Raw genomic sequence first — 72,089 nt, 5'->3', positions numbered from 1 at the left:
CTGGCCTAGATACTTTTAAAAGGGGATTGGACAAATTTCCAAAGTCCATCACAGGTTACAAGCCATGACATGTATGGTGCAACCTCCTGATTTTAAAAATGGGCTACCTCAGAATGCCAGATGCAAGGGAGGACACCTGGATGAGGTTTCTTGTTATCTGGTGTGCTCCCTGGGGCATTTGGTGGGCTGCTGTGAGATACAGGAAGCTGGACTAGATGGGCCTATGGCCTGATCCAGTGGGGCTGTTCTTATGTTCTTATGCAGCCCTGACCCCCTCTCCCATGCAACCCTGATCCCCTCCCCTATTTTAACAGTAATTATTGCCTACTCTTTATTCTATAATTTCAGGGAACAAATGTTCCCTGCCCCCCACCACAGGATGCAGTGCATGCCCTATTGGTACAGCTGCACTGGCATTGGAAAATTGGATAGGATTAGGTCCTAAGTCCTCTTAACTGTAACTTTCCAGCACCAAGTCCTGGAGGTTTCCTTGTGACAACGAAGTGTTTGTTCCCTTACCTCGGGGCTGCATTGGCTCTGGAAAGTTGGATAACCCTTAGGCTGCAATCCTACTCACACCTGGGAAGCAAGCCCAATTGACTATAGAATGTGATTTGCTCCTGTGTAGGCTTGCATAGGATTGGGCTGCTATTCCCAGTGTGCTGAGGATGGTACAGTTAGCATTGCTCCTTCTCTTGAAGAAAAGTTCCTTTAGGTTATTCTCCCTCCCCCCATGCAAGTGAAATGCCAGGCTGACTAGAAATTGAAGATTTTTTGAACAAGTTTGCAAATTGGGTTTAGGTCTTATCACCTAATGAAAAAGAACTGGAGAAGCACTGGGAAGAACTTGTGATCAGGGTGAACCTCAAAACCTGCAAGGCTTGTTACATGTGCTGTTAATTTTCATTTTTGGGCTGGGTTGTGGGTGCTGGGCACCTACACAGCTGCAACACTTTCGAAGGACTGTGGTGGGGAGGTTCTGCCTCACCTGCCTCCCCACCCACTGCAGGCCCCTGCTTTGCACTCCCTGGTCAGTAGCAGCCCTCAAACTTGTGGGAGACTCGCCACTAGAGTAGACCAAAATGATGGGTATCTGCTATTGCCTGTCAGAAAGCAACCTAGAAAAATAGTCCCCTCATAGTACCTTTTTGCTCATTAGTGAAACTGTCCTTCAAGGCTGCCATTCTCTCTCAAACCCTGGAAGTCAACAACTCCCCTTGAACTTGTTGGGCTTCTGAGTAGACGTGCATTGGATTGCAGAGTTGGAAGTTGGAGGGGGAAGCTTTAGAGTTCACTGGAATTCTTTTTGGGGCTGGGTGGTAAAAGCAATAGAGCAGCATTTCTCAACCAGTAGTACTCATACCACCAGTGGTACTTGAGGTGGTGCCCAGTGGTACTCATGGCAGGACCCCCCCCAGACCTCCACTGCCTGGCAGTGAGACCAGCAATACGATGCAACAAACAGTGGTAGGAGGCTCAGTTCTGCTTTTCTTGCACTCAAAAAAGCCTTCCCATCTACCCTGGGAGCCCAATCCTATGCATGTCTACTCAGAAGTAAGTTCCATTATAGTCAATGGGACTTACTACCAGGAAAAAGTGGATAGGATTGTAGCCTGAGCCTCTTACTGTGGTTTGTTGCATCATGTCTGGCCTCTTAGTATGGAAATAACTGGTGATAAAGTCATTCCAGTTACTTCCAGTTGTACTTCCCAGAGGTGGGCCATGCAAAATGGTACAGCGGGCGAGAGGCAGATGCTGAGGAATGCTGTAATAGAACAAAAAAGAAGGGGAGATATAAAGATGTTACTATGCTGTTGTTGCTTTTGGTTGATGATGAGGTGTCAGACTATGTGCTCAGTGCACTTTTGCTGACCAGATGTTCACCACTAAAAGTGAACCAGATCCTTGAGAGGATTGACTGTTCTGGTAAAAATCACCAAGTTCCCACTGAGAAGGAAGGTGGCCCAGCTCAAAGCCCAGTGCAGCAAGTTGGTTTGTGCAGATGTGAAGGTGCTATGCTGCTGTGGTGTCTCCAGAGGTTGGTAACCTGGAGCCCTGGCAGTTCCCACCTCCTCTTCTTGGTACCTTCCTGATTTCATTATACAACTGCCTTGAGAATTCAAGAAAAAATGTCCATGTGAAGTGTGCATGTCAGCCGCATGTTTATCCTCCTTGGAAACTAGTAGCCAGAGGCCTGTAAGTATGACTATAGAGGACAGAATTGCAGCCTTGCAATTTGGATTTAGACATTGGGTTACAGTAACTTGGTTAAAGTTACAGTGCAATCCTATGACTGTCTACTCAGAAGTAAGTCCCATTATGTTCAATGGGACTTACTCCCAGGAAAGTGTGTACTGTACAGTATAGGAGTACAGCTGTAGTCTTTCAACTTCCTTTGCAGCAGACAATTGAAGCTGAGTTGCTCATTAGGACATAGAACCTGTTGTTAATTTATTTGAATCCCACCACTGCTTAGAACTCATAGGTAATGAATGCTTTAGCTACAGAAAGGTGTGTTAAACATCAGGCACCTAAAGGGAAGGTAGCATGAACTGGACTAGATCCTGGTTTGGGGGACCCTTGAGCAAGATGCCTTCTGGGGTGGTGTCACCTTCATGACAGTAGGGCAGGAGTCGATCGATTTCGAGAACCTTTATTGGCATTAAAACGAATTGTAAACAGGACACAGGAAACATAAAAAAAATAATACAGTCTAAACAACAAGGTTCTGTTCACAACATAGAATTCAAGTTGGTGGAACGCATGAGGATGTTTTCCTTATAACAGCTAACAAATAGTCAGCAACCAAATCAGTGGTAGCCACAGAAATATCTTCCAAAAGGAAACGCAGGGAGTCGTCAGGTGAACCAGAGAGGGCAGACAGAATTGGATCTAGAAAGGTATCAGGAAGTGTTCGAAGAGCAGGGCAGTGGCACAGAATATGAACCACCGTATCAGGTTCCAGGAAGCAGAATTTACAAGTCCTGCTATCGAACAGAACATTATAGAATCTTCCCTGAAGGACTGCGGAGGGAAAGATATTGAGTCTGGCGAGCATAAAGGCCCGCCTCTTATTTGGATTGATTTGTTCCCTAAAATAATTGGCAACACGGTTGGAAGAGGGCAGGAGTCAGTAGTGGTCCTCTGGAGGCACTGGGAATTTGGCAGTTATCTGGTAATACAACCCCCGATGTTGGCCCTATGAAGGCTCCAGATAAACCAAGTCTGGTATAAATCCTAAAAAACTAGCTGTCCGCTTTTACTCGTTATCCTGTTCCCCACAAGGGGGCAAAACTATGCCAGGGGGCCAGACTATTCCACCATTAATAAAGCAGCAGGAGGCCAAGTCATACCTTGCACATGTACTTTATTTCAGGGAAATGATGCCCATCAGACCACTTCCCTGTCCCAGGGCCTAGTCTCTTTAATCACTTGGGTCAGTTCTGACTTGTATCTCCTGAGATTGCCCTATCTGGGATACCTCAAAGGCTGGGTTACTTCTCTTTGCAAGGTTAGTCCTTCTTTTCAGGGACTCCAAGGAGTTGTATAATTGCTTCCAGACCCCCTCCAGTGTCCAGGGCCTCCTTGCCTTCGCTACCTCTATATCCCCAAGGGAAGGTGGATAAGGAGGAGATGGAGAGGCAGCAAGATAATGCTGTCTCTCTGTCTCCTCCTTATCCACCTTCCCTTGTCTCATTCCTCTTGCTTCTCTGATCTTGTTACTCCATCCTGTCTTGCTTCACTTTCTTCCTCTACCTTCCTTCCTCAACTCTCAGTTCCTGGCTCTTTTGTGGGCTGGTTGCTCCTACTTGACCCACCCCACTATTGTCAAGCCTGTCTTCAGATCCCTCTGGACCAGTTTGACAATCCAAGCTGATGTGTGGCTTGGTGGTGTCCAGCCATGATATCATTCTTGGGTGTCACCAGCCACAATTGGACTGATTGCCTTCTGCACCAGCAGCAGGGAAAGAAGTCAATAGAGCTGAATCATCTGCCTGCTGCATTTCAAGTTCTAGCATTCAACCTCCATGTGATTGAAAAACACATGTTCTAAGATTTGGATGTATCAATTCATGGTCCAGATCTGGACATGACTGAGACATACAAAATTATGCAGGGCATGGACAGAGTGGATAGAGAGATGCTCTTTACACTCTCACATAACACCAGAACCAGGGGACATCCACTAAAATTGAGTGTTGGGAGAGTTAGGACAGACAAAAGAAAATATTTATTTACTCAGCATGTGGTCGGTCTGTGGAACTCCTTGCCACAGGATGTGGTGCTGGCGTCTAGCCTAGATGCCTTTAAAAGGGAATTGGACAAGTTTCTGGAGGAAAAATCCATTATGGGGTACAAGCCATGATGTGTATGCGCAACCTCCTGATTTTAGAAATGGGCTATGTCAGAAGGCCAGATGCAAGGGAGGGCACCAGAATGAGGTCTCTTGTTATCTGGTGTGCTCCCTGGGGCATTTGGTGTGCCACTGTGAGATACAGGAAGCTGGACTAGATGGGCCTATGGCCTGATCCAGTGGGGCTGTTCTTATGTTCTTATGGGGTTAGGATTGCACCCTAAGATAACTTCACCTTTCTCCCTCTAACCCTTGTAACAGGATGTTGATGATCCTTTTCAGAATATGGGATGATGGCTTCCAGTGACATGTCTTTCTGTACACTATAAGCACTAAAAATGTGTGAATCTGTCAACATGGGTAGAGTCCCACAGCCTCTCCATGTAACTAAAGATAATGAACTATTATATCCATATAATACAGGAGCCTCTCCATGTAACAGCTACATTTTGAATCACGTCAATTCAAATGCAATTTTTTCCCCATCTGCTTGTGTATTTGTAGAGCTGTGGAGTTGTCAATGATTCTTTTCATATAAAATAAAAGGCCACCATATGGTCTTAGTTGTCTGGCACTCTTGCACATTTTCCTGAGACTCTCCTCAGACACAATGGGACAAACTTCTGAGGAAACAAGTCTAGGATTGTACTGTAAATGGAGAATTTTTGCTAGTGCCTTAAATTTGTGATTTTGCCCATTATAACGACATCTCTTACTTTCTTTAACCAACAGGCTGCATTTAGATAATTAGGATTCTTTCACATTTTAACTGCAAGTTCAGTTGATTAGCCACCTGCCTTTTAGACTAGCTAATTGATCTCACTTGTTAAATTTGACACCCACCACTTGGATGTCAAGTTTAGCTGGTGAGATAAATTAATTGATTAAAAGGCAGGTGCTCAACCAGCTAAACATTATATAATTGAGTTGAGGCCCTAATTATTATTGATCTACACATCAACTGTGTGAAGATATTTGCAGTTCTTAGCTTATTCAGCCTTAAAATAACCAGCCTTAAAATAACCATGCATCACTGCTATTCCCATTTTTCAGATGAGGAACTGGGCCAAAAGTAATCAAATGGGGGGTATAGATGACCCAACCCAAGTAGATCCCAACTTTCCCCTGTCAACCTTCAACACTATGCTTGAACCATATTGAGTCACATCATGCTGAATTGTATAAGGGGGCTAATCAGGTAGCTTTGGAGAAACTTCTGCCCATTGTTAGGTGATGAGAAAATTGGGTGTGCACATTATCTGGGAGTAAAACAGGAAATGTAGGAACCAAAATGCTGGCAGAATGCTAGAAGTTGGGAATATTAGAAAATAAGGACACTATTCAGTGTGTGTATGAAGGGCCAGCATCAGGGATCAGAATCATTGGGCAGCTTCAGAGAGCCTAGCACCCTCAGAAGAATCCACTGCTGATTCCTGAGACTACCCTTGTGCCCATAGCTTTTGTGTAGTGGCAGAGCAACAGTACTGGGATCCATCCATGATTAAGGGGGTCCATGGAGGGCAGAGCCCCCCCCAAACCTGGAGTCAATTCAGTATATGTGTATTGGAGTCTTTTTCTAGATCCGTGGAGCACAATCCCATGAGGAGTTAATGGCAACTGAATGAGATTAAGGCCTTGATCCAATGCAGGCCACATCAACCCAGCACCAGCACACACTGTCACAAACATGCCATAAGGCATGCCTGTGACAGTCTATGCTGGTCCGGCACTGGAGCAGGCTCAGCTGGAGTCTGAGCTAGCACCAGGCAGAGGATGGCGGACCACTGCCCGGAGCTCCAGGCAAGCACTGGGCATCATGGAGGTAAATCTGGGAGGGTGAAGGCATTCCAGGATGGGTGGAGAGCAGGGGAAGGCATGGGAGGCAGGAGGGGGGCAGAACTGGTGGCATGCTCTGCCACCATATCCTAACCCCCTCCCAGGCTGGGAGACCTGACATGGGTTTCCTCGAATCTGCGCCCTCTCAGTAGTGGGTGCAGATCTGAAGTCACCCATCAGGGCTGCCTGGGGCTTACACTTACTCTGAATAGTTCTGGTGCTGCTTCCCAGCCCAGCCGGATACAGTGGAAGCCATTTTGGCACTGCTGCAGCCCTGGATGCTGGGAAGCATAGGATTAGGTTGTCAAGCAGATGGCCATGCTTTTTAGATATGAATTCCCCACCTGGTTACTGTTGCCCTGGCTTGTTGTAGCAGGGCAATTTTTATCTTCTCAATGAAGTTAGAGTATGTAACCTAATAAGGAATTTGATACCACGAGGCACAGTTTTCCTTTGCCTTACTAGTCACATTCAATGTCTTCTTTTGCACAACCATCTCTGAATCTGCTAGGAATAAAATAGTCTCTAAGATTTAAATAACTCCTCCGATCAAAATACTGAAATTCTGTTATCAACACTGGGGCCTGAAATACTGAGAGGAGGAAGCTTGCTGCTTGGAGTTGAAATTGCATTTAAAGTACTTGAAAGATGGAGAAAAAAAAAAAAAGATTAATTTAAATTCACCAATTCCAGAGCTGTGTTTCTTGGTTTCAAGAAAGACAAAAAAGAGCCTTGTAGCACCTTAAAAACAGAGGATCAGACCATGCCTGACTTTTAATGTGTGGCTTGATTCTGCAGTGTTCTTTTGTGTGGTGTATGTGTGTAAATAGCACATGCAGTGGAGTATGAACTGGTAGGGGTTAAGGGGGTTTCAACAGTTTGCCCACCTGGTGAAGATTTCAGACTCCTGAGTATGGAGTTTGTGAAAAAAGCACAAGTGCAGGATCAAAACACACATTCAAAGGAATGTGTGGTTAGATCCTCAAAAAGTATTTGTCAAAAAGTATCCTCATAAAGTTTTGAGTGCCAGGTCACATGTCAGCAGGTGTTTCTGATGAAGTGGCCTCTGACCATGAGATGCTACACCACAATACATTTTTTAGTCTCAAGATCCACCAGGTTGCAATAACTGGGTAAATGACTGCTGATTTGTTGGGGTTTTTTAACAAGAGTTTCTGAGGAAACTCAGCAAAACCATTTTTAAATATTTGGGAACAAAACATACTCATGCTGGTTTCCTTTTGTAATATCTCAGGCAGTCTTTGCAACCTGGTATGCTTTATTACAGGAGAGGGTAAGGACCTGTGTGTTACATTTACATTTTGTCCCTGTTTTTGCTTCTTTATTATACTGATAGCCATAAAAGAAACCTTCCTTTTTGACAGATACGTTGCTGGAGTGAATGTCTTCAGCTATCTTTAATTAATTTAGGTCATCGTCAACTAAACCTTGAAAGAGAATTAACCACCTGCAAGGGTTTGTGTGAGGTAAAAATTAATGCCTTTTATTCTCCAGGGAGAATTCAGTTGCTTAACCTACAGAAAAAAGTGGAAATTGGAATCTTTCCTTCCCCTCCACTGCCTCTGTTCATTTTTGGCTATTGGCATAGGGTCCAATCCTATCCAACTTTCCAATGCCAGTGCAGCCACAATGCAGCCCCAAGGAATGGGAACAAACATTCCCTTACCTTTGGGTTGCCTCCATGACTGCTCCCCTGCTGTAGGATGCAGCTGCACAGCTGCACCAGCCCTGGAAAATTGGATAGAATTTGGCCCAAAGTTAATAATTCCGCCAAAGTCACACATAGATTGAACAATTAAAAAAATCAATAATTTAAAAAAGGTTATGTGTGCAATCCTAACCCACTTTTCAGCACCGACATAATGGCAATGCAGCTCCCTTACAAACATTCCCTTACTTTGGGAAGACCACCGTGAGTGCCACCCAACTGCAGGATGCAGCACATGCCCCATAGGCACCGCTATGCCCGTGATGGAAAGTTGGTTAGAATTTGGTCCAAAATAATATAAAAGGAAATGGTATTTTTCACTTCTAGTGACCTGCATGTACATAAATGCTACCACCTCACTGAAATGTTTTAGACCAGTGTTTTCCAAACTGTGGGCCAGGACCCACCAGTAGGTCACACAAGCCAATTTTTGGTGAGTTAAAAAAGAAATCTTTGCAAGCACCCTTGCCTGATTTGCAGAAGAAAATTGTTAGCTGGAATGCTAACCTGTGGAATGAAGGTTCATACCCCTAAATTAAAATGTCACATTTTCAGATTTTCTTTAGTAATCGGTATGCCGTAGATCACGTGTAAACCCAGTTTCAGTCTTTTGTCTGACCTGGAAGTCCCTAACTGCACATCTTGCCCTCCAGTTTATCCTTCTGGGTACCTTGGAATAATTCTAAAGGTTTGGGGAAACAGTCCTTGAACTCGGTTTCTAGGGACAGTCTAGCAAATGTCTGCACTCACATCCTATATGTTAGGTTTCTAGCAGCATTGGGGGCACAGGACATTGACTATTATTAATCATTTATCAATTAAGAAATAAAATATTTCTTTCTAGATCTTTTTTAGGTGGTCTTGTGCGTCGTGATTGTCATTTTAAAAAGTGGGTCCTGCTGCTAAAAAGTTTGGGGAGCACTGTTTTAGACTATTGATTCACCAGATATTGAAATGGAATAAGTGAAAATGAAGAGCAATATAAGATGCTGATATGATGGGGGGAGGGAATACAGAAACTTGAAGGGACCAATCCTATCCAACTTTCCAGTGCAGACGAAGCTGCAATGCAGCCCCAAGCTAAGGGAACATTTCCCTTACCTTGAGAAGGCTTCCATGACTGTCCCACCACAGAATAATAATGATAATGATAATGATAATATAATACAGGTATTTATATACCGCCTTTCTTGGTCGTCAGATTTCTCCTCAGACTTTATTCAAGGCGGTTTACATAGGCAGGCTATTTAAATCACTGCAGGGATTTTTACAATTGAAAGAAGGTTCTATCTTTCAAGAACCACAACATTTCAGATGTTTCTTTCTGATCTGGTTTCACATTCTGGCCTCCATCCTCCCATGCTCAGAGCAGATGGAATAACTCGGCTCAGCTTGTCAGCTGCTTCAAGGTCGCACGGTGCAGGTGGCCTCGAACTGGTGACCTGCGGATGTTATCTTCAGGCAAACGGAGACTCTACCCTCTAGACCAGACCTCCTGCCCATGAATGCAGCATGCAACCCGTTGGCACAGTTGCATCAGCACCAGAAAGTTGGATAAGATTGGATCCATGCAGCGCAATCCTATTTTGCGCTGGAACAGGCAAGTCAGGAGGTTTGCATTGTATCCATTGCAAGATAGTGCTCCAAACTGGCTCAGCCGAAGGTAAGGGGAAACTTTTCGGTAAGCCACTGCAGCCCCTATGGACCTCCTCAGACTTGCGCCACCTCCTGAAGTGCTTTTGTATGGGGGTTGGGATCTGGCATAACAGCCAGATCCCAGACCTGCCTCTTGCTCGCCCGCCTCTGGGTCGTCCTCCACCCACTCTTCCCCTGCCCTGGAACGCCTCCCTCCCGCCTCCTCCCTGCCCACTCCCTTGCATTGGATGAGATCGGCCGATGCAAGGCTATGTCGGCATGGAGGCTGGATTCAGCCTCTGCGGGCCAGCTCACCTCTGTGTGCTGGCCCAGCCGACTCTCGAGGAGGCACAAACGTGCCTCACAGTACATTTACGACCCTCCTGGGCTGGCGCAAGGGACTTGCTCCGGCCCAAAGACAAGTCTGAATTGCATCCTTAGAGTTCTTCTCGTCTTAGTGAAAAAAAAAATTATTCCATGACTACCATCTCCAGTACATTGGAATATGCTCAAAAAGATAGAAGAAGGTGATAAAAACTGTCTAACTGTCCAACTATGGTGAATGGAATGTATGTGCTTAATGTTGACATAACTATGTCCACCATTTTTTTTAAATGAAAGGAGCATTCCATTGGTCTATAGTCAGGCTAGTGCTACTTACCATTTATAAATGTTTTGAGAGCATGGGTAGAAGTGAGGTAGCTAACTCTGCAGATGATTTTATTGATGATGGTGAAATCCCAACCAGATTGTGGGCATAAAAAGGCTATTTCTACTTTGGCTGGACTAGGCAACAGAGCACAGATGAGCATCAGTTTGATTGAAACATAATGCACAATGGGACAAAAATCATAGTCATTTCCAGTAGATGTTGGCAGGGTCTGAAGTGGCACAACCCAGCTGGTCCAGCCCATCCATGAGGCTAACTGAAGCAGTCACATCAAGCAGCAGATTGGGGGGAATGCCCATCTTTGGACCTCCAAGATGCTCATTCTGTAAGATACCTACTTACCTCCAAGATACTCATTCTGTACAGTCCAACACAGTGGTTGCCAAACTGGTGGGTTATGACCTACCAGGGGAACCAGAAAAGGGTTGTTCCTTTTTAAGTGAAATGGCCCAGAAATTGGCAGCAGCAATTGTGTTGATGCTGGGGAGGGTTTTTCCCAATTTACCTGGTGGTCACTTTGGCTCTCTGAAGGGTCCTGGGGGCCTGCGACCCTCTCTGCAGCCCTCTCCGGGGCTTCAAAGTCCTGTAAAAAAGGGGGAAAAGCCACTTCCGGTTTCACGATGAAAACAGGACTTTTTTATAGGACTTTGAAGCCTCATGGAAGGCTCACCCCCGGGAGAGCTATAGCAATCCCCAGATAAGTTGGAAAAATCCTCCCTGATAGCAGCACAATTGTCCTGATTGTGCTACTGCCCCCTGCCCCTACCTGGCAAATACTTACAGGGTTCCCAAAGTCTGTGTAGGACTTTGGGAACCACTGGTCCAACACCAACAACACAAGGCCTGGAGTCATGTAAGAATCTAGACAGGTTGTTGTGAAGTGAAGGAAAAACAACAGCAGATAGAACTGTTACAATTCTATCCCTTAAGGGTAAACTTTCTAATTTAACAAATTATAATAGTCCAGTCTGTTTTTGTTCTTGTCAAGACCTCTTTCACCAGATCCATCACTTCAGTGAAATTTAAGTGGCTGCAAGGTCAAAAGCTGAGTGGTAGGAAGATGACTCACACCTGGAGGGACTGCATTTCCAGTGCCAGAGGGAGTGACTCAGCAGACCAGAAAGGGCTGGAGGCTTAACACGTTGTCCAGTCATTGACTTTTTGTTTCTGTGATGCAGACCTTTTCTCCCTTCATGTTGCACAATTAGCTTAGGCAAAGTTGGTGGCAAATGTTTGCCTGCCATTTGAGACTGCTCCTTCACACAGAATTTCTCTTCCTATAGAAAACTAGATATCAGGGAAAATAATTCTCCCCGACTTGCTAGTTTTCTATGTGGAAGGATTTTTTCCTGAGGCACATCCTTCCTGCAATCTGTTGTAAAAAAAAAACTAGTTCTTAAAAAACTAGTTCTTGCTTAGTCGTTGTCCCCCCACATGCAGGTTTTCTATGTGGAGGGTTTTTTGTTTTTTTAAATATGGAAGCGTATTCTATCATGTGAGTTCACATTTGCAGTCTGCAACAGTGCAGCCAGACACTACCCTGTTCACTGCCTTAAACATACACAGCATTTCGTTGTACTGATAACCTGATAACCTAATTATCACATTTAGCTTGTATCTTTCCCACTCCCATCTTCCCCCAAACTGTGAAACTGTCAGGAACTTGCCTTTTTATTTTGCGCTTGCTATGGTTACCTCTTGAAAGGCACCCAATTTGGGCAATTCTTCCTTCTCATGAATTATGTATCGCTCAGGTCAAGTTAAACAGTGTGGCTGCCAGTAGAGGGCACTCTCTCATTAACCGACAAGAACAACCAGATGACTAATGTAGTTACAGTATGTCAGCCCTGGTTGTTAACAGCATCCTGCATTTGAATGCTTTAAGTAGTGTTGGGTTTTTTTTTGTAACCATTAATCCAGGCTAATCCAAAGCAAGTCAGTTTTCCTGAAGGAATGAATAGAACGTATCTGATTAACTGAAGGATCCTGGTCTTCCCTTGCATGTTTGCTTGCCATTGAGTCCTAGAGTGTGACATTTCAATGGTTTTTCTCTGGCATTTCCCCAACTCTAATGAACAGCTCTTTATTGTACCTGGGTATTGAGTGTGTTTACTCATGTGTGTGGCATTTGCTCTGACTATTCACGAAACCATGTGCCCCTTGGGGTACTGCTTGGTTGCGCTGCTTGGATGTGTGCACAAATGGAAAGATTCTTCTGTACACATACTCCCAGCTGGGTGAGGAACCATGTATGTGAATTCTAAAGACATGCTGTGCATGGTGTTTCTACCTCAGTCAAGCTGCCAGAACTGTGCATGTGTAGATCTGTTCAGAAAATTAGCAATAGCACCAACCAGCTGCTTGGGCATGGAGCAGGAGGCTGTAGTTAGTCTCCCCGCTTCTCTTTTGATGTATTCTATTGCCTATAATCTTATTTGGGTAGCCCACACACAGTCCTGGCTACTGCATGAATATGTAGCTGGATTAGGGCCACATGAATATATAGCTGGATTGGGGCCAGTGTCCTTGAGCTTGGACAGACAAGTAGTACTTATTCCATACCAGTGAACAATTATGCGTCTAGCTGAATTTTTCCTGTGCCCTATCCTTGACTGTTCATGTTGTGTAGCAATTAGAACTGTATACTGTACCTCAAAAAGGCATCTTTTTTAAAGAATTGCCATCTATTAAGAAACCCTTCTCTTCTGCAGTCACAACATGCTTACACAAATAAAGCTAATCTATTTTGAATATATACAGGGACTAGATATAGTGTGTATTTGGCTTTTTTTTTAAAAAAAAAAAAAGTACACTTTTGGTACACTGAAAGCCAAATTACTTGTTACATGCAATAGGTGCAATGGTCACCTGAAAGTCTTCTTTTCCTGAAAAGCTTCTTTATACACATGTAGGCTTTCAGACATTACACTAAATGTGCATAGGGACAGAAGCAGGGCTACAAATGGATGCAATTCTTCTACACCCTTTACGGGTGCAATCGTAACCCTTTATGTCAGTGCTTTCCAGCACTGACATAGGGCAATGCAGCTCTGAGGTAAGGGAACAAACATTCCCTTACTTTGAGGAGGGCTCCATGAGTGACACCCAGCTGCAGGATGCAGAACACGTCCCATTGGCACAGCTATGCCAGTGCTGGGAGGTATTGACATAAGGGGTTAGATTGCACCCTACATGTATTCAGACTGACATCTAAATAGTGCTCAAGTATCAGCTAATGCATCTTCCAGAGTCACTGTCATGATTTTATTAAACATTTTTATCCAGATAGGTGAAGACATCTTAATGCAGGGGTGTCAAACTCATTTCATATAGTGGGACTATAGCATGCATAGGCTTGCTCAGGACAAGAAGTGACATCATTAAGCAGAAAGTGATGCCATTAAGTAGATGATGGCCAGAAATCAGCACCTGATTCTCACATAGAAACACATTAGCTGCAAATGGCAGAAGAGAAAGTGTACAAGTCTTGATGATATTTTTAAGATACGGGAGAACTAATGATCACATGGGCCACCCTTTCAGTAACGCTGCTTCTGCTGCAGCACCACTTTGCTTTGCTGAGCAGCAACTGAAATGTGCTCCACAAAATGACACCTCAACAGAAGCGGTGCTGCTGAAAGGGGATGCCACATCAGAATTGGGCTCTCCCAGTGCCTTGGCAGTGGCTTCCTGTCTCACCCCTCTTAGTCTGCGCCTTCCCCTTTAGTGTTCTTTGCCTTCTGAGGTCTCCTTGCTTACACGGGCTTCATCTAGCCAACGGGCCTTATGCTTGATGAATGTCTTAATGAATCAATAGGTTAATGAATCTTACTGAATCAATAGGTGCAATCCAGAGGTACCCTTGGGCCAATGCAAGTCCCCTGCACTGGCCCACTGTTGTCGTGAAAATGCCATAAAGCACTTTTTGCACCAACATAAGGGGCGATAGATCAGCGCACAGATATGCACTGGCCTCCTTGCACTGATGTGGGCCCCGGGGATGGTGGGTTTGCGTCAGCTGAGCTCGGCAGGCACAGAGGTCTGGAGGGGCATGGGGAGGGTGGGGAGGAGGCGGGAGGGAGGTGTTTCAGGATGGGGGAGGGCAGGCGGCAGGCAGGGAATGGGAGGGGGGCCAGGATCCAACACTCATACCAGATCCTAGTTCTGTTCCCAGGCAGCCCTGGGCTGCTCAAATTTGCGCCACCTCTTTAGGTGGCCCAGATGTGAGTAGCCCCATTGGGGCTGCTGTGGCTCTCTTACCTTACCAAGAAGGTAAGCCTTTCCTTGCCTTGGGCTGACCCACGAGCTGCCTGAAACTTGCACTGGATACAGGGCAGTCCTGGTGGCCTACCTGTTCCAGCACAAGTTAGGTAAGCAGTGGCGTCACTAGGGTTTGCGTCACCTGGTGCGGGATGCCTGCGCGTCACCCCCATGCAGTGGGTGGGGCAACACCCCAGGTGGTGGGCGTGGTGATGTACCATCACTCCACCCCTACTGATTTTTTGGCTGTACCTTTTGATAGAACAAAGATAGAAGACATTCTGCATGAAATTACGCATTGATTGATATATAACATAATAACACAAATAATAATACAGGTATTTCTATACTGCCTTTCTAGGTCCTCAGATTTCTCCTCAGACTTTATTCAAGGCGGTTTACATAGGCAGGCTAATTTAAATCCCCGTAGGGATTTTTTACAATTGAAAGAAGGCTCTATCTTTCAAGAGCTACAACAATTCAGATGTTTCATTCTGATCTGGCCTCCATTCTGGCCTCCATCCTCCCATGCTCAGAGCAGATGGAATAACTCGGCTCAGCTTGTCAGCTGCTTCAAGGTCGCACGGTGCCGGTGGCCTCGAACTGGCGACCTTCGGATGTTATCTTCAGGCAAACGGAGGCTCAACGCTATAGACCAGACCTCCTGCCCATCATGATGGTATCATTCCTCCAAACTGTGATTTTAGTGATTTTCTGGTCACTAGTGGTGTCACACACCCCTGGGTGTCAACTTACTAACACCTTATTGCAGTAGTTCTCAAACTTTTAGCACTGGAACCCACTTTTTAGAATGAGAATCTGTCCAAGACCCACCACAAGTGATGCTATGGTGGAAGTGACACCATTAGGCAAATTAAAATAAATAAGTATAAATAATTAAAATAAAACAAATAATTAAATAAGAAGCCAGCCCTGTTCCACCAAGTGAATTTCCTCTGTAGCCCGCCTGCAATAACACCCCCCCCTCCAAAATCAGTAAGGTTTTCAGCCCTACCCAGTGCCCAGCTCAATTTAAGAACTTCTGTTTAAACCAGATCATTGTCAGGATCCACCTGGCTTTGCAAGCCTCAAAAAAGTTCACCTTATCAGTTGAAGCCTTGTTTTGGTCCATTTAAGTGGGGGGGGGGGGTGGCTGCCTTCTGGAGCATTTGTTAAGCTCCATTTCCATCAGATCAGGACCATTCTGGTGGCTTCACATTCCCCTTTGCCTGGCCTGGCCTGACCAACAGCCAAGGCACATTTGCTTACTCGTGCGTAAACGCAATCGTGATGTGTAGTTTCGCTTTCCATAGGGCTCAATACATTCGTCTGTTTGGAGGGAGGAAATTCCTTCTCAGGTGTTTTTGGGGGCTGCATTCATTGGATCAGGACCATTCTGGTGTCGTTGGATTCCTCTTAGCCTGCCCTTTCCGACGGACTAAGGCAAGTTTGCCTACTTGAGAGGAAACATGGGATACGGCTCAGTTTCACTTTCCATAGGGCTTCATACATTTTTTGTTCACTGGAATTTTGGCCATAGCTTTTGATAGAAAGGAGATATTTCACTCTAGTTTTTTGCATTGCATTCTGCTGGAAATTCCACATCCAACAGTATATAACATGATGGTAATACTCCTAACAACCGTAATTTTAGCATGCCACCCCCCAGTGCGTGTCACCCGCCCGTGCGCATTACCTGGTGTGGCCCGCACCACCCTCACCCCCTAGCGATGCCACTGGCTGTAAGAGAAATATCTGAAACTGGCAAAGATATCAATAAACTCATCGAGTGTTAGCAGGTATTCTCATTGGCCAGAGTAATTAGTCAGTGGTAACTCAGGGATACTTGTGTCTAAGAAATGAGTAATGGCCCAATCCTATCCAAAAGCAGAGTAATTTTCTTTTGCAAATTTGGCTTTGTCTGTCCTGCGTCCCCACAGAGTTCTAGAACAGTAATTGTAGAATTCTACTTATGGCTTAGCAATGGCTGCTCTGAATACCCAGCAAGGAGAGAAAACTGTGTAGAAATCTGTAAATTAATGAATAAATAAAATAGTGGCCAAGTTGTTAAAGCTTTCTTTTCTGATAAAAAACCAAAACGCTCCTGTGCTCATGTTACAATGTTGAGCACAATAATATGTACTCAAGGAAAATAGAGTAGCCCACCCTCTGAATAGCACTTGAGAATTTAAAAAAAAATGCACATAGATGCTAACTTTACTACTCTTCAATTACCCACAGTTTGAAGATACCATGCAGGCTAAGATTCAAGGAGAAGTAGCACAATGTTTTCAACAAGTATTATTCATTCCAGGCTGGAGAGTGAAAGGTTGCAGTGGTTCCCAAACATTTTAGCACTGGTGCCCACTTTTTAAAACAACAATGTATCAGGACACACCTCACTTTATGGGACTAAGGGTGCAATCCTAACCCCTTATGTCAGTACTTTCCAGCACTGACATAAGGGCAATGCAACTCTGAGGTAAAGGAACAAACATTCCTTTACTTTGAGGAGGTCTCCATGAGTGACACCCAAATGCAGGATGCAGCACACAGCCCATTGGCACCACTATGCCAGTGCTGGAAAGCACTGACATAAGGGGTTAGGATTGCGCCCTAAGGCCCCAATCCTAACCAATTTTCCAGCACTGGCATAGCAGTGCCAATGGGACATGTGCTGCATCTTACAGTTGGGTGGGAATCACCAAGTTCTCCTCAAAGTAAGGGGATGTTTGTTCCCTTACCTCGGAGCTGCATTGCCCTTATATCGGTGCTGGAAAGTGGGTTAGGATTGCTCCCTAAAAAACAGTTTCACTTTACCAGCAGCTCAAGTTTCTGTTTTTATCTTTTTTACTATGGTGGAGGGACATGGTCTTCTGCATTTGTTAAGCTCCACATTCATCAGATTAGGACCATTCTGGTGGTGTTGCATTCCCCTCGGCCTGCCCTGAGGCATGTTCACCTACTCATGGGTAAATACACACGTGCTTCTCTATTTTGATTTCCGTAAGGCTCAATACATTTTCCTTGTTAACTATCAGCTTGTCAGTTTGTGACCCATCAAAAATTGGGTCATGACGCACTAGTGGGTCTCTAGGCACAGTTTGGAAACCACAGGTCACATGCTGCAGTGATATGGGCTCAGGAATGGGAAATCAAGAATGACCCCTTTAAGCGTCAGGTCAGGTCATGGCCAGAACTGACATCATCAAGCAGGAAAGTTTTCAACACCCCCCCCATGACAAAATCAAATCAATTAATTAAAAGTTTATAATAAGTTTAAAAATGTATTTTAAATAACCACCCTCCCAAGCAGTTGCTGATCTGTTTAAAAAAAAAATAAATCCCCAACTTCCCAAAGGCTTCAATCCTATCCACTCTTACCTGGGAGTAAGCCCCATTGGCTATCATTTTTAAAAAACATATACATAGTAGCCTGTTAAAATTACAGATCTATAACATTTCCCAAAATGCAGTCACATACCACGATAGCATCAAGTTTAATACGTTAAAAATGAAATACACATTGAAATGAATGGGGACCCACCTGAAATTGGTTCACAGCCCACCGTTTGAGAAACACTGACCTAAAGCATTTTCTGGGTTCCTGTGACCACCCCCATTTCATTTGTTCTTCATGGCCCTGAGACCATGGATAAGAATGAAAATGTTCTGTGTGACTGACCACCCCCCTGATTGTTTTGGTTCTTTGTCATCAGTATGTAAGTACTGATTAGGTGGCCCAAAGTGAAATACAGTTGTAAACATTATTTGTTAGGTGAACCTGAACTTACCTGCCAACCAGCAAAAAACAAAAACAAAAACAGGCTGAAGAGAACTGAGTGTTTGCAAGCTCTGGGTCTACCTGACAAGATGCAAATTGACAGGCTTCTGTGCACTTTCACACGCACATATGCAAAACCCCACTTCCCACAGAGAGGAGGTACGAGAGGTTCCTTGCATGCATTAGCCTTCGGTGAGAGCTGTTAAGCAGTGGTGGATTCCTGGAGCAGCACAGAATCCTCAGAAGATTCTGCAGCAATGGCTTGCCTGCTGGAGGAGTGCATTTATCCTTCACTGATTAGACTGCCCCCCTGCCTGCTATAGATGAATCCCGTTGTTTATTCTGGAAATGTTTAGGCCTCTCTTTAGCACAGAAGTGTTGCCTCACGCTGGTCCTCATGCTGCCTGGAAGCTCTTGAGCCTGATATAATTGGAAGAGAGGTCATAGAACTGTGAGGAGTGGTTACCAGAGCCTGAATTTTTTTTTTTTTCTCATTGTAAACCACCTGCACATTATTTGATACTTGCGTGCATTGCTAAAGGGATCTCTCAGAAGCTATGGCTAATCATGCATTGCCTTAATGTAGGCAGGCTGCAAAAGAGAGCAAGCAAGAAGAATGGACTATAAAAAGACTCAAAGGTTTTTTTCACGATCACTTTAATCTCTGGGCAGCCACAGCTATCAAGGAGAAGACAAGATATAGGGCAAGGATGCAATGGCATGTAAAATAAGTGAAGCAAGTCTAATTAACTGCAACAGCAAATTAAATCTATGTTATATTGGCAACTCCTTGTAGCCATCTAAGGACCCACTCCTATCCATTCTTCCAGTGCCAGTGCAGCTATGCCAATAGGGTGTGTACTGCATCCTGTGGTGGGGAGGCAATCGCAGAGGCCTTCTCATGGTATGGGAACATTTGTTCTCTTACCTCAGGGCTGCATTGAGGTTGCACCAGTGCTGGAAAGTTGGATAGGATTGGACCCTAACTATGGTAGCTGGAGATTGCTCTCGTCACATCATGTACTGTCAGGCCTGTATGGTCTCTGTAAATCTGCAGTGCAATCAACTAGTGTGTATTAATGCTAATTAGTTATTCATCATATTCTCCGATTAAGCAAGATGGGGAGCAATAATGAGAAAGAGACAACCAGAGACAACTTCCATTGTCGTCTCACAATAAAACTCAGACAGACATGAGAAAAATATAAGTCACACATTATCATAAAATGTCCAAGAATCAGAATGTCTGTTCTTAGTGATACATTCATCTGTTCTTGCACCACATATCTATGCTCTGGTGATATACAGGACCCTCCTGAGAAATAACAGAGGCGCGGTGATTGAGTGGTTAAAAACACTGGTCTGTCGACTGGAAGGTCGGCAGCCCAGGAGTTTGAGACCCCAGTGCTGCAGAACAGGGTGAGCTCCTGTGACTTGCTTCAGCTCCTGCCAACCTAGCAGTTCAAAAGCATGTAAATGCAGGTAGGTAAACAGATACCACTTTGGTGGGAAGGTAACAGCGTTCCGTGTACTTCGGCATTGAGTCATGCCGGCGACATGACCACAGAAGATGTCACTCAGACAACGCTGGCTCCCTTGGCTTAGAAACGGAGATGAGCACGGCCCCTAGAGTCGTATACAACCTTTACCCTTTACCTGAGAAATAGTTCTATTGTAGGAAAAATCGCCCCAAACACCCCAGGAGCAAGATTCCCCTCAGGGACCTGTGAAGTCGTAACCTAACAACACACGGAGGCAGCCAGGCAAGCTAACACAGCTAGGCAATTAACTGAAATAATTAGGAAAAGATCAGTAGAATATAACAATATCAGACATACACCAAGTAACTCCTACCTTGCTGGACATATATTACCTGCTGGCTCAGTCTCTGCCCTACTGAGTTATCAATATCACAAAGCCAGCAATCTTCAAAGCTTACCATAACAGTCACCTCCCTCTCAGGCCAACAGTGACAGCCTCACTTTGCAACAGGAGAAGAGAGAGAAGCCCCAAAGAGTTTTCCTGCCCTATTATACTCTTCCTCTAGTAGTCAGACCAAAAATTCCAGACCTATCTCCCTCTGTGCGAATAGGCACAGCTATAGTCTTCACCCTGGTAAGCAAATAAAGGATGCTGATGCTTTGGAACTCTCAACCAATAGCATGCAAAGGAAGGATGCTAGGGCTGATTCTCAGCCAATAGGAATCAGGCTCAAAACATCTTTTATGCTTCCCTAACCTAACATTGCTGAACTTCTGAGTTGCCGAGCAACAAGCTTCATGGAAATCAGCTTCGAGCTGTGTGGCTGCACGGGGTAGAGGGACTGTGGTGACAATCCAGTGAATTACCCATGAACATGTACCAGGCAGAGTGGAACTATTTCATTAAAAGTCTAAGCAAAAAGGGATTAAGCAAAATGGAAAAGGAAAGGCAGGTAATCAAAATAAACATCCCTTGGTGAGAAAGCATAAAGAAAATATTTTCTCCAAAGGGTGCAACAACTATTAAAACCCAGCAGATGGAGCTGAGACACTGCTCAGTCACATGCATCATGGAGTAACAGGAATACATTTGTTAGCAACTGGAATGATGGCAAACCAAGTAAAATAACATAGCCATTATGATCCTAGCTAGACAGTCCCAGCTTAACCTACTCACATTGCACAAGGAATCCCCAGTCCTTTCACTTGTGGTTGGGTAAATGAGTACTCCTGTTTGAATTTCCAACTAACGGGTTACTCAAGCAACTGGTAAAGAACAGTCTCAATTTCCTATGGGCTGGGAAATTTATAACTTGGATGTAATGATGTCATCAGGCTAGCTGATTGGAGGAGTGGAACCTATTTTGTGACTCCATCCCACCCACTGAATCAAGATAGACAGATAGCAGCTACCCAACTGCTAAGTGCACTCCAATCTCAGCACAGAGCTAGCCAACTCAGGGCCCAGTCCTATCCAAATTTTCAGCACTGGTGCAGCCACAATGCAGCCCTGAAGTAAGGGTACAAATGTCCCCATACATTGAGAAGACCTCTGTGACTGTCCCCCAATTGCAAGATGCAGTGCGCACCTCATTGGCACAGCTGTACCAGCACTGGAAAATTGTGTAGGATTGGGCCCTCGGACGGGAAGTAGAGCTGTGCACTTAAAGCCATTTGCTACCATTCTCTCTCCCTAGTAATGGTGTATCACACAGATAATGAAAACAACTTGCAAAGTATATTTGCAGAAGCTGAATGGCACAGAAGCTGCTGGGGAGTTAAAAACTGCGTAAAATATAGGTAAAAACTATGAAGCAGGGAAAAAGCAAGGGATTCATCACAAGGCTCTACTTTAGCATAATTCTGCTTTGCAAAGCTGAAGATCTATGTGGTTTCAATGTCTGTTGAAAATGAACAAGACGGTCTGCAGCTCTCCTGAATGAAAGTGTGATGGTGTCCCACCTCATCCTGCCCCACTTAGACATGTCTGGTAAAAATCACCAGGTGGAGACTTCTCGCTTATCAAAAAAGTTCAGTCTACATTTTGTGCAGTGTGGCTAGATGCTGCAGCTAGGATTGCAGTCATCTCATTAAATTGGTTTAAAGGCTGAGAACAGACATGTTGTGTCACCCATTATATTCATTCAGTATGCTGTGTCTCTAAAGAGTGAAAAGTAAAGGCTGTGTCTGAACAATACTTGACCTCAGTAAGCTATACAGGAGTATTGGGAAAGGTTTTAATATACTGTAAATGAAGGGGTTCTGATTGCTCCAATATCTCCTGCTCAAACATCTTTAAAGCAGCAGAATCCTCCACAGAGCAAACCATTGCAGGAGTAGAACTTTCATCTGAAAATGAAAGGACATACTTCCTGGAACCAATGAAATAACTTTGATTAGTTGTGCTGCTTGAGATAAAATACAGCTCTGTAGTTTGTTGGAAGAACTCAGCCAAATGAGAAGAAATCTATGATTTTTTTTCCATACAAAAAAATCTTACAGTAAAAAAAGTGTTTACAAATCCATATCAAATAATTTAGAATCTTCTAGCTTAGTAGCTTTAAAACTGTGTTGCCCTGGCACCCTCCACAAATGACACAAGATGAGAACAGCTTATTGGTGTGGAATGGGCCACTTTATTCATTACTGATCCAGTTCCATATATATCCTGCAGTATTTCCTCTCTAGTAAACACCTCCACTTTAGTGCAGGCACCTACTGTTATGGATGTAAGCTATGCAGGATTGAAATCTTGCATAACTGATTGGCCCAGATTTATGGCTGGTGATGGATCAAAATCCTACCATCCGATTGGCCCTCTAGTTAAGGTTTCAATTGCACCAATCACGGAAAGTCTGAGTGGAGTTAAAGGCTAAAAAAAGCCAGGGGTTTGCCTCGTATTTTTCTAGGTTCTGTTCTGAAGATGGAATAAACGTATTGAGCTGTTATCACTATGCCTTCCTTTATTTACATGGACCCACTATATAACACCTACCCTGGAGAAGACAGGCACAACTGTCACTTCCTCCTTGGGTGTTAACACCCTGGCTCCAGCCAGAGATAACCTCTTGCCAACTTCTGGTTTTCCCCACCAACCCCTGGAAAGGGAGGGGAGGTCAAGGCAACTAAGGGCGCAATCCTAACCCCTTATGTCAGTACTTTCCAGCACTGGCATAGCGGTGCCAATGGGACGTGTGCTGCATCCTGCAGTTGAGTGTCACTCACGGAGGCCTCCTGAAATTAAGGGAATGTTTGTTCCCTTACCTCAGAGCTGCATTGCCCTTATGTCAGTACTGGAAAGCACTGTCATAAGGGGTTAGGATTGCGCCCAAAATTGCTTTGTCTGTGACAACCCTAGCAGACCACTCCTATTGGGCTAAGCCGCTGGCAGAACTAGTGTGGAACTAGAGCATGGGCAAGAATATCCCCCGGCAATGGGGTTGGGGAGAAGGACAGATTGGATCATGGAAAGGGGTGGATTCAGCAGCAGTGGTGTCCACCAGTTCCTAACCCCCTTACCATACCCCTGACTCAGGAAACCTGCACCAGCAGTTTTGCATAGGATTGCAGCCTAAGCCCCAGTGAAATGAATGGGACTTAAGTCCTTCACTCACAACTAACTTGTCTCATTGATTTCAATGATGCTGAAATGGTATAACCATTCTATTGTTTGAAGAAGATCTTTGAGAGCATATTGTTAGTTCTTGCAGAGTGGCAGCAAGGTTATCAACTCCTTGTCCCGGGAATCCTTCTGACAATGTAAACCTTTTCCTCTCTGAGTGAGGAAACAGAGCTGTAGCACAGCAGTCATCAACTATCAAGGTTTAACTAAACTGGAAAGCTGGAAAAAAAAGATTAATGTTTTTTACCTGCATGTCTGACTTTCTCCTTTCTTTGTTTTCATTCCCCTCCCCCTTCAAAATGTAAACAAAAAGAAAAAAATTGGTTTCAGTGCAACTGGTGCAAACCACTTCATTTTGGTGCACAGTCCCAAATCTCCTGCTCTGATGAAATGAGGGAGAGAACTAATCATCTTTTGACTAACTGTGGTTGCCATGGGAATGAAAGAATGCCAGGCTGAGAGGCCAGTGGTGATAGAGGAGGTTCAGTTGGGTGGAACCTGCAGAGCAGAGATATGGAAAGGGATGCTATAGACAAGTGGCTTGGCAGGGCACCTTCTTGTAGAAGGGAAGAGGAGATGAGAGACGGAGATATTTTCATTTGTGACATTAAGGGTCAAGCTAAACATAAAATTAATCATGCCATTTGGCCCTGCTTTTAAAAAAATATAAATAGCAGGTGTTGGTCCCTGTGATGAATGCCCTGTTTCCCCCTATTTTTGCCTATTATTCCTTGTTTTTGGACAACTCAAATCCCCCAGAAGCTTCTGTAGTGGTTCAGAAATATTAAAACAGCTGGGGCATCTTCTTGCAGTAGACTTTGCCCTTTGTTTGAAAGCACCACTCTCAAACAGCCAAGTGCTTCATTGTGTGTTGAGCTCTATGTCCCAACTAACTAGGGTTGCAATCCTTTACACCAGCAGTTTTCAAACTCTTAGGGATGCTGAGTGATGCTGAGGATGCTCAGGGATAGTTTGAACCGCAGTAAGTCTTGGTAGGGGTGGGGGGAGGCAGTAATACAATTTCCAGGATCACGTTACTATGGGGGGCTGCTGGGACTGGGATGCACTCACCAGTCCCTGCAGCAGCCTTTCCAGGGTGCGGGGAGCCCTGCGCAAGCATCTGCAGGGCTCCCCAGCCTTTCAAATGTGAAAGTGGGGCAATCACGCTCCACCTCTGCAAAACTGGAAGTGGAGTGTGATCACTCCACTTCCACTTTTAGAAGCCTGGGAGCCCTGCAGACACTTGCGCAGGGCTTCCTGCACCCCAGGACGACTGCTGCAGGGATTGGTGATTGCATCCCAGTCCCTGCAGTCCCCCTTAGCGACGTGATCCTGGGGATTGTTTCACTGCCCCCTCCCTGCCTCCTCACTGCCCCCACCCCTTAAGGGGGCAGAGACCAGGGCCTTCCGGCTGGCCGTTGCCGCAGTTTGAAAACCACTGCTTTACACACTTTCCTGAGAATAAGCCCCATTTAGCACCATGGGACTTATTTCTGAATAGATCTGCATAGGCTTGTGCTGTAAGCCTCCTTTGGAGAGTGTCATGTGCTCACCTACTGGGCAGTCAAATCTGCCTGTTTAGGTAGAAGGGTGGGATGAATTGGTCAGGTGGTTTTCTCTCATCCAGTCAGGTAACCTGAACTCGTAGTCAAACTTAGTTTCTTAAACACAGGAATGCTTAGTTTGTTTTGCAAGGTCTGTCATTAGAACCACTTCTAATGTGATTACACCCACTAACTCTCCAGTAAATGCAAGGACTGGGGAGATAAAGTAAACACAGTAGAACCTCCAAAGTCAACCACCTCTCTATAATGACCATCTCCTTAAGTTGACCTAATTTTCTAGAGCCTTGGGTTTTTCTAGACCTAATTTTCTATAGCCTTTCTCCCCCCCCCCCGTATGCTGACCACCCCCCTATGTTGACCAATTCCTCCAGTCCCTTGGGTGGTCAACTTAAAGAGGTTCTACTGGACCTAGCAATAGGGACTATATTTCTAGCATGTTGAGTTAATTTTGTTTTGTTTGCTGTTTTCAATCCAAGCCAGATGGCAAACTTCACCAGTTTAGTGATGGGTTTTTTTGGGGGGTGGGGGGTGGGTCGGTGGGCAACATCCTGGCTTCCTCTGCTGGGCTTTACTAGTTATTGCATCCAATGTGGTGAAGCTGTCATTATGTCCATCCAACTGAGTTCAAGCATTTTATATCAACCTACTGATTGTACTTTTCTACCCTCTTTTCCCAATTTAATTCCTTTTTCTTTTGGGCTTGAAGTGACTTGAAATGAATTGCTGTGTAACAGTTCTAACAAGTGACAACCAAGTGGAAAATCTATGATCTATTATCACCACTTCTCATTCTGTAAAGGCTCAGGATCTCTATAAGCCTCCTTTCCCACAATTCCTAAGAGTGACTGGTTGCTTAAATTATTGTTTATAAATGATGTATTTCATTACTAAGTTTAGTGCATAAATATGATTATTTTTATTTCTCTCACGTGTGAAACACTCTATTCATGTGCCAAGGGATAATAATGGAAGGTACCTCAATAGCAATACATTAAGCTGGCATTGAATATAGTATATTTTCTCTAAAATTAACAAAAATGATGACAGCACCATCTTGTTATTCATTTTACAATCTGAACAGGGATAAGTGCACCCAGAAAGCTGGCTTTGAAACAGTATGCATGATCACACATAAAAGGGATACAGAATTTTAATTCAGCACATTGCGGTTTAACATGTTTCTTGTACCCTTGTCACGTAGCAGCCTGCTTGAAGAGTCATCATCACACACATTTTCAGTCATTTTATTCTTCAAATGTAGCTGCACATCACATCAGTCCTATCCTAATCAAATGTAAAGGGAAAGACAGGAAAAGAGTCGGGTAACAGTGTGGTCTGATCATTCCATTTTGTTCCTGAGTTACCCAAGAAAATATCATACATATGAAGTTTAGGGCCAGCCCCATGTTACTTTTGAAGTCACAGGCAATGGTAACTTGGGTCTGTTTTGTCAAATTCCCATTCCAAGCTTCACCTGTAGAACTTATGCCCACTTTCAGCTAATTAGTTCCCTTCTTTCCCCAACAGTAACCCTAGTTCTGTGCTGTAGCACTGCTAGACCCTACCACCAGGGTGGCTCACCTGTTCAACCTGCAAAGGTTCTCCTTCCTCCCCTCTCCTGCCAGCAGCTTCTCCAGCCACCACAGCAACACCTGGTCCTCAGCAACTCTTTGGCATGGTAGCTACACACCAGTCTCCATCAGTCAATCAACCCACCCTCCCTTTTTCTTCCAAGCATCTTCCTTCTGCTCTCTCAGCCACTCCAACCTCCTTCCTTCTATACCCACAGACTCTCCTTCCTCCAGGTTCTGCTTTTATCCCCAAGGGCCTGGTTGCCTCTATGTGACTGCAACTGTGCAGCACACACACTGCAATCTTAGGCCCTGGTGTTAACCCCTTGCTTCCCAGACCTGTCAGAGGAAGGGGCCACTGTTGACACCACAGCCTATCTATTCAAAGGCTCTTGCTCATTTCCATTACAGGTCTTACAGTGTTTTCACAAGCAGTGTGAGTTTATGCGTATGCCTACGGTAGTTTTGGAAGACTGTAGAATGTGTCTTCTCTAGAAAATATAAATATCTGTTCCCCTTCCTCTGTTATATTACTATGCTCCTTACAAACCGAATTGGTGACATATGGCAAGCTGACTCTGACCCAGTAGAATCTGCCCCCAGGGCAAAGGGGCCAAAAGGGTTGTGTAAACCCCGGGGTTCCAGTTTCTCCACAAAAGTGACATATCAATGTTAACAGTGACATCAGAACAATTTTGGCATAGAATTGCACTGCAAGAAAAGGAACAGAGCATCAACCTTCCTAATCCTACTTCATGTAGATGGAGAGAAATCTTTTTAAAAGTTTGACTGCTGAGTAGTGTGAATGGTTCTCTTCTTGTTATGATGTTATCTGGCAAATTAATGAGTAGTCAAGAGTTTAACCAAAGGCCTTAGTGCTCCTTGATGGTGAAAAATCTTTATCCTGCCCTTGAAATCCTCAGAAACTGGGAGTAGGATGGAAAGAAAGCGAGACATGTTTGCTTCCTGAATTTGGACAGAGCGGGGAGGGGGGGGGAAGAATATGGGAGCTGGCAGAAAGTGAGAGACTGTGTTCCTTTTGGAAGTCTCTTGCAGGATTAATGATAGTTCTGCCTGTTTTGAGGAGTCTGCTTGTTCACAATAGGCTGTGCTGGTTTATCTGTAGATAAAGAGGCACCCTAAATTTCCATCTGAAGGAAACTAAACTGTATAATGTTGCCCCTGGCCTTCCCACTGCTTGAGGAAGCAATGAGCACTCACCAGTATTAATTACCTCTTCTGGTTGCTGCTCTAATAATTTAGCAGAGTTTGTTTTCATAAACTACTGTATCTCTTGCTTTTGGTTGCTTCAGAAGGAGCCCTATCCTCATTAGAAGCTTCAGCAGGTCTCACAAAGAGCATTGATTACTATTTCATCAGCTAAAAGACTAATTGGCCTCCATTAGTTTTAATTGGGACAATTTGCTTTAGATGCTCTAAAAATCTTGCACTGGATGACTTGATGGTTCTGAGAAATTGCAGAATCTCATCATTTTCTTTTTACATTAGGCCAGCTAAAATTACCGTACAGAGCCAACTTCCCATAGAAAAGGGAGTAGAAAATGTGGAAGGCTTGACTAGAGGGGATGCATTTGTTCATCTTTAATTAGGGGCTAATCATGAAAAGAAGCAATTAAGCATTCTGTCTGAATTTGGAGGGAAAATGTCTTTTGCCAAACTTGTGAACTGAAGCACTGCACACACAGAATAGCTCCTGGGGTTTGTTTGTGAGGAGCTCCTAGGCAGAGAGGTCTATTTACCGTCTAGCTTGTTTTCTTTTTTCAGTGTGAGCAGTTATTGTGAAGTAAGATGGCTCTGGAGTGATTGGGGGGACTCACTTAGCTTGGAAAAGAGGAGAGACTAAGGGCCAGATCCTGAACAGTGCGTGCCGGCTTACCGCCAGCGCCCACTGTCGCAAACATGTCATAATGCATGTTTGTGTGCCCTACCACTGGTCGAGCACTGGTGGTAGCGCAGCGCTGGCCAGCACTGGGCTACTGCCAGGCAGCCACCAGAGCTCTGTCACTCAGCAGTTGCATGGATTGCTCAGCAGTGGAAAGGTAAGTGGAGGTGTGGGTGGAGGCAGGGAGAGGGCAGGGAGGAGGCATGCTGGAGGGAGGGAGGGAGGGAGGCAGGAGCACCCAACATGGAGGTTCTTGATTCACCACCAACCTTTGGCTTGGCAGTGTATTGAATGTCCCCTTCTCCTGAGGAGCCACTGGCAGCTGCCCAAAGTGTGCAGGACGCGGTGGCAGCCATTTTCAGCCCCGCTGCAGCCCCACGCAATTCAGGATTGGGCTGTAAGGCTGCAATCCTATCCACGCTTACCTGGGAGTAAGCCCAATTGTCTATAATATGACTTACTTCTGAGTAGACATACATAGGATTGGACTCTAAAGGCCCAATCCTATCTAATTTTCCAGTGCCAGTGCTGCTGTCCCAATGGGGCATGCACTGCTTCCTGTGGTAGGGAAGCAGTCACAGAGGCCTCCTCAAGGTATGGGAACATTGGTTCCCTTACCTTGGGGCTGCACTGAGGTTGCTGCCCCGATGCTGGAAAGTTGAATAGGATTGGGCCCTAAGTTACTTCGCTGAACTGATGCATTTGCTTCAAAGTTAACAAAAATACATGCAATTCAACTTGCCCAAGCTGCCTTTTGGACAACTGTTTGCTCTTCCAGGGTTTCCCAACATTCCTATAACTCTTTTCCCCAGAAAGATACCAGAAACTTCCCTCTACATCTATATACCTCAGTGCAAAAGCTGAAAGAAATTCACTTCCAAAAATTCTCCAGAAAATTCTCTCAGTGACTTTAGATGGCAAATATTCTTCAGCTATGCGACAAAAACTTTACTCCCAACTATTTGTCAAATTTAAGCTTCTGTATTTGACATTAGGTGACAGCTAGCATGCAATGATATTCATTATTTGTCAGTATTCAAGAGCAAACGAGGAAGTGTACGCAGCATTGGGCTGTATTTATTAGTTGACATGCAACAGTGGTTAATTTCTGACAGCATTTGGTAGATGTCATGCAATCATACTTAGTAGCTGACATTTAGCTTACAACATTTCAAGCCTGATACTTACAAAAAGCAAAACAACCACATCTAACTGGTGATTTTGATGTAAAATGTCACATTCAAAGTGTAAATTTGAATTCCATATATATTTCGTGTTCCAAAGTCTGAGTGGTAAAATTGGAAATTTTGGTTGAATTTTATTTGCAAATATTTTTAGCTCCACAAAGGGAGAACTGAGTGGAAAAGACGGGCAGCCCAATCTTGAGCTACTCAGAGCAGGGGACTGCCAAGGTGCCAAAATGGCAGCCTCAGTATCCAGTGTACCCTGGGCAGATGCTGCCGCCTATTCGGAAGAAGGGAACTTTTATCCAAAATGGTGGCGCCAAGCTCCACGGGTCCCATCCCCTCCCAACTTGCTCCTTCTTCCCACTACACCTCCTCGCTGCCCTCCACCCACCCTGGAAAACCTCCTCCCCACCTCCTCTAACACCTCCACTCACCTCTCCGTTGCCAAGTGGTCCAGGTGACTGCCGGGTGGGGGAACGTGGGCCCAGTGCCAGAGCTGGCCCGAAGCGGGCTCCCGGGGGACTAGCTCCAGTGCTGGGCCTGCAGTAAGGGCTCACAAATGTGCCTTACGGCATGTTTGCGTCAGTGCACACTGGTGGTGAGCCAACATGCACTGTTCAGGAACAGGCCCTTACGCACTGTCGACAGCAAATATAGGAAAAGGTTGCTTTTATATTTTTGCATTCTGGATATCTTTTTCTATCAAAGAAGAACCAGTAAGAAAAAGAATCATTCAGATTTTGGATATTCCTGTGATCATTGTCAGCTTCACTTTATCATGAAGGACATGTAGCAGTCATCTGGGCAGCAGACTCTAGAGGAGGTACCATTTTCTTGCTGCAGACCCCATCCCTGTGTCCTGAAAAAAAACAAAAAAAAACACTTGAGATTCAATCTTCTTTTCCCAGAAAGGCTTATTTTGTGAGCCTTTATGGGACTGAATGTGTGTAGTACAACTCTGGCTAGTAGAAAAGGTGCCCTGCAAGAAATGTCCTGCAAGTCCTTACCCCCTTTACCCCTCTCTCCTAGGCCCTGTTTGGCCCCTTCCTCTCACAGCTAACAACCAGATATAACCTAAAAGGGGGGGGGGAAGTGTGGGGTGGAATTCTTCCTTTCCTTTTAGCTGTCCCCTTTTGGTCTGAGAACTGGAATATACAGGAAGTGAGCAGGACTAGAATAATACGTTACATTGTGAGAGAACTGTATATTAGGAGACAGAGAGGGTAATAATATGTTAATGAGTCAAAAGAAATTACTAGTTTGTCCACCTGTTCCCCTTCATGTCCCCAGACTGTCCAAATTCTACACTGTGAGTCTTGGGAACATAGAGAGATCCAGTACTGCTAAGAGTGCTGAAATCTACCCTGAGTCTAGGGCTAGGGTCATAAATATGAGAAATACTGAACCTCAAATGGATACCAGGAGAAGGCAATTTAAGCCCTTCCACTATATGGGTAGCGACAGAGGTTTGGGCAGAGTTCTAAAGAGTGCATGCCAGCTGGGCTGGGCAGTGGAAAAGTAGGTGGGGATGTGGCAGAAGGCAGGGAGGAGGTGTTCTGGGGCAGGGGGAGGCAGGGGGAGGGTGGGGGAGGGAGTGGGGTGGGGAGAGGGAGGGAGGTACAGTGGAGCTTCGGGTAGTCGTAGAATCGAGTAGTCCCATTGCAGGGATACTCGCTTTATCTGGGGGAGGGGGACGAAAGTCTGGGGCGCGCTGGATACAGCGGCAGCCCCACAGGCTGGGCAGCTCAGGTTTGGGCTGCCTGTGAGTGGGAGGATGTGTATGGCTGGCCTTCTACGTTGTATGACAGACTGTTTGAAATTTCAACCCAACTTTGTGGGAGAAAAAGATGATGGTTCTACATGAGCTGGACCAGAAAGCTCAGTTGTTGGGCAGTGAGGGGGATGCTTTACTCAGCTCTGCCGCCACACAAGGCAGGTCAGAAGGGTTGGCACCAGATTGGTGCTCAGGGCTGTCTGGGAGTGGGGCTAGAGCAGCCTTAGTGCCCACACTTAGAGTCCTTTCGCAGCAGTATGAGTTTGTGCCCAACCCACACACCTACGGGATAGTCTAAGCTTAGCTGATCGCCTGTTGGGGGAAGGGAAGAATTATTTAGCTCTTTGCCTGATAGGTCTTGGCGGGAACATTTTTTTGTCTTTAGACAACCCTAAATGTAGCAAAAACCCTATGTCCCTGAGGTGTGGTGTTTAGCCAGGGTGGTCATGTCTGGTTGGTATACTGTGGAACAGGGAGTAGGAATAGGTATTTGGTGTGCAAGAGGTAGAGAGAGAATCAGAACCGTTCTCAAGAGGCTGCCTGATTTGGGGATGATGGCTGGTGACCGCTCAGGCTTGAAGAGTAGAGTGTCAGGCTTGGGATAGACAGAACAATTTGGTTGCCTCTATCCCCTTTCCAAGGACTGGGGTGGAAAAGCCGGGATCAATGGGAGGTGACTCTGGATTGGGGCCAGCATGGTGATGCCAGGGTGGAGATGCTTCTCCAGGGTAGGTGCCCCCACTAAAAGGGGAGGAGTCTTGGCATAGTTAGGACTGGCTGCATGTTGACATTATATCATTGTTCTTATTCAATAAATGTGACCCCGTTACCAATGCTAATCTTGTCCTGTGTGCCTTGTGTGGGTGATGGTGCCAGAACAATGCGTTTTCCTAAGATAATGGTTAAAAAAAACAAACCAACTCTGACTGGAAAAGTATTGCAATCATGTAAAGCTGCAACACACTCATCCACCTTTAATTGATGGTATAGATCAGTAAACCCTTTCTCCTTTTCCTTTCTAATACTGGCTTGAACATGCCGTAAATAACTGAACATCTGCACAAACTACAGAACAGTAGTCCTAGTAACCTGTTGTTTTTGTCGTTTTGCTGAAATCAGATTGGCAACTTTTTTTATTCTACTTGACATGGATTTTTAAAATGTTTTGCTGTCGCTCAAAGGGCATTGAAGCTAATGCATTGATCAGCCTCTTCTTTTTATGTAAAGTGAGCTTTGATTTTTCTCTAAATCCCAGCTGTGCTTTTGCACCTGTAGCACAATGAAGTATAATCAGAAAAAAGCAGCAAATGACTCATTATCTTGTTGATAATGCTTTTCTACTGAAGAATCATTCATACCATAAAGTCTTGTTGCATTACATATAACTCTGTGATGATTGAGGGAAACAAACCAGAAGCTGAAGATTCCATTGGGATCCTAAAATTAGACCACCCCAAATCCTTATTCAGAACCATTTTGCTCAGAAAATTGTTTTGTCCAGTTTTAACCCATTTTTGCCCAGCCCACAGGTGTACACATTTGGTCCTTGTTGCATATATGCAACGTTAGGCAGAAATGGCTGAAGAGTTCAAGCTGGAAAACCACTTGCTGCTTGATCCACTATAATTTGAACTAGTCAAGGACACAATGCACAATAAATGTGACCCTGGTTGTTAACTGTAAGTGTGAGTAACAATCTGTGCAGGATTGGCATAGCTTTTGGATGGGAGCAGAATATGAACGGGACAGCCAAAGGCAAAAGGATGATAACAGTTGTGGTAATGGCTTCCTCATCCACTTCTCAGTTTCCTCCCACTCAGATCAAAACCCAGGTAGCCCAATCCAGTGCAAATTCCCACACAGTGATGCAGTGGCACCAGCGTAGGCTATGCTGCATCCCTTGGGGAAATTTTGGCTGCTGGAGGTCTCCTTAAGGACATTTGTCCCCTTGCCCTGAGATAAGCCTCAGCAGACACAATGGGCTAACTATATAGCTGGCACAAGTCTGCATTGATCTGTGTTGGTGGATCAGGTCCTGGAAGGAGAATAGAATATGGTATGCAACAGTGTCATTTGGTGGGCTGCTATGAGATACAGGAAGCTGGACTAGATGGGCCTATGGCCTGATTCAGTGGGGCTGTTCTTATGTTCTTAGTGTCGACGATCCTACCCCCTCCTGGGCCCGACCCGTCCACTCCCACCCCTATCGCCACCATCCTCCCACCCCCCACCCCTACACCACTGTTCCAGTGGGCATCCATGCAGCCACTGGTGTGTGCAGGAAGGCTCCAGCCTTCTTGCTGATGTGGCAGACCCTAGCACTTACAAAGTGCTTTACAACACTTTTGTGACAGTGCACACTGGGAGAGCTAGCATTCCACCTGCACAAGTAGTGGTTAGGATTGGTCCATAAGACTCACTCTTTGGTCATAGCTCAGACAGACCTTGATGCTCCTTAACTTGCTGGGCTCTATCCTGATCCCTCCCAGATATCAGGATTTTTGAAATCAAAAGTTGGTAACCTCATTCCCAATTCCTGCAAAACTTCCATTGAAATGTTAAAGATGTCTGTATAACTCAAAACACGTTGGCTTTTTGGATACTATTATGCCTCATAAATCTATGTCCCCCAACAATAATTCACTGTGTTGGAGTGCAATCCCCTTAGTAATCTAGTTTACTATACTGACCTGCTCACTGGCCCAATTTATAGGAACTACTAATCGATAAGAGACAACCATGGCCATTCTATTTGAGAAGAAAAAAACTTTACATAATCTCCAACAGATGTGCCAGACAGTGAATTTCCATGTTACTCGCTAATCCCTTTTTCAAGGGCATTAAAACTATAATCAGGGACACTGAAAATTATTTTGTGATGAAAAGTTAAATATAGATTTTTAACTAGTAGGAGTTAAGTAGCACAGTTAGCACTTAATCAGTAGAGTTGCAGTTAATTGGAGTGTTAGAAATTATTCCAAAATATATCTGCGTAGTAACTTTTTTAAGGGTATTAATATTTCATTTTAAGGGTATTTAAAATTAAGGGTATTTAAAATTTTAAGGGTAATATATATTCATATTACTTTATTGTGATGCCTATGATTTTTATACTGAGACTGGGGCTGTTCGGGCCCTGTGCACCCTCAGTATCGTATTCAGGTTGTCATGTGTCTTTTCAGAAGTGTGTGAATGTGGAAGGATCTGGGGAGGAGGGTCTAGAACAGCAGAAGCCAGTACACTCTGAAGGCCATTTGAACTGATGGAAGAGTGCTGTGGCACTAAATTAACCAAGGAAAAACGTTGCTTTTCAATTTTAAGTCAATGTTTCCTTTTTAAACTATTCCCTTTAACTCTCTTTTCTCTCTGCGGCTCACAGCATATATCCCATTTTCTCGCTACATCACCACAAAAAGGCTCTGCCTCTCACTGTCAATCTTTTCTCTTCTCTCCTGTTTCTCCCTCCACCCCATCACATGTGCTCTCTTCTCTTTCTCTCTGCACCCCTCATCTCTCAGGGGTTTCTCTTTCGCTGCCCTCATTCCTGTTTTTGCTTTGCTTCTGTCATGGCTTCCTCCTTCTCACTGAGTCCAGCAGCAAAAGTGCACAAGACATTCGCTGTCCCAGCAATTCAGATGTCTCAGACAAGTTGTGCAGCATTGTGGCCAGCTTGCAACAGGCTGACACCAACTCCGCCATGCACCCCTGAATCCATGGAGAGCAGGAGGAGCAGAAGCAGCATGGATATAGTGTTGCAGCAATGCATGCTTTTAATATGGTCTTTTACTTTTGTGGTCCTTAGATGTCCTCATAAAGTGGTGGAAAAGGGCTGCAAAGAATCTGGACATTTCCATATTTTTTGTTGCATATGTTGTTTCAGAGGTTCCTAACTAGAGCATTGTGACTCCTTGATCAGGGAAGCCCTGTCTCTACCCCCTTAAACGGTGGAGCGATGGGGAAGGCAGCAACATGATTGCCAAGATTGTGCTGCTGCCAGGGTTTTTTTTTTTTAAAAAACAACTCACCCAGGGACAAAGAGTTTAAAAACAAAACTCACCATTAGCAGCACTGGCCTCTTGCTGGGTACAGGGAACCTGTGGATGCCTCTGCAGAGCTCCCCAAGTCTTGGAGTATCTAAAAACAGCTATTGTGACCCATTTCCAGTTTCATGATTACAAACCAGAAGTGGGTCGCAACTGCGCTTTCTAGGGCACAATCCTAACCCCTTATATCAGTGCTTTCCAGCACTGGCACAGCGGTGCCAATGGGACGTGTGCTGCATCCTGCAGTTGGGTGTCACTCATGGAGGCCTCCTCAAAGTAAGGGAATGTTTGTTCCCTTATCTCAGAGCTGCATTGCCCTTATGTCAGTGCTGGAAAGCACTGACATAATAATAATATTACAGGTATTTATATACCGCCTTTCTTGGTTGTCAGATTTCTCCTCAGACTTTAATTCAAGGCGGTTTACATAGGCAGGCTGATTCTAAATCCCTGTAGGGATTTTTACAATTGAAGAAGGTTCTGTCTTTCAAGAACCACAGCATTTCAGATGGATCTTTTATGATCTGGTATCACATTCTGGCCTCCAGTTTCCTCCCACACAGGCTGACAAGCAGCTCCTTCATATCTCACTTGAAGGGCGGCCAAAGAACAGGTGGAATAACTCGGCTAGGCTTGTCAGCTGCTTCAAGGTCTTAAGGGGTTAGGGGTTAGGATTGCACCCTCAGATATTCTGAGGCTTGGGGAGCCCTGCAGAGGCAACTGGGGAGTCCCTACCCCATCTGCCCCCAAGAAGCCAGCGCTGCTAATGGTGAGTTTTTTTGGGTTTTTTGTTTTTTAAAAATCTTTGTCCCTGTCAGTGGCATGAACATGACGATCACATTGCTGCATTCACCTCTTCTCCGCAACGACTTTCAGCACTTTCCAAACACTTGGAGAATTTGGGAACCGCTGTGTTAGTTCATATGTTACATTAAGTCCTAGGATTATTCAGTGTTCCTTTAAAGGGTAGAGACTTTAATTCCCCCCCCCCCAAACCTGTATTTTAAAACACTTCTTGACAAATCCTATATATGCATGCCAAGTGCTCTGCCTGGTGACTAGGGTTGCTATCCTATCCTCACTTTCCTGGGAGTAAGCGCCACTGGCTATAATGGAACTTCCTTCTGAGCAGACATTCATAGGATTGTGCTCTGTGGCAGGTACAAGGGGCAGGTTCCTGAGATGGCTGTTTCTATGTATGAAGCGGGCAGTTGAACCAACAAGGTAACATTCTAGGACACGACACACTAATGTGACAAAGAGAGTCATTTCCTTCTATGTTGCCATTTATGTAAGCAGTGTTTCTCAAACTGTGGGTCAGGACCCATAATTTCAGGTAGGTCCCCGTTCAATATTTTATTTTTGAATCTATTAGACTTGATGCTACCTTGGTATGTGACTGCATTTGGGGAAACGTTACAGGCCTGAACTTTTAACAAGCTACTATGTAAATGCTTTTAGCAATGATAGTAAATGGGACTTACTCCTGGGTAAGTGTGGATAGGATTGCAGCCTAGGATTGTTAAAAATGTTCCTGTCATGACTTCCGGTCATGACATCACTTCCAGTGGGTCCTGACAGATTCTTATTCTAAAAAATGGGACTCGGTGCTAAATTTGTGAGAGCCACTGATGTACAGTGTCCTGAATCAGGAGGCATGAAAAAATTGTAGACTGTGCATATATACTACAGGCAGAGCTGCACAGGAAATAACCAAGGAGACAAAATAGCCCCATTTCCATGCATGGTACTCATGGTGTGTTGCATGTTGGGGGTCCTGCTGAGTTTCTTACTCCCTAATTTCTGTTACAGATATACCCTTTCGATGAATGTGCTAAATTGGTGGGGCAGTCTTTGCCCACTGACTTGTGTGGATATGTGAGAGTAGAAGGTCACAGAAAACTCAGGCTAAATTCAATTTTAATTATACGAGGAAGAAAGACTGAGATATTCAGGGCCGGATTCATTGCTGGTCCTAAAGGGCAATTTAAACATTTTACTATTCTACATGTTTCTTTAAGACATGGTAAATGTGCAGGCAATTATTTATAAGTTGGCATTTTCCTCAAAGAAAATATTTTAAAGTGGTTTTGCAAAGTCAATAACTGCAGCTGAATACTCAAGGATGACATCAGAGTAATATGCCAATATTTGTGAAAGATAGACAAAGAAGGCGTCTTCTTCCTAGAGAAACAGAAGTAATTTTTATGCTTGAAAACAAAATTCCTTAAATATACTTGAAAACTTGAAAATATTTTTCAAGGTTATACTTGAAAAGTTAAGGTGTATGTCTTTAATTTTGTTATTCCTCTGCAAAGTTGCAGTCAAACACATTTGCTCTGGATGTTGCCCTGGAACATATTCCTAAATGCATTCTTCTTGAAAATGTATGTATCTAAGGGCACAATCCTATCCTGCACTGGAACAGGCAAGCCAGGTGACTTGCACTGTATCCAGCACAGGACAGTGGCCATAAGCAGTTCATCCAGAGGTAAGGGTAAGGTAAGGGCTGCTGGCCCCTATGGGTCTCCTCGGACGAGAGCAGAGCAGCTTGAAGCCGCTCCGTTCTCTCTGGGAACAGGGGTTGGGATCCAGCATAACTGCCTGATCCCAGCCCTGCCTCCCACTCCCTGCCATCCTGTCTGCCCCCAGGGCTGCCCACCACACGCCCTCCCCCTACCCAGGAACTCCTCCCTCCTGCCTCCTCCCCACCTACCTTTACTGCTTTCATCGGCCCAGGTAGGCTGACACAAGCATCAGAGAGGAAGCCGGCATGGCAGTTTATGTCAGCCTTCACAGATGGGCACTTCTCGGAGTGCCAGTTTGGCTTCCTCTCAAGGAGGCGCTGCTGGGCCTGCGCAAGGGACTTGTGTCAGCCCAAGTCATTTCTGGGATTGTGCCCTGAATCTGATGCATATACAGTACGTAAGTGATATCTCAGCAGTGAGTTCTACATGTCTGACACAATGTTCTGTTGCCATATTTCTCAGAGGTTTCAAAATCAAAGGTTTAGAAATAAACAATTCCTAAGATATTTTGATGCTTGAGATGGAAAATCCAAATGGTGGCTGCCCTGTGAAAAGCTAAGTATTTGAACGAAGTATTTAAGTTGCCTGGAATGGTGTACAAAATCTGCCACCTACCGCAGCCCACCTTAGCCTACTAGTAGGGCTACTGTGTTCTTAAAAATGATCACAGTGATTGGTATCAAGCAGACGTCCCCAATGGGTAAGACATTAAAGGCCCAATTCTACCCTCATGGTACCCCATGAGGTCTGATGTCATGGCACCAGTGGCATCTGCTGTATCCTGAACCTCCTAATTCTCCCCCATCAGACTTCTTGGAGCTGTGCCAGCAAAAGAGCTAGCATAGCTCTGAGGAGTCCCATTGGGGACCATTCTGCAGCTTACACAAAGGTAAGTATAGTCCATCCTTACCTCTCCTGACTGTCTCTGTCAGAGTGCAGGATGCAGCAGTCACTGTCCCAAATTATGTGTGCTGGCCTGGGATAGGATTGGGCCATAAGCTGTAGAAATGTTCTAATAAAGGCTTTCTACAAACACTAATTGCTGAGACAAGCAGCTTTTTATCTATGCTTTTTCATAAGAACTGAGGCATTCCTTTAAAATTGTTGTAAGGGAAAACACTATAAAGCATGTAAGGTACTTTGTAAGTTAAAAATACCAGATGCCTTGGCTTACTCAGACTGATGGGAAAGGCAGTTTCCTGTAGTTTGCCCCAGGGCCCTTGCTGCTTCCCTTGGGGCCATCACATCATCTGATGACAGCAGCCACCCAGGGAAAATGTGATCAGGATAATGTGAATTGGAATGGCATTTCTGTCACTATGGTGTTGAAAGAGCCCGATCTGGGGCTGGAGGGAGGGGAAGGGAGATAGGGAGAAGGCTGCAGAACTTTAAAAGCCTGGTTCTGCTGGGAGGAGCAAGAGAAGGGCCACCTAAGCTCTGCAATCATACAGCAGGCTCCTTCCCACCCTCTCGGAGTGCTGCCAGTTTATAGTACTTCCTGATAGTCTGGTTTATTCAATAATCTGGAATCACTGGAATAATCTAAATCACCAAGATGCTGGTTTATTGGTACTCAACTGGATCTAAACTCTAACTATTTGTGGCAGTGAGGTCTCACCAAAAAGAGGACACTGAATTCTTATTCATGAACATTTTGGGGAGGGTACAAGGAGTATTTGGGGGAAGGGAAAGGTTTCATTCCCCCCATTAACCCCATTCATGTGCTTTTCACTGCCTATTTGCAGCTGTTTCTTTCCCTAGGCAGCAGCTTCAGTGCCATTTAAAGACAAACAAAAAAAATGATGGGAAGCTTCATGGATGATTCATGGAATCCTAGCCAATTAGGGAGTACTTAGGGGATGTGATTTGTCAACATCTTGAGATCTCTCTCTCTCTCTCTCTCTCTCTCTCTCTCACACACACACACACACACACACACACTCAGGGAGATGGGTTGAAGAACCATAAAACAATCAACTTATTGTGGGACAGGAGCAAACAAAGACATGCATCTGTTTTACATACTTCCTTCCATACTCTTCTGGAGTGTTAAGATTATGGGTAAATTTTCACATTGTGAAATGCACCTTTAACATATGAATTTGTGCTGCCCCAGAAAGCCTTACTCAGGTTAAAAATGATAATCATTTTTTAAAATGTATGTGCTTGGCAACAAGGTGGGTAGTAAATTAGTCACTTCCCCAATTGTTACACCCCCAGAATATTTCAACAGGATGCTTCTTTTAAAAAATGTCCAAATGTTACTTATGTGAATCTACCCATATTATTGAAAACAAGAATTATAACTTTTATAATTATGTGTGTCTTAAGTTGTAACTTGCAAATTGGATGCAGCTAATATCAGTTATGTTCATTTCATTAATCTGCTTGAAGGTATTTTTTCTCTCCTGTATTTCTGCACTTTCTGAAAGGAACAGGCATTTTATTACAATTTTGTTGTTTATTTGCATGTTCTTGCAGTGACTCTTTCCTGGAAAGTATTGATAATTTCACATGTTTAGGCTTTGCAACCAGAAATGTGGGATTTGTGTCTTGTTCTGACCATGAATGTGGCATGATTGAGCATCTAGGTGATGGAGACAGTGAAACAGACCAAAGATATTGGGACCTCAGATGGCTCTGAGTAAGCAAAAAAGTTTACAGCTTGGCTGAAGTTTCAGATCCCCCTAGGTACTCTCTAAATGCCCCACATGCACTCCATACCCTGCCTAGGTACTACTAAAGCTGGCATGTCAAGTGAGCTAGCCATGTAATGAAGAAGAGAAGGATTAAAGAATAATGATAAATATTGCTGAGGTGGTGACTAAACCCAGGAAGGGCATGAGCAGAGGAGGAGCAATAATGGTGGTTGGTTGGCAACCTTCAGTCTCGAAAGACTGTGGTATAAGTCTACAGCACCCGGTATTCCCAGGCAGCCTCCATTCCAAGTACTAACTAGACCTGACCCTGCTTAGCTTTTAGGATCAGACAAGATCAGGCATGTGCAGGGTAACAGTTGCTGAAGCAATAGTCACAGGAGCAATATTGTTTCAGATACATTAAGCTTTGAAGACAGTAGATTATATGTGAATATGCATCAGTGTCAGGGGGGTGGGTACCAGGAGAAGCAAAGCCCAGCATGGGAACAGGAGGAAAAAGGGTGGAAAGCAGAGAAAAGGGGTATACCGGCCCCTGGAAGACCAGGGAAGAGTGAGGAGTCAGACAAAGAGGGTGAGACTCCTAAGTCTTTGCTGCAAGCAGGCTCCTCTCCTCTGGGACAAGGCAGAGGCCTCCTCAGAGACCAGAAAGCACAGGTGCTTCAACCTTTGAGGAAAGAAAGGGTGGAGCCCACAGGGAGAAGGGAGGAGGAGATCCAACGAGATCTGGGTCCCAGGTGGGGGAAGGAAGGGGCAGGGCTAAGAGGTCTGGCTAGAGGGATAAGAAGAAGGGAAGAGACAGTGGAGGGAGGAGAAAGCACCTTCCTGAGCTCCCTGAGAAGGGGGTTAGGGAGGGGGAAGAGAAGAGAGAAAGGAGGTACCTCTAAGAGAGGAGAGGCCCTCTCAACTAGCAGACAGCCAAGAGCTGGGAAGGGTCCAATACTCCAGCCCCTTGAGGAAGGGGCTGCCCACAGGCTGGGGAAGGGATCCCAGTCCAGAAGACTTCAGGAACAACTCTTGGCTGGAACCAACAACTGGTGAAAACCAAGGGGAAAGGTGGGCGACCACTGCACCTAGCCCCTTCCCAAGAGAAGCCCAGAACTCCAGATCTGACCTATGGAGAACACCCCGTACCAGACACCTTTTGTGGTGAGAACTGAGGGGGGAGGTAAAGGCTCTTGGGACGACTGGCCACTTGAGTCCTGGACTGTGGAAAGACTGTTATTGGGACTGTACCTGGGGTTATGGGGTTCTTGTGAGGAACAAGACCCCTCAATGAATGTAAAGACCACAACCAAATTAAAGAAAGTAAGTAAGACCCCTTTGTTTGTACCCCGTTCTTCGTGTCGACCCTGGAAAGACAGGACAGGACTGGATGAAGAGGGTGAGTCAATACCACAGGGGGGCACCGGGGACATGGACATCACAATCAGAAAGATATATTTTTATCCTTTAGGGTAAAGGATAAACTGATAGCAGGCTCACTAGCATGACGGCAAGGGGTGGTCCACCCTGGGTACCAGGCTTAAGCAGGTGCTAAAGGGGTGCTAGTGTCACCTTGAAGCTCTTGTGGTCATTTTGCAATACTACCTGTTTTACATTGTCTTGCCTGCCTGCACAGGACACAAGATCAAGGAGATGGGGACAAAGAAGAAGAAACACACTCACTACTGGAAGTAGCAATTTTCTGTTTTCCAGAGGCCTCAGAAAGGCTCTGAATGTCAAATGAAGTGATGTCATTAAGCAGAAAGTGACATCAATAAGCAGATGATAGTCAGAAATAAGCACTTGGCTTTCACATAGAAACTCAGCTAACATAGAAACTCAGCTGGGGTAACCCACTTATAATGTGGGAGGCAGATAAATTGCTTTTGAGGGCCACATTCAGCCTGCAGGCCTTATATTTGACACTTCTGCACTACAACCTCAGATTCTCCTCCTAAAGTTAGGTGAAGGGCGCAGTCCAGCCCTTGACTTGCGCCTCCTCGGGAGAAAACCGGGTTGGTGCTCAGAGAAGCGCCAGCCTGCGGAGGCTGCTTCCTCCGAGCACCTTGTGTTGGCCTGGCTATGCCGACATGAGGTCTGAGGTAGGCGGGGGAGCGGGGAGGAGACACAAGTCTGAGGAGACCAATGGGGCCACTGGTCCTTACCTGGAGGTAAGGGGAAATGTTTCCCCTTGTCTTTGGCTGAGCTGCTTTTGGCCCCATCCTGCTCTGGATACAGCGCAAGCCTCTTGGCTTGCCTGTTCCAGCGCAGGATAGGATTGCACCCTAAATTGCCAACTTTAAGTTAAAAAGTAAATTTAATGGAGAACTTCAGAGAATTCTATAGGCCTGTCAAATAGCAAGGCTGTGTTTGTTTTTAACATATACAATCACATGAATAGAAATGGCAGTAATAACATACATCTCAAAAGGAAGCACATAGGAGTTTGAAAGGTATTTCTGAAATAACTTGCCAGAAATGTTCCCATTTTGTTTTCTTTTCCCACATATATACTGTGTTTAAAATGTCATACTCTTTATCTACCTTGTAATGGAAATGAGGAGACAATTCATTTTCCTGCTCTCACACAGCTCTGGACACATAATTCCTTCCACACCAATCTTGCTCCCAGCCCCATCTACATATATGCAGGGCTATCCACGTTATTTTCAGGGGATAAACTGGATTGCCCCACAGAGATCCCCCCAGGCTATTTTGCAGGCTGAAATATACACAGCTTATGAACAATATTCACAGGAAGGAAGAACTAAGAGAAAGTTCACACAAAATATGAACGTGTGCTTTAATTACTGAAAACATGTACCTGCCATTTTCCACAGCTCAAAGAAGGACAATTTAAATATCAAATCAGCATTTCCTACAAATACCAAGGCAGCTGTTGAGGTGGGGGGACAAAGAAAACACAAGAACAAAATTAGCCTTCTCAAAAAAGTGCTGACATGCCTTCTGGAAGGGAAAGAAGGATACATTCTATAGACTTGGGTCAATTAGAGTAAAGTGGGGAGGAAGGTGGGATGGGGCTTGGGATGGGGGAGGTTTTCAGTGGCAGTGGCACCCACCGAATCCTAACCCCCTTCCTGGGCCTGATCTACCTTCATGGGTCAATGTGGACTTGCAGCAGCACTAGAGCTGATACAGGTACTTATTGACCCATGGTGGCTGCTAGGGATTACCCTGGGGCCAGGGGGCAAATGTCCTCTTACCCCAAGGAGGCCTCACAGCATGTGGGAACTCCTCTATGCGAAACAGTGGAAGCCATGTTGGCCTTGTGGTATTGCCATATGGAGAGATACACGGGTTTGGGCTGTTAAAAACAGCAACACACATGCAATGGAAAAAGAGCCAGGATATCACTACTGTCACCTACCTAGGATCAGGACAGAGCTCTCTTTTAGAACAAGCAACTGAAGCCCAATGCTCTGAAGCCCAGGGGTGTCCAAAGTTTTTGGCAGGAGGGCCACATCATCTCTCTGACACTGTGTCAGGGGCTGGGGAAAAAAAGAATTAATTTTCATTTCAAATTTGAATAAATTTACATAAATGAATATATTAAGGATGAACTTATATGAACAGTGGTGTCACTAGGATTCGTGTCACCTGGTGTGGGAGGCCTGCGTGTCACCCCATGCAGTGGGCGGGGCAACACCCCAGGTGGTGGGCGTGGTGATGTACCATCACCCCGCCCCCACTGGTTTTTTGGCTGTACCTTTTGTTAGAACACAGATATTTCAATGTGGTTTGTTTCATTGCATTCTGCATGAAATTTCACATTGATTGATATATAACATGATGATGTTATTCCTCCAAACTCTGATTTTGAACACTTGTAGAGTCTCACACGCACGCACACACCCCATGTCAACTTACTAACACCTTATTGCAGCAGTTCTCAAACTTTTAGCACTGGGACTCACTTTTTAGAATGATAATCTGTCCAGGACCCATTGGAAATGATGTCATGGCCAGAAGTGACATCATCAAGCAAATTAAAATAAATAATTATAAATAATTAAATTAAATTAAAAGAAATAATTAAATAAGGGGGAGCCAGTCCTGATCCACCAAGGGAATCTACTCTGAAGTAAGTCCTATTGTGGTCAATGAGGCTTACTCTCAGGAAAGCGTGGGTGGAATTGCAGCCTGTGAGCCCAATTCTATGCATGTCTGCTCTGAAGTAAGTCCCATAGTGGTCAATGGGGCTTACTCTCAGGAAAGTGTGGTTAGGATTGCAGCCTGTGAGCTCAATACTATGCATGTCTACTCAGAAGTACGTCCCATAGTGGTTAATGGAGCTTACACTGTAGTTTGCCTGTAATAACAACCCCCCAAAAAGAATCAGTGAGCTCTTCAGCCCTCCCAGTGCCCAGTTTAAAGTTCTTCTATTTCAGGCATATCAAGATAAAGACCCACCTGGCTTTGCAAGTGCAAAATAGAAAACATTCCCCTTACCAGTTGAAACCTCTTTTCTTTGTCCTTCTTAGTGGGGGGAGAGGCCGCCTTTTGGAGCATTTGTTATGCTCCAGTTCCATCAAATTGGGACCCTTCTGGTGGCCTCACATTCCCCTTTGCTTGGCCTGACCAAAAGGCAGTGCATGCCTGCCTACTCGCGAGTAAACATGACCACGTGGCTGTTTGCTTTTCATAGAGCTCAATAGACTGCAGGAGAGAGGGAGGGACTTCCTTCTCAGGTGTTTTGGGGGCTGCATTCATTGGATCAGGACCATACTGATGTCCTTGGAGTCCTCTTTGCCTGCCCGTTCTGATGGACTAAGGCAATTTTGCCTACTAGCGAGTAAACGTGGCCACGTGGCTTCGTTTCCAGCTCAATAGATGCAGCTGGGAGGGACGCAGGGACCTCCTTCTCCCTTTTGTGTTTTTGGGGGCAGCATTCATTGGATTGGGACCATTGTGGTGGTGTTGGATTCCTCTCAGCCTGCCCTTTCCTACGGACTATAGCAAGTACGCTTACTCACAACTAAATGCGTGATACGGCTCACTTTCACTTTCCATAGGGATCCATGCATTTTTTTCCTTCTGGTTTTTTGGCCGTAACTTTTGAACAAAAAGAGCTATTTCAATTCTGTTTTTTGCATTGCACTCTGCTGGACATTCCGCATCCTTCGGTTTATGGCATGACGCGATAGCTCCTAAAGCCACGATGTTAGCACATCCTCCCCCCAGGGCGCGTCTCACCCAGTGCGGCCCACACCCCCCTAGTGACACCAGTGTATATGAATGAATGAAGGTCTTGCAATAGCTCAAGGCCTACAAAAGGCCTTGCACAAAGCAAGGCTGGCCTTTCCTTTGTTGCTGCTACTGCATCACAGATGTGAAACAGCAAGCAGTGGAGGGAGCTCTCATCCCACAGGTCATGTGAGAGGTCAAACAGTTGCCCTCACACTGAAAGTAGTTGCATTTGGCCAGTGCGGGCTCCAGCAAGTGTCCAGAGGGCCAGAGGCTCATTGGAGACTGGAGGCTCCCTGAGAGCTGCATTGGGAGTCCTCAAGTGGACTCCCAATGTGGCTGGGCTGCAAGTGGCCCCAGGGCCGGGGTTTGGGCACCCCTGCTTTATGCCAACAAATAACCTGAATTCCCGTTTGGATTGGCAGAACCAAGCAAAACATTCTGTTATTAGTTTATTCTCTTCTTTGAAGGTTTCAGCTCAGTATGTAGCATTTATTTGTTTTTCTTTTCTGTATCTTCTCAGTGCACCTTGTTGTAAAATTCATAAACAAGAAGATCGAGCTGCATTTTTACAGATACATCTTGAAAAGATATGGTACATATACATGTCAGAAGTAAAAAGGCTGTTACATTTGACAAGCCAGCACAAGAAGTATTGTACCGCCAATGAATAAATCAAACTTAAAACACAAAGAACTGTATTCTACTATTACGTTACAATGATTTAAAATTTCTCTTGCTGTAATTTTTCTCTGGTTCTGTTACTGGTGCTTTCCAGTGTTGGGAAAACCCAGTGGGGCTTGACTCGAGTCGAGTCGCAGAGTCACTGCCCCTCATGACACTGCTCCTCGAAAAAGAGTCCTAACAGAGGGGCTTTTTCTGAGTTTCCGAGTCATCCTTTAGTGACTCTAATGGACTCGAGCTGAGTTGCCCCCCCTTTAAAAAGCCCACGACAGAAAAAACTTGACTATGCCGGGCTCTGTGTGTGTATTGTTCTCTTTACTCACTCTCCTGCTATCCCTGCCCATCTATAAAAAGGGCAGGAGGGGTGGGAGGGACTGAGTAAGAGCTGAGACAGAAGCAGAGAGAGGGAGGAGGGTCATGTGCAGCAGCTAGGAGGCTTTCCAGGGTGACCCAATCCTTTGCAGCCCTACTCAGAAGTAGTCACATGTCAGCCGGTCATTTAATGAGGGTTGCTCCCTCTAGTAACAAAAGAGCCAAGAAGCCATAAGGTTGGAAAGCAAAATCAGGCAAAAGAGTTTTCTCTCGCCTCCCTGAGCTTCTGCAGCCAATTGTAAGGCAAGCAACCCCTTGAGCTCCCCCTCCTGCTGTCCCTCAGCCAATAGAAATCTCCAAATGCCCATCCTTTGTCCAGTGATCATCTGTTCCCTCCTTCCTATCAGAGTTGGGGGAAAGAGCTCACTCCCGCCACTCCCTCTCCCACCTAATTCATTAACCCTTCCCTGCCTCCCAGCTGGAACTTCCCTGCTGCTCACCATTGGAATGCTGGTCCCATGACATTTTTCGTGCAGCAAAAACAGTAAAGAAGCACCCCCAGACACAGGCAGACTTAGTCTTCCTGCATGGGGATGAGTGCTGAGTCAGGGGGACCCTGACGAGTCTTTTTCAGAGTCTTCCACACACGCAACTCACAAGTTGCAGAATCAGTGAAAAACATGCATTTTCACCACTCGAGTCCGACTCAAGTTCCCAACCCTGGTGCTTGTGGATCAGGAATGGGGAAGAGTTTACTAACATTGCAAAATAAGTCATACATTCTAAAAACAGAACCTAACCATGGCTTTCCCCACCATAGAAATATTGTAGCTGAACAATGTTGAAGGAGTAGACATAGAGGTAAAATGTATCCCATCGCATGATACTAAAATAATTAGCAGAACGGATACTTAGAACAGGATACACAAAAGAAAGTGCTTCATATAATGTACAATTAATTTATGGAACTACCCACCACAAGATGTTATGATGGATACAAGCTTAGATAGTTTTTTAGAAAGGATCAGACAAAGGCATGCACAAGCAACGATTACTCGTGATGGCAGATAAAAAGAGACTCCATGTGCAAACACAATCATTAAATAGGCTTTCCATAAAATTTTTCAAAAGAATATGTTCAAATGCCCTGGATTGATTGGAATCTGATGTAGCAGGCTAATTTGACATATTTAGTAAGCAAAACTTTAAAAGTACACCATGTTAATTTTATGTGCTGTATAAATATTTTAAAAGGTTCCTTATTTCCCCAAGACCCCAAAGAAACTGAAACATTTAATTCAGAGAAATATTCAGGAAAAATTCAATAAAGCACACTTATGACCAACTTCAGATGCTGTGCAGACAGTGGCACAACGTCCAGCATAGCCTAAGCCCATCCAGGCAATGCCACCCCAGTATAGCCCTCCCAGTAACGCTGGCACAGCCAACAGCATCCATTGAAACTGCAGCACAGCCTGTAAGCTACGAAGCACCATCTTGATGCTGATGCATGATCGGCATGATGTCGCTGTGAAATCTGTGTCATTGGTGATGTCCAGGGAGCCAATGGCCTCATCCACCTAGCCTAGCCAGAGAAGTGCTGCCAAGGTGAAAGGAGAAGGGGCAAGGGCAGCACCAGTGAGTGGCCAGTGCTGGGTGGACAGCCCCCTGCCAGCCACTGGGTATGAGTAGCACAGCAACAGGTACCTCCGCTGATCATGTGGAGGTGCCCCAAGGACACCACACATAAACATGTCGTGAAACAAGGAGGTCGCAGCACCCCCACCTCCTGTAGGCACCAGCAAAGAAAGAGCAAAAGAAAAGACCTGCTAGGAACCCCTGCACCCAGTGTCTGTCCTTCCACCCAACAAATTATATATATCCAAGGAATATCTTTTTGACAACAGCAAAGGATGAGCAGAAAGCTAGCACCCCTGGAGAGGGCACCCATATGCAACAGACACACAAGTCTCTCCAAGGTGAGGATTTGAATCCCTGTCAGGGCATTCACCACCCGGAAGGAAGGGGAGGGGCTGGGACATGTCATATGGAAAGCTTCAGGGGCATGCAGGGAAATCAGGGTCATGGTAGCTCACTGCACAAAGATGCAGGCCTGGTAGCTTACTGCACAAAGACTTGACAGATTCAAGCTCAGCCAAGAGACTTGCCCTATTTAACAAGACATTTGACTTTTCCATGACTTGCCAAAGGTACCCATGGCAGAAACAAAAGAAGAGGGGACGCACTGTATGGGCCAGTCCTTGGACTACAGTGGGAAAATGGAGGTGGGAAGGCAGGAGCCCATTTTAGGTCAGAGATTGAGATCCAGGAGCAAAGAGAATGCTCCTCTTGTTTCTTCAGTGCTTGCTATTTGTAAAAATAAGTTATATGCGAAAATGCCTGAGCCTGACCAGAGGACTACTGGCAAGAGCTGTGAAATGTGATGGCTCCTGGGCTTGAACAGTGACTTTTCAAGCAATGAAGAAGGATAATTGCTTGCACATCAAATTCTTGCTTCAACACCATTGATTATGGTGAAAAGCAGCACTTCCCAGCTTGTCAGTGGTAAATCACTTGAAAAGAAAACAACAACTGTGGGCTCTATCCTGTCTCCATCACCATTATCTTGCTGAAGTGTTGCAGTAGCGGAAAGGGGTTGAGGGCATCCATGGGTCCATCAAGTGATTTTTCTTGAATTATTTCCAACTCACTTTTCTGAAAATACTCAGGGTGGCTCATGGCATGTACGTACATACTCATGCTGTACAACGGGGGGGGGGGGAGAGAGAAAGAGAAGGGCTGTCGTGTCACTTAAGGTTCATAATGCAGAGAACTGTGCAGCAGAAATGGGGCTAAATGCCTATTTTGAAATACTTTCAGGCTGGCTCTCTAGCTTTTCACCTGCTGCATCCATGTGCTGCTGTAAGCAAGCTGAGGGGTGCTGTATTGCTGGCTTCATGCTGATACAAGAGCTGTCTCAGATATAAAGAAAGATGGAGGAAAAATGAACGACTTTTTTTTTTAATGACCGCCATGCTGCCAATTCAATCTGCTGGACAGCTGGCAGTGCAGTGAAGTCAATAGCCATCTGATGGCTTATGAAAATAGCCAGGTCATTTCTGAGGCTTTGATGAAAGCTTGTTCTTGAAAGAGACTAACAAGATCTGCTCACTTCAGACTTTTAGGAAGGCATTGAAGACTTTCCTATTTGGAGTGCACGCTCTTAGTCATTGCAGGCAATTGTGAGCTCGTTGGGCCGGTGGTCTGATCCAGGTAAAGGCAGCTTCCCCTCCGTTTGCCATTTAGGACTGATCAGTGCAAAAAAACAGAACACATGGTAAAAAGTCCTTAGACTCTACCACTTTAGATCATTAGTGCATATTTGAATGATCTCACACAAGATTAAAAGATGATCACACAAAGAAAACCAGCCTTTCTGGGAGGCAGAAGGACCTTTGCACCTGAGAGCTTAGCACAGATCACTGAAGTTGAAGTGGGGAAGGGAGAAACATTCAAATATGAAACTCCCCCACCAGTAGTCTACAGTATGACCTAGTATGATCTGTTCCAGGAACTGACCTGCTTCCTGTTAACATTCTGACTGCGTCCCTCTAGCGTGCAGGCTGCCTGCCTGCTTGTCGCTCTCCTCTTGAATGGTCTGTAAAAGCAAGAAACATGACTGCCTGTTAATGAAGAAAATGGGTGTGGGGGCCATGGAGAACAGCAGAGAACTGAAACCACAGTTACTGGATTTGTGGATAGGGAAGCTGCTGTATAATGAAATGTCAACTGAAAGAGATAAGCTACATGGCTGGTGGAGGGATAGATTTTAAAAAACCCTATCCTTGTGCCATATTTCATTTCAAAGCCAGAATAGTCTTGGCATCCTCAAGCAACTTATACAGCTCTGGTCCCTAACCAACCCCACCTTATTTGCTTCTGCACCTCAATAAAATTATTTAAACAAATTTTTAAAAAAATTTTTCAACCAAGCTACCCTTTTCATGAACATTTATTTGTCTCTTTTGAGGAGGAAAATGTCTTTGCCTGTCTTTCAGAGGTATCTATAGAAAGTATAACACCATTTTGGTGTCATTTTGTTCCAGTTGAGCTTCTCTAAAGTTAATGGTGATTTTTTTTTTTTGTATTTGTTGCTGAGAGTTTAGAGGAGAATGAAGCTTACAGCTGCTGCATACGTGAATGATATGATTTTTTCATCAACTCACTTCATCAAAATTCAAAACCTAGTTGAGCATTCCAGGATGATAGAAGAAAAGAAAACTCATAGGAACTTGATCTGTCAGATCAGTGGAAGGCAGGTAGGTGGGAAATGTGAAGAACATGTCAGATTTCCTACATGTTGCACCTGAAAAAAGGAAATAGCTAGTCTGGAAAAGAAATATAACTTTTTGAGTCCTTATGCATCTCGGATTGCCTCTCTTTTCTCCTGCCTGCTCAATCTCCAATGTCTAAAGGTGACCCTCTGGAAAATCTCCAATTATTCCCAGTTTTCCCTATTTGCTTGCCTACTTTTTCCTAAGTTTGGACCTTTCTCATCCCTCTCCCTACCCCTTTTCCCACACCCAACAGAGCACTGTCCCAGGAAGCGCCCTGAAACCTGCTGACAGGAAGCCAACATGGCCAAGTAGACAGGTTACTTTATGGATTTGATGTCTTCTTTATGGATTTGATGGCTTCCCCAAGAACAATAGTTCCTAGACAGTCCTACCTGCTGGGATTAGCACATACCAGCCATCCAAGCTAACTGACCAGGTCACAGGGCAGATAGGTGTGTTCAGGTAGATGCAAAGAATTCAGTCAGATGAACTGATGACATGGTCTACTTTAGGTGTTTTAAGGTAATGCGTAATGGTGCTTAGGTGTGTTGCCTCAGTCATAATGATGCTTAGGTGCGTCACACATGGTGCATCACCATGAGGAACTGCTGTTGCTTCTTGGGAGGGGCTCACCTTGCTGCATAAGTGTAAGAACCAGAACTCTGGAAGAGCATGAGAAACTTGAATAGGGTCAGTATTCAGTTAATTGTGTCAGCAAAGTTGTTGTATTTGCTACTTGCGTTTTCATCTCTGTGACAACCTTTGTCAGAGCCTCCCACTTTGTTGTTCCTTTTTGCTTTTTGATCCATGCCTTGCTTTGATTTGTTGCATTCCCTCTCACTGTTTGCTCCTTTACTCTTTTAAATAAATTCCTGTGTTATTTACTGATCTACTTGCCTGCTTTAAGCATACTTGGGGGGGGGGAATGGGTTGTCATGCCTACTAAAGCACTCTGTTCTGCTACTGACTTGTTCCCTAAGTTGGATTTCAGGACTCTCTCAGTCTGGGAGAGCAACTTTTCCAAAGCTGCCTCTTTCTCAATGGCAGTCTAGTATGGTGGCACCAGAAAGATTACCAATTGCCCAGTAAATTTTATTCTAACCCAGTGCTTTTCAACCACTGTGCCATGGCACACAGATGGTCCGTAGGTGTGCCATGGAATTTGGGGAAGGTAATTTATTAATAGGGCAATTGTGGGATTTGAGCCCTCTACCAGCTGCATGGTGTGCCTTGTCAATGGTCAAAAAACTGCTTTGACCACTTTATTGCCTTGTCAGTGTGCCATGTAGGGTATGCCCCTGGGGGCTGGGGAATAAAGCCCCCAGTTTGGCTGTACTTATCATAAGAGGTGACTAAACAGCCACCAGGTAGATGGGACTCGTTAGCCTGGGAAGGCAGCTCATCTGAGAGAAGGAAAACCCTGATCCCAAACCTCCACTGCCTTGTGGCTACATCCAGTTATGGAAAAGGCTTCAGGAGTCAACCTCGAGGCAAAATCCGGAGCCGGAGTCCCTGAGGCAGTTCGCAGCTGTATACAGTCACACTCTGGCAACTTCTGTGACATCACTGGAACCAACTGTATTGGCTTCTGCCTTTCCATTGGACCATTTCAGCAATGTGGAGAGGGGGGATTTGCTGCATGGGTAACAGTCTGTCCTCCATATCTACTTTACTCAAGCTTCACACATCACTTGCCCAACAGACTGAGGCAAAGAGGCAAAGAAGGAAGGGAGCCAGGGAGATAGACCAGGACCAGAATACATTTGCTGTCAGTGCAGAAAGGATTGTCACTCCTGAATCGGCCTTTTCAGCCACACTAGATGCTGTTCCAGAACCACCATTCAGAGCACGATACCATAGTCTTCTGAGACTGAAGGATGCCAACAACAGTGTGCCATGAGATGAAAAGAGCTGAAAATCACTGCTTTAACCAGTAAGAGAATAAGGGAGAAAAGGCACTTTGTGAAAATTGTATCTTGTCTGTTTGTGGGCAGTTTTCATGGGCAATACTAGCCTTACACAGAATCTAATGCAGTGGTTGGGAGATGGAGAAAGTTCCCATCTCACTTCTGCTATGAACCCATGAAGGGAGCTCAGGCCACTATTTCAGCTTCCTCCACGCCTGAAAATGGGAGTGATAATCCTGGCCTGAACTGCTCACTAGGCGCTTGAAAGATGTCTCCTTGGGACGAACCGCCAAAAGTAATGGCAACATAGTCTCAGAAGTCAAGACCTCCGGCAGGAATCCAAGATCAGTGACCCGCTCAAGTACATGACTTCTGCAAAGCACAGATGGGCAGGACATGTCTTGCATAAAGGCACTTGTGGTTTTTGCATTTCTAAGACCTCTAAGAGAACTTTTGAGGCCATAGAAAGTCTCCTGGAGGTCTTACAAAGGCACTTCCAGTTTCCACTAAACGAGAAATGCCTGTCAGAAGGCTTCAGCAGGCCTTCTGAGCCACACGCAACCTCTGCATAGTTTGAAAAGCCGCCAGAGCCTTCTGACAGGCACTTCTGGTTTAATGAAAACTGCAAGTGCTTGTCAGAAGGTCCAACCACGAATTTCAGTATCCATGGATTTCAGTATCTGTGGGGGTTCTGGGAACAACTTTTTGAAATGATGGTTCTCAGATTGGGCTCTTGAGGGGAGAGCAACTATATCTATTCATGCCAGCACAGTGTCTTTTCCCATGGTTGTTTATTCATTTGTCCTTTGTGTTTTTGTTGTAGATAGTCTCTTTGGGAATTTTCTCACTCCTTTTGCTATGTGAACTTGTTGGAGCTATGCGGCGTGCAAAGCCCGCAGACGATATAATGCAGCGAACTGCTGGCACCCGAAGTGATCCAAGATAGCAGAGAGAAGGAATGAGAACACAAACCAGGCAGAAGTCCACCACCAAGCTGTATTTACATATGATACAAATAGCCAGTCTCACCAGCAGCAAAAACAGCAAGCACAGTCCTTCAGACACACCAACACAGATTGACGCTCTTCCAAACTCCTCACAATGACCCAAGAGGGTAGGCTCTAGTAGCCTCCCTTTTATACCTCCTCTGACCAATTGGGTAAGGGATGACCTCGTCCCCATTACCTCATCCTCTCGTGACTTGGTTACATCATCCTCCCATCAGCCCCTCTCCCATTGACTTGCATTGGGGCTGCATAGTCACTGTGACTCAGTGCATTTGTACAGTTACCATTGGTCAGTCCAGGGTCACATCATACACTTTCCTTTAGCCTTACTTTGACCTTGGGTTTACATCTAGATTCAGGCCCCAGGCTTTTAGGCCTTGCCATCCATGCTCAGGCAGCAAATTTCTTTCGGTCGTGCCACAATGTCCTGAAATACTTTGAAATGTTGTTGTTGAAAAGCAATATAATAATAATAATAATAATAATAATAATAATAATAATAATAATAATAATAGACCTAGTTTAGCACATTCTTTCTAGTAGAGTACAAGAAACAAAAGTCAAAAAATAAGGAGCATATTCTTGAGCAAGGAACCTGCATAAATGTTTCTACTGACAAGCATTTTTACATATGAACTTAAGGAAAAAGTGAAAGATTCATCAAGTCTTTAACTACATTAAAGACTAAGTATAGGGGAATAAGCCTGTTTCATGTCTTTCCTCAAATATATCTTTGATCAGCACAGGACTGTGAGAAGATTTTTGCATACTGTCCCGTATTTTGCAGGTGAAAATCATGTAATAGGCATATATGTATCACTTCCATTGCCTTTCGGAAAATGGTTGCCCGAGTATCTCTCTCCATAAATTATTTGTTGCCAAAGTCTCTTCCTCAAGCTGCAAAAGCCCTTCCTGCACTGGAGCAATTGTTATAACATTTATTTTTAATTTGACTCTTTAAGAGTTGGAGGCTTGTGTCGAAACCTTGTGCTCCGTGAACAAGGGAGCTGTGTTTGGATAAGATGCAAAACTAAGATTAAAAACAGAAATAAAAGAAGTCAGGACTTCTATCTTGCAGGGGCTTCTGTGCTTTAGATAAACGATGGCCAAGCTGAAGGTGAAAAGATCTAGCAGGAGTTAGAGAGCACTCATCGCACATCCTAAAAGGCACTGGTGGACTGTGATACCTGCATAAAGGCAGGTGAAACTTGCATTTGATGTGACAAGTGAGTAAGGAAGTAAGGAAGAAACCTCTGTCTTGTCCGGGGTACAGAGGACAACTTTCTCATGATAATGGTTGGAAATGTATGGATGCCTGGGCTGGGCACTGTCTCTCTTTCCTCCAAGTGAGCAGCATCAGTATGAAGGTAAATGGGTCAGGCAGGCAGCATCAGCCTGAGGGCACAATGGCCAATCTCCTTCAGGCAGGTAGCATCAGCCGAAGGCCAGATTGGTCAGACTCTCTCTCTCTCTCTCTCACACACACACACTTATTGAAGCAAGCAGGGGCAGCAGCATTATGAAAACAATGTCACCGAAGCTGCAGTCCTATACACTTACATGCAAGCAAGTCCCATTGAATTTAATGGGACTTACCTTTGAATCTACATGCATAGGACTGTGCTGTCAGGCAGGCAGAAGCAAGAGTTTGTCAGTACAATCTCTTTCTCATTGAGGTGGGGCTATGTTTCTCTTATAGAAATGGATAGCAGCAACGTCAGCAGGGAGACTGTCAAGAATAGAAGGAGAGCTGGCAGGAAAGCATCCCATCGATGATCAGGACTTCTAAATGAGGATCTAGGGTGGTTTGACAACAAAAGCAGATGATATCATAGGTAGGGGCATTGGCAGTATGCCAGACATAACAGGGCAACAAATCTGATAGCACTGGGCGCAGAAAGCCAAACTGGCTATGACACAACAGTAGCATGCGCTGGTAGGATCTCCCATAAACATTAGACAACCATTATCAGTGTGCCTCAGTGGTGTCACTAAGGTTTGCATCACCAGGTGAGGGAGGCCAGTGCGTCACCCCCATGATGGACCTCCTCCCATGCAGTGTTCCCCTGGGTGGTGGAGGTGGTGAAGCACCATCGCCCCGCCTCTGCTGCTTTTTTTTTTTTTGCTATAACTTTTGTTAGACTAGAGATATTTCAACATAATTTGTTTCATTGCACTCTGCATGAAATTACACATTGTATGATATATAACATTATTATTATTATTATTATTATTATTATTATTATTATTATTATTATTATTATTATTATTATTATTACTCTTATTATTATTCAAAAATACCAAGATTTTAAAAATTTTGGCCAGGAATGGAGTCATCCCCCTGTGCACGTCACCCAGTGTGGCCTGCAAACCCCCCCTCCCCCCAGTGTGCCCCAAAGGAAGAAAGGTTAAATGTGTCACATTCAGAAGCCTGGAACAGAAGTTTGACTTTGGTTTCTGACATAGGGGATAATCTGACCCTCTATGTTGGGGGCAGCCTTGAACATCCAACAACTGCTACCTTGAAAGCAAAAAAAAAAAAAATTCATATGTACTTGTTTTCCATTAAAAAAAAAACTTCCAAAAGACAAAAGAGAGACACTCATCCCCCTTCCTCATTTTCCAGCAATATTTCCACTAAATTCCTCTTGATTTCAAATGTTACAGAAGGTTAATTTTTGACATTATCAGCAGATGAGGTTTCTCTCTCAAAACCCTGACAAGATGCTAATCACACTTGGACTTGCTGTTCCAGCTGATCAGCTCATTAGCAGAAAAACCAAAAAGGATCTGCAACAATCATTTCTGGAGGAAGCAGAACTTAATAGGATGTGACTGGTAATGCCTAAAGATGATATTTGTCAAAATGTTTATCTGGGACAAGCCTGCAGTATTTTACAGGCACCTGAGAACCAGCAGCAAGAATCTTCAGCAAGGAAATTGTATGTATCATTTCATTCAAAAAAGGATTTCCCTAAAACCTACAATATCACTGAGTGTCACAAAATCAATCTAGGTGACAAGTCAAACCTCCTTTATTGATGCTCTGGTCTAGGCCAGCATCAGAAGATCTACACAGGAGAGAAACCCTTTAGATGCCCTGACTGTGTAAAAACTTTTTGCTAGCATTCAACATCTGTTCATCATCAGAGGTGACACAGAGGTGAGGAACTTTCCAAATTCTCAGTGTGGAGAGGCTTCCTTTATAACTCAGTACTTAGCATTCATCAGAGAATTCACACTGCTGGAAAAAAAAAAGCCTTCTAGCTCCAGTGACTTCAGGGAAAATTTACAGGCTCAAGTCATAGCAACACAGATTCAAAATGTTGCAGAAAGCAACACAGGTATCCAGAAACGAAATGACCTGTAAAGTTATTTTTAAAAACAGCCGTTATGGAAGTAAAATCAGAATGGACAGGGGATTTGATTTTTATGTTTTTCTCATTTTTCTTTTTGTATTGAAAATGTACTTTTTAATAAGTGTAGATTGTTTAAGATTTCTTAACTAATTTTTCTGTATGATTTTGTAGTAGAACAAAGAAATGTAGTTTGAGATCTCTGCATTTGCCACACAACTTGTAATATCATTAATTTTTAACATAAGAACATAAGAACATAAGAACAGCCCCACTGGATCAGGCCATAGGCCCATCTAGTCCAGCTTCCTGTATCTCACAGCGGCCCACCAAATGCCCCAGGGAGCACACCAGATAACAAGAGACCTCATCCTGGTGCTCTCCCCTACATCTGGCATTCTGACTTAACCCATTCCTAAAATCAGGAGGTTGCGCATACACATCATGGCTTGTACCCCATAATGGATTTTTCCTCCAGAAACTCGTCCAATCCCCTTTTAAAGGCGTCTAGGCTAGACGCCAGCACCACATCCTGTGGCAAGGAGTTCCACAGACCGACCACGCGCTGAGTAAAGAAATATTTTCTTTTGTCTGTCCTAACCCGCCCAACACTCAATTTTAGTGGATGTCCCCTGGTTCTGGTATTATGTGAGAGTGTAAAGAGCATCTCCCTATCCACTCTGTCCATCCCCTGCATAATTTTGTATGTCTCAATCATGTCCCCCCTCAAGCGTCTCTTTTCTAGGCTGAAGAGGCCCAAACGCCGTAGCCTTTCCTCATAAGGAAGGTGCCCCAGCCCCGTAATCATCTTAGTCGCTCTCTTTTGCACCTTTTCCATTTCCACTATGTCTTTTTTGAGATGCGGCGACCAGAACTGGACACAATACTCCAGGTGTGGCCTTACCATCGATTTGTACAACGGCATTATAATACTAACCGTTTTGTTCTCAATACCCTTCCTAATGATCCCAAGCATACAATTGGCCTTCTTCACTGCCACTGCACATTGGGTCGACACTTTCATCGACCTGTCCACCACCACCCCAAGATCTCTCTCCTGATCTGTCACAGACAGCTCAGAACCCATCAGCCTATATCTAAAGTTTTGATTTTTTGCCCCAATGTGCATGACTTTACACTTACTGACATTGAAGCGCATCTGCCATTTTGCTGCCCATTCTGCCAGTCTGGAGAGATCCTTCTGGAGCTCCTCACAATCACTTCTGGTCTTTACCACTCGGAAAAGTTTGGTGTCGTCTGCAAACTTAGCCACTTCACTGCTCAACCCTGTCTCCAGGTCATTTATGAAGAGGTTGAAAAGCACCGGTCCCAGGACAGATCCTTGGGGCACACCGCTTTTCACCTCTCTCCATTGTGAAAATTGCCCATTGACACCCACTCTCTGCTTCCTGGCCTCCAATCAGTTCTCAATCCACGAGAGGACCTGTCCTCTAATTCTCTGACTGTGGAGTTTTTTCAGTAGCCTTTGGTGAGGGACCGTATCAAACGCCTTCTGAAAGTCCAGATATATAATGTCCACGGGTTCTCCCGCATCCACATGCCTGTTGACCTTTTCAAAGAATTCTATAAGGTTTGTGAGGCAAGACTTACCCTTACAGAAGCCATGCTGACTCTCCCTCAGCAAGGCCTGTTCGTCTATGTGTTTTGAGATCCTATCTTTGATGAGGCATTCCACCATCTTACCCGGTATGGATTTTAATTTTTTTATTTGCTTTTAGTAAAACAAAAAACGTAAAAAAAATAAAGGAAGTAAATCAGAATGGATGAATGAAAATGAATTTCAGGTAATGGCTTTTTAAACACTGAAAGTCTGTAAGTGTATGAACTGAGATGGAAAGTATAATAAACATAAATATCACTGGGAAGATCTCTCAAGCTGAGTGTCCTTCCCTGCCCTGTTCTGACCCCTCCCCACTCCTTGCACTGACTTACCAGCATGGGGGGGATATTTAGGGCATCAGTGGGGTCACTAGGGTTCGTGTGACCTGGTGCGGGATGCCAGCGCATCACCCCCCATGTAGTGGGCGGAGCAACACCCCAGGTGGTGAGCGTAGTGATGTAACATCACTCCACCCCCACTGGTTTTTTCGCTGTACCTTTTGATAGAAGAAAGATAGAACACATTCTGCATGAAATTGCGCATTGATTGATATATAACATGATGGTATTATTCCTCCAAACTGTGATTTTAGTGATTTTGGTCACTAGTGGTGTCACCTCCCCCCCCCCCCCAGATGTCAACTTACTAACTCCTTATTGCAGAAGTTCTCAAACTTTTAGCACTGGGATCCACATTTAGAATGACAATCTGTCCAAGACCCACCAGAAGTGATGTCATGGTGGAAGTGACATCATCAGGCAAATTAAAATAAATAAGTATAAATAATTAAAGTAAAACAAATAATTAAATAAGCAGAAGCCAGCCCTGTTCCACCAAGTGAATTTGCTCTGTAGCCCGCCTGCAATAACACCCCCCCCTCCAAAATCAGTAAGGTTTTCAGCCCTACCCAGTGCCCAGTTCAATTTAACCAGATCACTCTCAGGATCCACCTGGTATTTCAAGTCTCAAAAAAGTTTACCTTATCAGCTGAAGCCTCTGTTTTGATCCTTTTTAATGGGGGTGGGGAGAGGCTGCCTTCTGGAGCATTTGTTGAGCTCCAATTCTATCAGATCAGGACCACTCTGGTGGTTTCACATTTCCCTTTGCCTGGCCTGACTACCAGTCAAGGCACGTTTGCTTACTCACAAGTAGACGCGACAGTGAGGCTTAGTTTCACTTTCCATAGGGCTCAATACATTTGTCTGCTTAGAGGGAGGGACTTACTTCTCAGGTGTTTTGGGGGGCTACATTCATTGGATCAGGACCATTTGGGTGTCGTTGGATTCCTTTCAGCCTGCCCTTTCCGATGGACTATGGCAAGTTCACCTACTCACAAGTAAATGCACAATACGGATCAGTTTCACTTTCCATAGGGCTCCATGCATTTTTTGTTCTCTGGCTTATTGGCCATAACTTTTGATAGAAAGAAGATATTTCACTCTCATTTTTGCATTGCATTCTCCTGGAAATTCTGCATTCAACGGTATATAACATGATGCTATTACTCCTAACCACAGCGATTTTAGCGGGTCACCCCCCCAGTACTCATCACCTGGTGCGGCCCGCACCACCCACACCCCCAGCAATGCCACTGCAGGGCATGCACATTGATGACTCTGCATAAATTATCATCATGTAAACTCAGAAGGAGCATGATTTTGATCTGCACTATTGTAGTGAGCCTCTAAGCCTAAATAAGACTCTAAGGGTGCAATCCAAACTTGCACTGGAGCAGGCAAGCCAGGAGGTTCGTTGGGTGCAGCAGCTCAGCCACAGGCAAGGGGAAGCTCTTCCCCTTACCCCTGGGTAAGGGCTGTGCACCCCAATGGGTCTCCTCGGACCTGTACCCCCTCTGGAGGTGGTGCAAGTCCAAAAAGAGCAGAGCGGTTGGAAGCTGCTCCGTTCTCTCTGGGGACAGGGGTTGGGATCTGGCATAACCATCAGGTCCCAGCCCCGCCCCTGGCTGCCCGCCCGCCCGCCCACCCCCCGGGGCCACCCATTGCCTGCTCTCTCCCCGCCCAGAAACACCCCCTCCCTGCCCCCAAGTCCCCCGGCGACCTTTGCTGATTGTGTTGGCGCAAGCACACCGACACAAGTGGCTGTGCAAGAGCCACCGTGGAGGCTTCTGCCTGCCTCTACACATCGGCGCATCTAAATGCACCACGGCTCCCACCCATGGAGGTGCAAACATGATTTATGGCACTTTGGCGACCCTCCAGGGCTTCCTATGCTGTCATAACTGCCGGTTAGGATTGCACCCTAAGACGAACTAAATTAGCCTCTAAGGCTAACTAGACTGAAGCCTAGGGGCCTTGCAGGGACTAGAGGCCCATCTTTTTTTTGGGGGGGGATGAGGCACTTTTACCTCAATCTTAGGGCTCCAATTGATAAATATGCATATGCCATAGCAATATGTGTGTAAACACACACACACACACACACACACACACACACACAAATACAACCGTAATGCTACATTGCTTACTGGTTCTTTTTTTATCCATATTTCTATCCCAGGTTTCAGGCAAGAGTAATAAAAGGCAGGAGATGCTTCATTTCAGTTTGTATATACTCTTCCACCTACTTTAGTCCATTTCTATGACATGTTTATTTTTTTATACATCTCCACTTACCTGTGGATGTTATAGAACCTTTACGATCCCTCTTCATACAGCCATATGCTGAACAAGCAGTCATTATGTAAAAAAACTGAGAAGTTGTAAGGCACACTTGTAGTCAACTGAGATTTGTTTTGAGACAGTGAGGGTGGAGAGAGACAGTGGACCTATTGGTCCTGGAAGCCACTAATGTCAGAGTTGTGATGTCATGCCACCTGCTCCCTTATTACCATGTCAGCTGTACTGGGGTGAAAGATTGAAGTTCCAGAAAGGGCCTGAAATACCTGAAAGCCTAAGGGCCCAGCCATGAGTTAATATGGCCCTGCTCTAAGCAAGCTCCAGCCATAGATTTGGGCAGGGCTTCTCAAACTAGGGCATCACAACGCCCCAGTCTGTGGGCACTGGAATATTTCCCTTTAAGGGGCGGGGGCAGGGGGAGGCCGCCCCCTTAGGGGCTGGGGATCTTGGGGATTGTGTTGCTAAGGGGGCTGCAGGGGCTGACATGTACTTACCAGTCCCTGCTGCAACCTTGGGAGCCCTGCGCAATCCTCCACAGGGCTCCCCAGCCTTCAAAAAGTTAAAGCGGAGCGATTACGTGCCACTTCCGATTTTGTGGAGGCGGGGCACGATCCACCTTCACTTTTCAAGTTTCAGGGAGCCCTGCGGAGGGTTGCGCAGGTCTTTCCACACCCCTGGGAGGCTGCTGCAGGGACTGGTAAGTGCATGCCAGTCCCTGCAACCCCTTAGCAATGCAATCCTGGGGATCACGTCGCTGCCTCCTCCCCACCCCCATAAGAACCTAGAGCGGCTCAGACTCTCCCAGAGAGTTTGCGAACTGCTGTGTTTGGGAATCCTTCTTTTGTATCGCTAGCATCTTTGTTTATTCCAAGTCAGGAAACTCCCAGGACGTAGCATTTGTTCACAGGGTAAAATGTGCTGTGTAAGTAAGGTGTGGCCACCCAGGCAAAACTGCCAGAGAGAGAGAGAGAGAGAGAGAGAGAGAGAGAGATTGCTCTGATACTTAAAAGGTGTGGCCTTCCTCAAGGCCTGTGGAATAGCACCATCAGTTTAATTCTGAAGCTATGGTACTAGCCTGGGTCATGTTCTCCTGGCAGACACCCTGTGCTGCATACACATGTAATCAAGCATGTCACATGTCACATATTCCAATCAAAGGAAGAAAAAGGTTGTCAGGCAACAGCCTTGAAAGCAATTTTAACAAATGGGATTGCACAAAGAAACAATTTCTTTCTTTTAGACTGTGTGGCTTTTGAAGCATCTCTTAAAAGGTAGTTTTGGTGCTTGGTTGTGCATGCTAAGCAAGGTGTTTTATTTTTCAAACAAAAATCCAAACGGAGCATATTTGCATTTGGCTTGCAAAACTCCGTAGAACAAAAGAGTGTATTGTGAAAAACAACTCAGGAATTTTCCAAGACATAAAACACATATTCATGTTTATCTTTCTTGATCCATATATGCAGGTGACATGTAACAATGGAATTGTTTTGAGCTGCTGGGTCATTAATTTTTCTGCTGCTCTCTGGTTTTAAATTGGTTTTAATATTGCATTTTGACTGCCGGTGTTTGTGTTTTACATTTGTCTTTATTTGTATTTGTTTTTATTGTTACAGTTTTATTAGTTACCCTGACAGTATTGACCATGAGATGGGCTATAAATATGAAAAATAGAAAATAAATGACGGTGAACATTTTAGTGACGCTATCCACAATATTATAGTTTATTTGCTAGATCACGAGCACTACTTTCCAGCGGTATGGATGGATGCACAATGAATGAACAGTAGAACAGGCAGGCAGATTTTTCTACCTCTTTTTATAGAAAGATCTTCTAACTTCTGAAATGGGAAATATTGTTTTCTGATTATTAAACTCTTTGGTTTCATATAGATCTGGCAACATACAATAATTTTATTCCTCATATTGCCATTTTAATTCACTGGGAGAATCTTCTGCCATACAAAAGTTGCTGGACAGTTCAGTGCATGTTTATATTTGCATCCTGATTATTAGAAAAAACTTGCAGGTAGGACGTTGTTACATCTAACAATCAAAATGTGGAACTTCAATTGTGCCTCACAGTAGAGAGAAATCCAAACCATATATGATCAGAACAGCGTGTGTGAGAGCATCCCCTTCAAAAGAATGAATGAGCTTCTGGCAAGGGGGACAGGCTGTGACAATCAGGAATGAGAACCTTTGGTATCTACGGGGGATCCGTTCCAGGATCCCCTGTGGATATCAAATTCCACAGATAGTGAAATCTGCAGGTACCTTTAGGGGGCCTTCTAGGAGGCCTTCTGAGGTGTGGAGAGGCTGCATACGACCTCCATGCACCGCAGAAGTCTTCTAGACATTTCTGAAAGGCACTTCTGGTTTGTTTGTTTTTTGTGGCAAACTGTGTCTTTCAGAAGCCTCCAGGAGGCACCTCCATGTGCCTCAGAAGGCCTCCCAGATGCTTCTATTTTGCCAAAAAACCACAAGTGCCTTTCAGAAGTCTCCAGAAAGCCTTCTGAGGTGTGGGGAGGTCGTATATGGCCTCTCCGTGCTTCAGAAGGCATCCCAGATGTGACTAGAAGACATTTCTGGGTACTTCTGGGAGATTGTCTAAGGCCCTTTGGCATGGAGGGCCTTAGACTCACTGGCATCCAAGGTGAGTTAAATCTGCAGATGCTGAGTCCGCAAGATAAGGAGGGCCCACTGCACAGTCTTGCAAAATGCAAACCATATTGGCTTGTATTGTATAACACAGCACAGCATAAGCATGTCTGGTTATTTTCACTAAAGAGGCTATGCTGTGTCTCCAAAACTAGACATGATAGGGCAAAACAGATGCCATCTTTGGAATCAGCATCCCAAATATACCCAGGAATTGGTGTAATGTTTAAGGAAGCAAAATGTGCGTTGGCCTGTGTTATCACTAAAATTCTTCTTTTTTACTTCTTTCTGTGTGAGAGATCTCACCGTTTTCACAAATATCTACAGTTATCCAAGATTGAAAAGTTTAGTGGGCTCTGGACCTGTACACACTTACCTAGGAGTAAGTCCCATTGAACTCAATGAGGCTTGCTTCTGAGTAGACATATACTAGTGCAGGAGACAAGGATCAAAAAATATATTCTTGTCTCCTGCAGTTTCTGAAGGTCCTGACACACATATAGGAACAATTATGCTCAGCGTGAGCTTTAAAGAAGCCAGATGGGAATCTGCCTTGTGAAGCTTACAGAACAGCTAACACATACCTTCCAACATTTTGTGCTCACTTTCAGAATCATGACTTTAAAATGTTTACCAATAATGGCAGAATAGGCTTGAATGCAACTCCAAATTAACCGTGTTTCACACATGCCTGTGATCTTCCACATTTTGGCCCCTCTGCTGGTAAAATTGGAGGGAGGGAACTCTTTTGCCCGGTCCCATATCACATGAAGCATGAGTAGAGCCTCCACCTGATTGGTGCCTGGGTTCACTGGGGTTGGGGCTTAGCAGAAAATTTTACATACACAGCCTTGTCCCCAGCATTCCAAGTCTGGAGATGCTTGTGTACTCAGCCTGCCCGCCCATTGGGATAGTCTGAGATTGGCTGGTTGCCTGTGTTGGCCAGGTAGGAAGCTTTTACTTCTAACCAGATTGGCTGCATGTGGGATTTGTTTTTTTCTTCATCTACTCTAGACTGTCTCTAAAGCATGGTGTTTAGCCAGGGCAGCCACAACTGGCAGATACAGTGCAGGACAGGAAGTAGCAGTAGGGATTTTGATGCCCACTTTTAGATAAGCGAGAGTCAAAGGGAGAAGCAGGATTGATATCAAGAGGTTGTCTGGCTTGGGAATACAGACTGGTAACCTCTTGGCCTTGAATTGCAAAGTGTGTCCCAAGGCCTGTCAGGCTTGGGGTGGGCTGAGCAGTTTGGCATCCTTGACCCCCCTTTCAGGGATTGGCACAGGACAGCTGGGATCATCAAGAAGTGACCTCAGGTTGGAGCCAAGGTGGTGATGCCAAGGGGGAAATAACAGTTGCATGGTATCCCCTCCAGGGTAGGTGCCTTCCCTAAAGGGGGGAAGAATTTGTTGTAGCTTGGATCCACTGTAGGTTCATATTTGATTGGCTTGTCATAATAAATGTGTCTCATTTTATTCTAAAGTATCTTGTCATGTCATTTGCGTGTGTGTGTGTGTGTGTGTAAGGGGGGAAATACCTAGGCAATGCTCCACACATAGGAAAGGTGTGCTGTGGTTTCCGGATTGTTTTATTATATTCACATACCAGACAAACACATTTCTTCTGAAATGCACCAAAAAAGAAAGATACCTAAATGTTAGTCATTCAAGGAATTATTAAGTGCTTATAAATTGCAAATGGAGTGCATTGTAGTTCTTATTAAAATATAATTGGTGTGCAATTATTAAAATTAATGATATTATCAGTGTCCTTGCAAATGTTCTCATTACCTTAAATACAAGGGGGGAAGAGATGCTTGCACATCTGTCTCAACATATTTTTCAGTATTTCATTTTCTTGGCTAACAGCTGGTATAACTAGGCTGAAACACCCAAGGAACAAAGTTACTTGGAATTCAAAATAACCCTGATACAACCTACCTCTCCCCTGGGTATCGCAAGCCAAGTGGCTTGTCCTTGCATTGCCAGTGTTCAGATTATTATTTTTATGCGAATTTCTCTACAATGTAGTGTCGTGAACCCAGAAGCAAAAGAACAACCAAAAGTTTAAATGTACTCTTGGAGAAAACTTCTTTCATTCCTAAAGAGGAATAAAAGATACAGAAACAGGTCACTTTCTAAAAGGGTTATCTGTTTTAACCTACAGCCCAATCCGAACCAGTACTGGCAAACAGCAGACTGGAGGTAAGTAAGGGGACATTAGTCTTCTTACCCTTTGTGAAGTTCCAGTCTTCTCAATGGGGCTACTCAGTTGTATGCCTGCCAAATGGCTGGCACAAGTTTAAGCAGTCTGGTGTAGGTCTTTCAAGCCCAGGAGGGGGATTTGGTGTGTGCTGGTGCTGCCGATCCCCACCCCTCCTGGGTCTTATTCATCCCTGTCTCTGCCCTCCCCCTAAGTTGCCCTGTGGGTGCTTACCTTCTCCCTTGGGTGTTCCATCTGGATGCAGTGCAGGTCTTCCCACCTGGGCTGCCTACCCACTGGGTGTTGCGGAATGCTTTACAGCATTTTTGCAATGCCTTCTGCCAGTACAGTGGTTGTTGTGCAAGTGTTTTATTTGGTTTTAATATTGTATTGATTTTATGTCTTGATTTTACTGTTAGCCTTGAGTCTTGAGTCCCCTATGGTGTGGGAGAAAGGAGGGATAAAAATACTATAAGTAAATAAATAAATAAATAAATTCAGATTGTGCTGCTAGTGTATTTAATGCTAGTGTATTCTAACCATCTCCTGCAATGAAGAGGTTTAATTGTGAGCATAGCACAGTCATGAGAATCTGATCACATTGTTTATTTTTAAATATGGAGGGAAATCTTCCTCTTTGTTAAATATTGCATTGTTGAATCCTAAAATAGGATTGTAGGGTTGCAAACCGGAGAATGTGCAACCTGCACACGACCTCTGATATGACCAGTGAGAATGCAGACAGAGGAAAAATAGAAATTTGCCTTACCTGGGGTAAGTCTTGTTCCTGGTGGAGGCAGGGGGCATTCCTCACCAATGGAATTGTCCCTCGCTTCTGCTGGAGCCAGGGCCAATGAAAAGGTGGGCAGAACTCCAGGAGCATGGACATCTGGTTCTCAGACACTACTTGCCACTAGTGACGTGATCCTCAGACACACTACTGTGACTGGTTGCAAACTTGCATCACAATTTGGAAAACTGTTTTGCACGTGAATGGGTATAATACTCCAGAAACAGAAGGGTTTGAACAAGGGAAATAGGTCATAGGAAACCCTAACTAACACCTTATACCTATGTTTATCCAGTAGAGGGAGTTATCCCCTGAAGCGAGATGGAAACATCTGTTTAGTAAAAATGGCAAATGCTTCAGTTATGTAATTGTAATTCATGCAGATCATTTGCAGCCTAAGCCTAAGCATGTCTATTCAGAAGTAAGTTCCATTGTGTTCAATGGGGTTTACTCCCAGAAACGTGTGGGAAGAATTTCAGCCTTACTGTGACCCACTGGAACATTTGTTTCTTTTGAGAAATAACATGCAACACTAACAAATACGGGTAAACTCTGCCCATATCAGGTTTCCTATTTATTACGGACAGAGCTGCCTAAGTATGAACAATCCTAAGAATTACGAACAGTTGCCAACACCTGTGTGGTGGAGCACACACTTTTTGCATGTTCACCACTTGTTCCCTGCAGCAGCAGTGGTAACTTGTGTGTGTGAATAAGCCAACACAGATTGATCTCCACAGGTCAACCAGTTGAACGACTGTGTGAACTACGTTTTGTTGAAAGAGCTGTATATAACTATTCTTAATATTAATAGCAACTTCAATTTCAGCTCACATTCAATTATTTTCAAAGTGGTCATAGGGATGCCTTATATCATATGGAGTCAGTCCATTAGTCCAGGTAGGTCAGTATTGTCTACACCAGGGGTGCTCAAACCCCGGGCCAGGGGCCATTTGCAGCCCTTGGGGACCCCCAGTCTGGCCTGCAGGGAGCCCCCAGTCTTCAATGACCCTCTGGCTCTCCGGAGACTTGCTGGAGCCCATGCTGGCCCAACGTGACTACTCTCAGCACAAGGGCCGACTGATGTCTCACACAAGCTGTGGGCCGAGAGCTCCCTCCACAAATTGCTGTCTCACATCTGCGAGGCAGCAGCGACAGCAAAGGAACAGCTGGCCTTGCTTTGCACAAGGTCTTTTATAGGCCTTGAGCAATTGTGAGACCTTCATTCATTCATATAAGTTCAATCTCTAATATATTCATTTATGTAAATTTATTCAAATTTTAAATGTAAATTAATTATTTTTTCCAGGCCCGCAGTATAGTGTCAAAGAGATGATGTGGCCCTCCTTCCAAAAAGTTTGGACACCCCTGGTCTACACTGACAGGAAGCAGCTCTCTAGGGTTTCATGTGAGGGTTTTTCCCAGTCCTACCTGGAGATGCCAGGAATTGAGCCTGGGAACTTCTCTGCAAAAAGCATGCACTTAGCTGGGAATCACTATATAATGATTGCCACATAGATGTGGGAATGCACCCTGAGGCTTTGAGACATCTAGTAGCAAAGTAGCTGGATAAAGGAAACTTGTTTTCTGACACTGGCAATAAGGCCTCTGGTGACCACCAGGAAGACCCATTCCATTCTTCCAAACCAACTATGCTCTCTCCCTGAATTCCTTGAATGCCAATACAATTGTGTCTTATTTACTTGGCTTCAAATCTGGATTGATAGTTGCATGCTTAGAAGAAACAATTAGGACAAAAAGGCAACCCAATGTTCACTTTGATGGATAGCACTGATATAAAGTCACTCTGTTCACAACAATGAACAAATAATTCAGTGATCACAAGACAAAAATCATCCTTTTTGCAAGAGCAAAAAGTTCTTTATGGGGGGAAAACACCATCAGTGTAATTTTATTTCAAGTTTCATTGGAAATAGAGGGATTATTTTAATAACTTCACCACAGTACCTGGTATCATTCAGTGGCATACAATGTAGCCATGTATGAATCTCCCCAAACCTGGCAGTTATGGTTGCTAAGCGACAACAAAGTAGTTACTTCTCACACGTCATCAAAGCCAAGCAGTGAAAATCAGAGAAGGGAAGTGGAAGCAGATGCCATCTCACATTGCCCTTTTAAATACATCAGCATGTTTGCAAGGCAGGTTTGTGTGAAAACATGCAGCTAATCACATCACATGTAAATCTGACACACTCCCCTTCCTTACACATAAATGGTTGCTTTTTAACTATTATTTTAGTCCCTTGTTAAGACATTCTTTTATCAGTACCTTGAAGTTTAAAACACACAAGAAGGTAGTTTGTGATTGCCAGAATATTAGGACAAATGTATCCTGCGGAAAAGAAACTGAATTACTTTGTTTTTTCCAGCCTACTGGGGCCACGATTGAAATTACTGCTTTGACATGAAATAAGACATGAGTGCTCAGTTTGTTTCCTGAGTTCCTGCTTTCTGTGGAGTTGCCTGAGATTTGTTCCAGCCTCCACAATGTCTCTGAATTCAGAGGGAGGCTGTTTCCCCTGACAAGCCTAGAATCAGACTCTGAATGCACTTCACCCACTTGCAGTGGGGGAGCTCATCTCTCCCACCAAACAAGCACTCTTGACCAATTGTTTTGATGTCTCGATGATCTCGATGGTGCATCAAATTTCGTTGTGCATTAAGTACAATGACAATAAAGTAATCTAATCTTTCTAAGCATCTGAAGTAGATCACAAGTGGAAAGTGAGATTTTACTTCTTTTGGAACACTTGCTGGGCTGGTCAAAGGGAGTTGATTTGAGGATGGAGGCTCATGGGACTATGAGACACAAAGCAGACAAAAGACTTCATCAACACCTACCACACAGCACTCACAAACAGAGAAGGAAGGTCACAATACTAAGCATAAGAACATAAGAAAATAAGAAGAGCCCTGTTGGATCAGGCCAAAAGCACATCTAGTCCAGCTTCCTGTATCACACAGCGGCCCACCAAAAGCCCCAAGGAGCAAACAAGACAACAGACACAACATGCATCCTCGTGCCCTCCTCTGCATCTGACAATCAGAGGCAGCCTGCCTCTAAAACCAAGAGCTTGCACATACCTACTATGACTTGTAGCCCGTAATGAACTTTTCCTCCAGAAATTTGTCCAATCCCCTCTTAAAGGCATCCAGGCAAGATACCATCACTACTTCTTGTGGCAAAGAGTTCCACGAACTAATTACACGCTGGGTAAAGAAATATTTTCTTCTGTCTGTCCTAACTCTCCCAACACTCAACTTCCATGGATGTCCCCTGGTTCTGGTGTTATGTGAGAGGGAAAAGAGCATCTCTCTATCCACTCTGACCATCCCCTGCATGATTTGTATGTCTCAATCATGCCCCCCCCCAGGTGCCTCTTTTCTAGGCTGAAGCAGTCAACAAGGCAGTCAACAATGAGTTCACATAAGATAGAGACAATCGTGGGGATTGCTTGGGTCTTTGGCGAGGCTGAGCCATGGATCAAGTTTAGCATTCCTGATTCCAAAAAGTCTGAGAGTGTTCTGTTGGTAGCAAGGCTACCAACCAAGCAAGTCTCCCTGAGCAGAGAGGGGTCTCAAAGAGGACTGTGAAGCAAACGCTAGCATGCAATGAGGCCGTAGTCTTGAAAAGAGCAGGGCAAGGGAGTCAAGCAGTCTTTCTTGGAGGGATAGGGCGTTGAGTGGGAGCAGCAGGCCCCACTGACCAGCTCACTTCCAGTTTTGTTAGCAACTTTGGATCAACAACCTCAGCAGTACTCGGGGAGGTAGAAAGAAAGACAGCTCAAAAGGAAGGGGGTTGTAGGATGTTACCAATCCTGAGTGCTGGCTGGCATGGTGGTGCTTGGATGGCAGTTGGAATATGAGTGGTCTAATGCAGCACCAGAGGGTTAATGCCCCATAGGCCAACAACAAGGCAGAATGCAATGTTCAAAGAGAGAACAGAGAACACAAGGCTCTAAAGCCCGGGGTTTTTATAGATTCTTGCCCACATTGAAACCTATGGTATTCTAGGTGCTGTTAACTCAATCTGGGGATCCTGTATTGTTGGTGGAGGATCTGGGTTCTTCCTTTGTTTTCCCTCCAGTGGAGGGTGTGGTAACTTGTTGGAAATGTACTTGCTTGTACTTGGATTGAGCTTAATCATGTGGTTGGTGCTGACCACTGGAAGTGTGAAACCTTTCCCTTTGTTTCACAAAAGTTGTTTTTTCCCCACACAGCTCCACACAAGGAGCCCTAAGGAGGTGGCTATGGTCACAAGGTCCCAAATATGCTGTTCCACAGGATTTGGGGCTGGTTAGTGGGCTTCGTTTGAATTTTGGAAGCATGAGAACTTCATTTGAATTGAAGGAGTAAGCAAGTCTCCATTGAAATTGGGAGTGTTGGACTCCATGATTGAGTTAAGGAGGAAGGGTGATTACATGGCTCAGTGAAACTGTGGCCATCCTGGCCTGTGGATCTGTGGCCTTTTTCCGTTAGTCATGTAAATCATCACCATGTTACTGGTCTGGACCTTTAGCTCTCCAGGCATGCACCTGTACAAATGTGTGTCTTTGGCATGCTTTGAGTTAAAAGGAATAAACAGAAACAAAACACTGCCCTTGTGACACAAAGCAACTGCAATACATTGTTGAGCAGATTGCAAACTTCTAACCAGTGGCGTAGCTAATGAAAGTGTAGCCTGGTGCTGAGGCAAAATGATGCCCCAGAAGTGATGGCACACCCAGACTTTTAAAAAGTGAAAATGGGGCAGTAGTGTTGCTAAGGCA

This window comes from Tiliqua scincoides, chromosome 4, assembly GCF_035046505.1.
Source record: "Tiliqua scincoides isolate rTilSci1 chromosome 4, rTilSci1.hap2, whole genome shotgun sequence".
NCBI lineage: Eukaryota > Metazoa > Chordata > Lepidosauria > Squamata > Scincidae > Tiliqua > Tiliqua scincoides.
Note: the sequence above shows the minus strand (reverse complement) of the source record.